Genomic DNA, 72,089 nt, shown 5'->3' with positions numbered 1-72,089 from the left:
AACTGTCTAGGCTTTGGCTCATTGTGACTTTGGCATAATCAGTTCCCTCTAAGACGATGCATCTCTCCTACCCCTACATTCCCTCTTCATCTTACAGACATCCTTCACATCCCATCAGTATTCATCTCAAATGCTAACTCCTCTGTGAAGATCCCTCTTATTCTTTAAAGCAGATGAGTGTTTGCATTTTACTCTTCTCCTAGAGAATTTTGTACAAACTTCTATTGCAGAAGTTTTCACGCAACATATTAATTCCTTTTTACCTCTATATATTCACCCAAGACTGTGTTACTTAATAACCCATGAGTGCATGAGTGCATGCTAAGTCACTTCAGTTATGTTCAACTCTTTGTGACCCTATGGACCGTGGCCTGTACAGGCTTCCCTGTACATATTCCAGGCAAGAACATTGGAGTGGGTTGCAAGCCCTCATCCCAGATATCTTCCCAAGCCAGGTATCAAATCTGTGTCTCCTGCATTGTTCTTTACCATGTAGCCACCAGGGAATTGACTCCAAAGTTTGTCTTCTTGGCAATTTCAGGCAAATTCTCCCTATTAACAGAAACACTGGTTGGCACCCAGTCCCAACACTTCATGGCAAATAGATGGGGAAACAGTGGAAACAGTGGCTGACTTTATTTTGGGGGGCTCCAAAATCACTGCAGATGGTGATTGCAGCCATGAAATTAAAAGACACTTGCTCCTTGGAAGAAAAGCTATGACCAACCTAGACAGCATATTCAAAAGCAGAGACATTACTTTGTCAACAAAGGTCTGTCTAGTCAAGGTTATGGTTTTTCCAGTAGTCATGTATAGATGTGAGAGTTGGACTATGAAGAAAGCTGAGTGCTGAAGAATTGATGCTTTTGAACTGTGGTGTTGGAGAAGACTTTTGAGAGTCCCTTGGACTGCAAGGAGATCCAGCCAGTCCATCCTAAAGGAGATCAGTCCTGGGTGTTCATTGGAAGGACTGATGCTGAAACTGAAACTCCAATATTTTGGCCACCTCATGCGAAGAGCTGAGTCATTTTAAAAGACCCTGACGCTGGGAGAGACTGAGGGCAGGAGGAGAAGGGGACGACAGAGGATGAGATGTTTGGATGGCATCACCGACTCAATGGACATGAGTTTGGTAAACTTTGGGAGTTGGTGACAGACAGGGAGGCCTGGCGTGCTGCGGCTCATGGGGTCACAAAGAGTCGGACACGACTGAGCGACTGAACTGAACTGAACTGAACAGAAACACCAGAACCTTCTCCACTGCTGAAAATGTCAGATACTGGCAATAACAACTTAAATTAGGGAATACTCCTGGGATCATTGAGTCTCTATTCATTTGTGTAACAGCTGTGATGTCTACACCAAGACAATCTAGGAATGCTGCTGCTGCTAAGTCGCTTCAGTTGTGTCTGACTCTGTGTGACCCCAGAGACAGCAGCCCACCAGGCTCCCCCCATCCCTGGGATTCTCCAGGCAAGAATACTGGAGTGGGTTGCCACTGCCTTCTCCAATGCATGAAAGTGAAAAGTGAAGTCGCTCAGTCGTGTCCGACTCCTAGCGACCCCATGGACTGCAGCTTACCAGGCTCCTCCGTCCGTGGGATTTGCCAGGCAAGAGTATGGAGTGGGTTGCCATTGCCTTCTCCGAATCTAGGAATAAAATCCTTATTAAGTAAGCTTCTATATCATAGGCTCTCAAATTTTAAAGCACATACAAGCCACTTTGAACACAAATCAAAAATATCATTATCTGGGTCCCCCTCTCTAGAAATACAAATTTAGTAAATACAAAGACCTGAGAATCAACATTTTAAGGACATTTTGAGACAAGTTTTCTATACACTCTTCACTTAATTTGCAGAGAATCAAACTTAACATCTCTGAATGGAAGTAAATATGTTTAATGGTAAAAACTTTCATAATATCTTGTAGCTATTCCCTGATATGATTAGTCCAAGATAAAGAGTTGATGATGTGACACTGACACAATTTCTGATAGGACTGGGCATTTCTCTTATTCTCACTTCACAATCAATAGCTCTGAATGGATGCAGATTTTCTTGGGTGTTCTCACTGACTCTTAAGTTCACAGTTCTGTGACTCATAATATACTAGTTTGACTGCTTGGATGTGCAGTTCCAGGGGTTAGTCATCAGCATTTCATATTAACTAGTTAATTATATCATGAAATTTTGATGAGGTCTGCAGCTGCTTGAGTTGAAAAATCCTCCCATGAACCAGAAGCATGTTTTAAAAACCTGTTCCCAAGTTTCTTGTTATGTTTGTCATAATTGCCAAAAAATATGCACTGCTCACTGACTGCAACAGCAATTCACTTTGGAAATCTCCCGTGGTATAAAAATTTTTAAAAAGAAATCACTGCTTGAGATCAAGTGATGAAAAAATGAATACAGAAGATACCAATTTCTTTTCAAGATGTGATGGAAGTAATTGTGGGATGAGTCTAGAAAAATGCTATAACAAGAGTGGCAGCATTTCTTTTTTTTTTTAATTAATTAATTTATTTGGCTGTGCCAAGTCTCGGTTTCAGCATGCACACGCAGACTCTTAGTTGCAGCATGTGGGATCTACTTCCCTGACCAGGGATTGAACCCAGGCCATCATTATTGGGAGCAAAGTCTTAGCCGCTGGACCACCAGGGAAGTCCCCAGAATTTCTTTAAAATAGGGCCTTTGAATTCAACTTAACTTAAACTGTTTATTGGGTATTTAGGGGGCCCCAGGAAACACTAGGGAAGCAGAAGTAAAAAGATAAACTCCCCAAATTTCAATTCAGTTCAGTTGCTTGGTTGTGTCCGACTCCTTCTGATCCCATGGACTGCAGCATGCCAGGCCTCCCTGTCCTTCACCAACACCCGGACTTTACTCAAACTCATGTCCACTGAGTTGGTGATGCCATCCAATCACCTCATCCTGCGTCATCCTCTTCTCCCACCTTTAATCTTTCCCAGCATCAGGGTCTCTTCCATTGAGTCAGTTCTTTGCATCAGATGGCCAAAGTATTGGAGTTTTAGCTTCAGCATCAGTTCTTCCAATGAATATTCAGGACTGATTTCCTTTAGGATGGACTGGCTGGATCTCCTTGCAGTCAAAGGGACTCTCAAGAGTCTTCTCCAACACCAAAGTTCAAAAGCATCAATTCTTCGGTGCTCAGCTTTCTTCACAGTCCAACTCTCACATCCATACATTACCACAGGAAAAACCATAGCTTTGACTAGATGGACCTTTGTTGACAAAGTAATGTCTCAGCTTTTTAATATGCTGTCTAGGTTGGTCATAAGTCTTCTTCCAAGGAGCAAGTGTCTTTTAATTCCATGGATGCAGTCACCATCTGCAGTGATTTTGGAGCCCAAAAAAATAAAGTCTGACACTGTTTCCCCATCTATTTCCCATGAAGTGATGGGACCAAATGCCATGATCTTAGTTTTCTGAATATTGAGTTTTAAGCCAACTTTCACTCTCCTCTCTCACTTTCATCAATAGGCTCTTTAGTTCTTCTTCACTTTCTGCCATAAGGGTGGTGTCATCTGCATATCCAAGGTTATTGATATTTCTTCCAGCAAACTTGACTCCAGCTTGTGCTTCATCCAGTCCAGCATTTTGCATGATGTACTCTGCATATAAGTTAAATAAGCAGGGTGACAATACACAGCCTTGATGTACTCCTTTTCCTATTTGGAACCAGTCTGTTATTCCATGTCCAGTTCTAACTGTTGCTTCCTGACCTGCATACAGATTTCTCAGGAGGCAGGTCAGGTGATCTGGTATTCCCTTCTCTTTCAGAATTTCCCACACTTTGTTGCAGTCCACACAGTCAAAGCCTTTGGCATAGTCAATAAAGCAAGCAGATGTTTTTCTGGAACTCTCTTGCTTTTTTTTATGATCTAATGGATGTTGGCAATTTGATCTCTGGTTCCTCTGCCTTTTCTAAATCCAGCTTGAACATCTGGAAGTTCACGATTCACATACTGTTGAAGCCTGGCTTGGAGAATTTTGCGCATTACTTTGCTAGTGTGTGAGATGAGTGCAATTGTGCAGTAGTTTGAGCATTCTTTGGCATTGCCTTTCTTTGGGATTGAAATGAAAATTTACCTTTTCCAGTCTTGTGGCCACTGCTGAGTTTTTAAAATTTGCTGACATATTGAGTGCAGCACTTTCACAGCATCATCTTTTAGGATTTGAAATTGCTCGACTGGAATTCTATCACCTCCACTATTTTGTTCCCCAACTTTAAGGAGATTTTAATTTCTCAGGAAGCATGTACATAATATCTTGAGTACAATTCATACCATTATAAACACCAGTTCCTGTGACCACCTCTAAGACTTGCAAAATTGTTCCACTTCTAACATTTAAATTCTAATGGGAAAGTTTTAGGACCACAACCTTCTATTCTTCCATAAATCTCATTCGTTTGCTCCTAATAGACATGTCTTTGATCTCATTGAGACCTCCAGATCCTTATACCCTGCATTTCTCCAAAATTAATCAGAATGGTCCCTATTCTCATGGATAGAACAATCTAGGGGTGAGGACTGAGAGTAAAATCAGACAAATACATGTAAACTTGCAATTGTGAGACCTGTAGGGGAGGAGGTGTATGAGGGCCCTTCAGACTCCTTACAAATAGCAGGTGGTACAAGGTGAGACTCAAGAGTGACCAAGTGCCAGACAATTCAGGACCTCTTAGCCTAAACTAAGAACTTATGTTCCCTTTTATGCTAAAAGCCATTGAACATATTTGTAGGCTTGGGTTTTGCTCTTGAAAATACTTTTCCTTGCACTCACATAGTAAACAGATTGGAAGCTGATCAGAATGGATGCAGATCTATTAGGAAGACACAATGATAATAATCCAGGTGAGGGAACATTATCACATACCTAAGATAGTGATGGTCAAGATGGAGAGAAGGGAATGAACTTGAAAGATATTTTGGTCATGAAATCAGAAGAATTTGGTGACAGATCAGAAGTGGAAGGTTACAGAAGAAAAAGGTGTCAGTAACATCTCTTGGGCTTCAGTCTTGAATAACTGAATAGAAATAGATGGTGGTCTTATTAAGCTTGGGAAATGGATGCTGGTCAAAGTGAGAAAAAGAGCGTGAATTTTCAACATACTGAAATTGAGCTATATTTGTAACTTCCAAGAGGAGATGTATTTGGTTACATAGGTCTGGAGTCCAGAGTAAAACAGGGCTGGAGATTTTTATTGCCTGAAATCACTCTAGAGATTATCAATATGGAAAATAGACATAGGACCAAGCTTAATGAAATACTGCAATGAGTGGGTTGAATTCAGAGAATAGAAATTGTTGCATCAAAGTGCAAGTATACTGAATGCTTTTGTTACCTTGTCAAATCACCTTCCCAAAACATTGTACCAACTGGAGCTTCCACTTTCACTCAAGGAGTTGATTTCCCATTTTTCTACTTCCTCTCCAACAATGGGTGTTATCTAATGATTTTGTTACCAAATGCTAATCTGACTGGTGACGTATTTTTACTTGTTTTTGTTGACATTATTATTTATATATCTAATTCTGACTAAGATTGAATAACTTTTACCTATGAATCATTTTATGTCCTTTTTAAGTGAAAGATCTATTTATGTAGTTTGCCTGTTTTAGGAGGGGTTGTCAACTTTTTCTTACAGATTTGCAAGAGTTTTGCATACTATGGGAACTGAACTTTGTTACACATACAACATATTTTTTTCTAGCTTATCTCTCATTTTTTCTTTGCAGATGCTTATTTGCTATGTTCATGTTTTAATTTTTATATTGCTAAAATTCATTAATCCTGTACTCTTAAAGTTTAGATCAACATCCCCCAATTTAAGGTATTAATTTTTACTCAGTTCTTTTCTTCTATGTCTGGCTTCTTTTACATTTAAACGCTTTCTCCATCTGGAATTTTTTCTGGTATAAGTGACAGGTTAATTCTGTTCTAAGTGGCTGGCCACTTGCCTCGACACCATCTTTTGAATTATGCACATATTTCTTAATGATCTGAGAAGCCATTTGTATTGTGCACCAGAGATCTTTAAGTATATGTTAAGTCTATTTTGAAATTCTTAATCTATTTCATTGATCTTTTTATTCATATTCAATCCCCAAAAGTGTTAACTACTGTAGTGTTATATTTAATACCTTGTAGGGCTTCCCTGATAGCTCAGTTGGTAAAGAATCCGCCTGCAATGCAGGAGACTTAGGTTGGATCCCTGGGGTTGGGAAGATCCCCTGGAGAAGGGAAATGCTATACCCACTCCAGTATTCTGGCCTGAAGAATTCCATGGACTGTATAGTCCATGGGGTCACAAAGAGTCAGACACAACTGAGCAACTTTCACCTTCACTTCACTTTCAAGGTTTGACTTCATTCATTACTATACTTTACATATACTAGAATTTGTCAAATTCCACAAAAAAAGAATTTTCAGAGTCTTTTTATCACATTGATTTTCTGCACAAAACCAAGGTGTATCTTTCAGTCACTTCATGTTGTCTTTATGTCCCTCAGGAAAGCATTAAAGTTTTCATCATGTAGATTTTACACATTCATTCTCTGCTTCATTATGAGGTAGTTTACATTTATAGTTGTTACTATAAACTAGTTTATTATATTCCTAACTGATAATTGTTTAGATTATTGAATTTTGTTATTAACTAGGTACTCAGCCACCTTAATAAATTCTCTTGCTGTTTGCATTAATTTTTAAATTGATTCTCTTGGAATTCCCATGTAGAAAAATGTATGCTTTATGAATAGTCATAATTTTAACTCCCTTCTAATACTTATATTTGGCTATTACTTCCAGAAAATATTATATAATAGTGGGATCATTTTCATGATTAAAAAAATGTATTTTGGGACTTCCCTGGTGTTCCAGTGGCTGGGATTCCATGCTTCCAATGCAGAGGACCTGGGTTCAGACCTGGTCAGGGAATTAGATCCCACATGCTGCAGCTAAAGATCCCACACACCCCAACAAAGATTGGAAATCCTGCAACTAAGATTCTGTGCACTCACAATAAATAAAAATATATTTTTTAAAATGTGTTTAGCATTTGACATCAAGCACAAATGGCAGACTTTTGTATGATACACCATTTTTATAAAGTTAATGATCATCCCATTTCTTTATTTTTCATTCTTTGACTTTAGAACAGGTGATAAATTACATCAAGCTTTTTAAAGCACTTGTGGAAGTTATTTTTTTGAGTTGTTACAATAGTTAAATATTGCAATACATTTTTCTAACTTTGTACCATCTTACATTCCTAAAGATATTTTCAACTGGTTATGACACTCTTTTAATGTGCTCCTCAAATTTGAATGTTAATATATTATTTCAAACTTCAGCAATTTTAGCAGTGAATAATATTTTTCCATTGGTTTTGTTGCTGTGTTACTTTTTGTTTTTGTTGTCTTTGTCTAACTTATTTTCAGAATCATATATTTATAATCTGTCAATGACTAAAGATATAAATTAAAATCTCTTAGTTTTATTGCTTTCCTATGCATTTTTTCCTTTGAGCATGCTATTTTACTTGATGGCATTGAATCCAATTAAGAATCAAATATTGTGTGGAGTTTTGATGTCCTTCAATATGCCAGCAAATCTGGAAAACTTAGCAGTGGCCACAGGACTGGAAAAGGTCCGTTTTAAAAGGTCAAGGCTGTATATTGTCACCCTGCTTATTTAACTTCTATGCAGAGTACATCATGAGAAATGCTGTTCTGGATGAAACACAACCTGGAATCAAGATTGCCAGGAGAAATATCAATAACCTCAGATATGCAGATGACACCACCCTTATGGCAGAAAGTGAAGAGGAAATAAAAAGCCTCTTAATGAAAGTGAAAGAGGAGAGTGAAAAAGTTGGCTTAAAACTCAACAATCAGAAAACTAAGATCACAGCATGTAGTGTCATCACTTCATGGCAAATAGATGGGGAAACAATGGAAACAATGACAAACTTTGTTTTCTTGGGCTCCAAAATCACTGTGGATGGTGACTGCAGCCATGAAATTAATAAACGCTTGATCCTTGGAAGAAAAGCAATGACAAATCTTGACAGCATATTAAAAAGCAGAGATATTATTTTATCTTCAAAGATCCATATGGTCAAAGCTATGGTTTTTCCAGTAGTCATGTACAGATGTGAGAGTTAGACAATAAAAAAGGCTAAGCACCAAAGAATTGATGCTTTTGAACTGTGGTGCTGGAGAAGACTCTCTAGAGACCTTGGGACAGCAAGGAGATCAAACTAGTCAATCCTAAAGGCAATTAGTCCCGAATATTCATTGGAAGGACTGATTGATGCTAAAGCTGAAACTCCAATACTTTGGTCACCTGATGTGAAGAGCCTACTTCACATTTTCCTATAATGGAAAAGACCCTCGTGCTGGGAAAGACTGAAGGCAGGAAAAGAAGGGGATGATAGAGGATGAGATGGTTGGATGGCATCACTGACTCAATGGACATGAGTTTGAGCAAACTCCAGGAGATGGTGAAGGACAGGGAAGCCTAGCATGCTGCAATTCACGGGGTCAAAAGAGTCAGACACGACTGAGTGACTGAACAACAAATCTAGCATAAGCCCCCACTATATTTTATGTATTATAACATTGACATTTTTTATTTATTTTTTTTAATAGCAAAGGTGATTTTTATTTTATTTTTTAATATAAATTTATTTATTTTAATTGGAGGTTAATTACTTTACAATATTGTATTGGTTCTGCCATACATCAACATGAATCCGCCACGGGTGTACACATGTTCCCCATCCTGAACCCCCCTCCCTCTTCCCTCCCTGTATCATCCCTCTGGGTCGTCTCAGTGCACTAGCCCCAAGCATCCAGTATCATGCATTGAACCTGGACTGGCGATTCATTTCACATATGATGTTATACATGTTTCAATGCCATTCTCCCAAATTATCCCACCCTCACCCTCTCCCACAGAGTCCAAAAGACTGTTCTATACATCTGTGTCTCTTTTGCTGTCTCGCATACAGGGTTGTCATTACCATCTTTCTAAATTCCATATATATGTGTTAGTATACTGTATTGGTGTTTTTCTTTCTGGCTTACTTCACTCTGTATAATAGGCTCCAGTTTCATCCACCTCATTAGAACTGATTCAAATGTATTCTTTTTAATGGCTGAGTAATACTCCATTATGTATATGTACCACAGCTTTCTTATCCATTCATCTGCTGATGGACATCTAGGTTGCTTCCATGTCCTGGCTATTATAAACAGTGCTGCAATGAACATTGGGGTACCCATGTCTCTTTCAATTCTGGTTTCCTCGGTGTGTATGCCCAGCAGTGGGATTGCTGGGTCATAAGGCAGTTCTATTTCCAGTTTTTTAAGGAATCTCCATGCTGTTCTCTATAGTGGCTGTACTAGTTTGCATTCCCACCAACAGTGTAAGAGGGTTCCCTTTTCTCCACACCCTCTCCAGCATTTATTGCTTGTGGACTTTTGGATCGCAGCCATTCTGACTGGTGTGAAATGGTACCTCATTGTGGTTTTGATTTGCATTTCTCTGATAATGAGTGATATTGAGCATCTTTTCATCTGTTTGTCTTCAAAGATGACATTTTTTTAAAATTCAGGGTTTTTTTTTACTATAGAATATTCCAAAACTGAGACTTTCCTGATTGTTTTCTCGTTTGGAGATTCAGGTTAAGCATTTTGGACAGGAATATTACATGGGTGACATTATAGAGTTTTGACTGCATCATGCAAGGAGCTGCCTATTTTCAGCTTCTGCCACTGTAAACAATGCTTAGTTTTATCGGTTGGTGAGATGATGTGATATATTGAGACCATGTAAATACCTGGTTTCCCAACACAGCTTCATTCAGTAATAGTAACATTCACTGATGATCTTTACCTGATCACTTAGTATCTCACTAAGTGCAACATTACAATTTTCTAATTCTACTTTTTTTCCTATATTTTAGCTGACAGTCTCCTTGAAAGATCTTACCATTAGCACCATTATCCCTTCTGAGCAACACTGTGGACTCGAGTATTCTTTTCTGTTCAGTGTGTCATTGTTCATTAACAGCATTTTTTTTGATGCTTTTTGGTTCAAGGACTGATTATATAGCAGAGTGTTTGCTATTAGGAGATATATACGATAGTATTTAGAAATGAAGTGTCATAATATATGCAACTTTCAAATTATTCAAAATATACAAATACACAAATTATAAAAAATATACCAAGAAGATATTTGCTCACAATGAGAGAGCTAATGTGCCAAAATATGGATAGATTTTAAGTCTGGATAAAGGTTTGCATTTTTTTAAGTAGAAGAGGGAAAAGAAACACAAAGAAAATGTTAAAAACTGATCAGTTGTTACACCAAACCTCAGATAGATTCCTTTTTCTCCCATTGCACCCAATTTCAAAAGGAGGGAGGTATTGCTCTCTAGTCCCCATCATCTATTCCTTCATCTTCATTAAATCTATCATTCAATACTGTCTATTTTACTCCATCATATACCCATTTCTTTTTTCCTTTCCCTGAAACCACACTATTTCAGATTCATTACCCAAACCACTATGATGGCCTCCAAATTTATCTTTCTCTCTCCAGTATCTCTTCTCTATCATTTACCATGAAGCTTCCAGGACAAATTCCTTAAGCATAGCTTTGACTAGGTAAATACTGGTTCTTGGTCTGCAGTATAATACCATGCAAATTCCTCAACAGGGCATTCAAAGTCCTCCATATTTCGCCAGTTCATCAACCCTGCTACCTTGAACAACCTAAATAATATACTTAGATCTAATCTGACTCTTGTTTGGCCTGAAAAATACATATCCCTTTTTACCTTCTTTGCCATCTACATCTCCATTTGTTGAGAAGGTAGTCATCCTAAAATCTACCACTTCCATGAAATATTCTCCAATTCCCTTAGTGTGGAAATTATTTCCCTTTTGCAGGACTTAGAATACTCACTATACACTTTCCCTACCACACATACCTTAGAGTGTCTTGAAATAGAGAGAAGCCTCATCACCCCCATGGGAGCCAGTCAAGATTTTAGCCTTCTTAAAGACAGAAACTTCTATTATCCATTTTTACCTCTCCTAAAAACTAGTACAGTCCCTAGTAGGGCTCAAGAATGTTGATGGATTGATTTTTTAAAACTGCAGGCAAATAATTGTTTCTGAAAACGGTGAATAAAACTTTCCACCATCTCATAGGCTATACACTTACCCTTAAATGGAAAATATTCTAGATAGATACCGATGAACATATGTTGCTGAAACATATCAGTATCACCATCATCAAAAGCAGAGTCTTCCAAAATGAAAGGCAATGTTGGAAAATATTAAAACCATTGAGGCTGACTGCATTTTGTTTGCACCAGATATAGTAAGTTGGAGACACAAATTTGTCTCCAAGAGGTTGCAATATTAAGACCTTTTGACCTGGGAGGAAATATGGTTACTGCAGTTTCCTGAGAAGAGACATGGCATAAGGAAAGCAATGCTGCAGAAAGAATATTGTGGAAAATGAATACAAAACTGACTAAAGAGAAGAAAGCAGAAGTGCAATTAGAGGTATGGCCTGGCAATGCCAGGTGAAGAGGGCCAGGAAGGGAGTTATGACAGCAATAATAAAGACAGAGAGGCACAGATACAAATTTAAAGTATTAATATAGCAAGAGTTGATTTAGGTAAGCTACAGAAAAAAGAAGAAATCAAGAATTTTGTATCATAAACATGTAGGTTCCCAAAGCACCTTGTGTGCATTTCTATTTAACATGTTGGTAGAAAAAAAAATCTGTTTTCTTTCTCATCCCAGCTCATTTGGAGCCACTTAAGGGCAGGAACCATGTTGCACCCATCTTTGTAACTCCAGTCCCTAATCCCTAGGGACATGCGTGTGTGTATGCATGTGTGCCAAGTTGCTTTAGCCATGTACGACTCCCTGAGATGACTCCCTGAGAGAAGCCAAAGAAAAAAAATTCATAGAACTAAACTGATGACAATTTATTACAGGTAAAAGGGAGGACTGAACTTGCATATGAAGTTCAAAGAGTACCCTGCAGTGGTACCTAATACACACATGTGTGAGTTGGACAGTCATCCAGAAGGGAGTAGTAATACTTCTGTTTCAGTAATATGAAATCTAGAGAGATAGTAGTGATGAACCTATGTGCAGGGCAGCAGGTGGAAAAGTAGACACTGGAGACACAGTGGGGGATGGAGAGAATGGGATGAACGGGGAGAGTAGCGTTGAAAGGTTTGTCTTTATTTTTAAAGATGCATGCTGAATTATGTCGGAACAAAATCTCATGATGACAGAAACTTTCTTCATGGTAATTTAGCAGTAAAATGAAGGAAGTAAATATGGCAAACTGTGAACTGTTAAATCTAAGTGATGGCTACATAACTACTCAGCTCTGCTGCTCTACAGGGAACATAGCCATAGACAGTACAAAAGCCAATGAGCATGGTTGTGTCCCAGCTATGGGTGACATCTTTAAAAACAGAGTTCAAACTTATTTTCAAAGTTCCACCTAGCACAATACTGAATATGCAGTCATGCGGTGGATGCTCAATGAGAATTTTTTTTTTTTTTTTTTAAGTTTTGGGACTTCCCTGGTGGTGCCGTGGATGAAGAATCTGCCTGCCAATGAAGGAGACATGGGTTCCATCCCTTGTCTGGGAAGATTCCACATGTTGCAGAGTGACTGAACCCATATGCCACAATTACCGAAGCCTGCACACTCTAGAGCCAGGAAGCCCACGTGCTGCAACTGCTGAAGTCCGCACCTAGAGCCTTTGCTCCACAACAAAAGAAACTAGAGAAAGCAGCAATAAAGACCCAGTAGAACCAAAAAAAATTTTTTTTTATTTTAATTAAAAAAAAAGAATTGACAATAGCTATCTCTTCACTACTCTTATGGTAAGATATTTCAGTAGGATCCAGTGTTTTCAGAGTCACATAGGATTCCCCTGCCAATTAATAATCTTTCCATTTAGAGAAAACCACATAAAGATGTGATGATGTTGGACTCTCATTCTAGAACTGATTAGAGAAAAATGAAAAGTCTCCTTGTATCTGACTTAAAGGAAAGGAAGAAGAGTTAGACTGAAGACTATTTTAGTGAATTTAAAAAGTCTTTCTGAAAATAAAAAGCTAAAAATACAATTTGATTATAAAGATGTATCTTTTCCTCAATGATTAATTGCTTTAATTTTGGTGGTTATTTTCAGTCTTCCTGATTTTTTTTCGTAATCTCCAATCTTCTGAATTCTCCTAAAATCAACTAATGTATTAATGAATCATATTTTGTATTACAAAAAAATCTATCCATCTGGTGCAGGAGTCAGCAAACTTTTTCTGTAAAGAGCCAGAAAAGTAATTATTTTAGGCTTTGCAGGCTACATGGTCTCTGTCATAACTACTCAGCTCTGCTGTTCTAGAGGGAACATAGCCAGACAATACATAAGCCAAAGAAAATGGTTGTGTCCCAATAAAATAACAAGGCAGTGAGCCAGATTTGGCCCATGGCTATAATTTGCCAACACCTAGCTATCATTATGTTTAATTTTATTACAAAAATTCTCAACTATACAGAAAACAAATAGAAAACCATAAGCCATCACTTAGATTTAACAGTTCACATTTTGCCATATTCACTTCATCCATTTTATTGCTGAATTACCATGAAGAGGACTTCTGTCATCAGGAGATTTTGTTCCTACATAATTCAGCATGCATCTTTAAAAAGACAGACATACTTTTCAGTGCTACTCTCCCAACTCATCCCATCCTCTCCTTCTCCAGCTGTGGCCACAATGTCTCCGTTTCCACTGCTGCCCTGCAAATAGGTTCATCAGTCCATCTTTCTAAATTCCATACATATGCATTAATATATGATATTTGTTTTCCTCTTTCTGACTTACTTCACTGTGTATAATAGGTTCTAGGTTCATCCACTTCATTATAACTGAATCTGATATGTTCTTTTTATGACCGAGTAATACTCCACTGTACATAGGTACCACAACTTCTTTACCCATTCATCTGTCGATGGGCATCTAGGCTGCTTCCATGACTGATTCATGTTGACGTATGGCAGAAACCAGCACAATATTGTAAAGCAATTATCCTCCAATTAAAACTAAATAAATTTAATAAAAAATAAAGATACATCAATAAATATATTCATACATAGAAATAAAATTATACTTAGCTAATTGGTATCAGTTATATAATCAATTGTATAATTTTATATAATTATAAAATATAATCCTAAATATAAATTAATCAATATAACAAATTATTCATATATACATTACCAATAAAATTTATAATTCCTTAACAGCCTATTTAAAAATTTTTCCAAGTATCCCCAAAGTTATTTCTAGAGTTGTTTTGTTCATATCAGGAATCCAATTAAGGATCAGGCATAGCATTTGACTGTTATACACAAAAAGAAAAGTCTCATTTAATCAAATGCTGCCTCCATCCCCCAGACTTTTTATTTGACTCATTGAAGAATAGTCTGATTTTAAACAACTTGAGCAAGATCTAGGCTCAGTACCTCTCATAGGAACGCTACTGCTACGGCTAAGTCACTTCAGTTGTGTCCGACTCTGTGTGACCCCAGAGACGGCAGCCCCCCAGGCTCCCCCGTCCCTGGGATTCTCCAGGCAAGAACACTGGAGTGGGTTGCCATTTCCTTCTCCAATGCATGAAAGTGAAAAGTGAAAGTGAAGTCGCTCAGTCGTGTCCGACTCTTCGCGACCCTGTGGACTGCAGCCAACCAGGCTCCTCCATCCATATAACATAGAGGCAAATACAAAAGGTTTTGGTTCTATTATCCTTAACATTTCTCTCAATTTCTTCTCCGTTTTTAAGATTTTTAAAAATATCTTTCATCTATTTTTTAAAACAATTTCTAGAGCTTATTAATATAATTTAGATATATATATATATATATATTGGAGAAGGAAATGGCAACCCACTCCAGTATTCTTGCCTGGAGAATCCCAGGGACAGAGGAGCCTGTTGGGCTGCCGTCTATGGGGTCGCACAGAGTTGGACATGACTGACGCGACTTAGCAGCAGCAGCAGCAGGTATATATATATGACATCAGAGGCTCACATATAACATACAAACATATTCCAAAGAGTTTTTCTGGAATGTATGTGTCCACCCAGTGGGTGCCATGTAAACGAACGGGGATAGAACAGTTGCTTAAACAAGGCTTAAGAAATTCTAGATCAGTAGAATCCATCAGCTTCCATGAAAGATGCTGATTACTTTGTCTTTCAAGAGGGTACTACGATATCCCAAGCTGTAAAAAAAAATATAAAAATGTAGACATGACATTCTAGGGTGTGCAATGCCTTAGAAAAGAGCAAAATCCCTTCCCCCAAGAATTTTGGTCCTTGTGAGAAAATCTGTCCATTTTACCCAGAAAACACCAGGAAAAGAACAAAACAGAAAAATCACCCCAGATTTCATCAAATTCCCATGAAGGAAGAACTGTTGGGGTGTAAGTAGAAGTGCACATCCTGAACATTGTTCACAGTAGAATCAGGATGTAATGAGACAGGAAGATTAAGCAACCTTGTACAGCACAGTTATGTTTTAGTGGGGTGAGAGTTACAGGTAAGGGGACTGGAAGAAATGTTTAAGGAAACATGACCACAGAAATGAGAGCTGTGTGCTGTTGCCTCTGTTTTAGTTTCTCAGCTCGTTGGCATTAGGAAATATGATCAGCAAGGAGTCAAATATAAAGGACTTGGCAACTGAGATAATAGGAAAAGAATCAAATGTGCTGAATGGAAAAGCAGAAAGCTAGAGTTCCCTCAACTGAGAAAAAGAATAGGGTAGATTTCATTAGAAAGAGCTGAATTGATAAAGAACAGGAATTAGGCTTAGGATAAGATAGAAGATAATAAAAACAATGATGCTCTAACCTCTTTGCACTGGGGCAGTATGGTAACCACTGGCCGTATGTGGTTGGGCTTCTCTGATGGCTCAGTTGTAAAAAATTCACCTTCCAGTATAGGAGACGTGGGTTCGACCCTTGGGTTGGGAAGATCCCTTGGAGAAGGAAATGGCAACCCAATCCAGTATTCTTGCCTGGGAAATCCCATGGACAGAGAAGCCTGGCAGGCTACAGGCCATGGGGTGGTAAAAGAGTCGGACATAACATAGCGACTAAACAAGAAAAATGGCCTCGTGCAGTTATTTAAATTTAAAGTTTTAGTTTCTGAGTTCTGTTTCAATTCCTCAATAGCCACATATGGTTAGTGGCTAGCATAATGGATCCACAGATCCACAATCGATTCAAGTGTTCTCCCAGATAGAGAACATTTCCACATTTCAGGAACTTGTCTACTGAACAACACTGCTTTAAGGACATTAAGATGAGTAGAGAAAAAAAGGTAGAGAAGGAGATGAAGGAGGAGGAATGGTGATTCATAACCTCCCTTCTCCATTTGTTACCTAATGTCACTCGTTCTCATGTGACAATTAAGACAGCCATTGCTTTGCAATATCCAGGTTCTCCCACACCTCCTCTCCAGAAGGCTCCTGGAGACACTGCTGCCTTACAGATGCTCCACTTGGTTCGGATTGTGGAGCAAGTCATTGAGTTAGGGGTGGAGCCAGGGTTGGGTGTGGGGAAGAGTCATTCCATGGATGAAGAGGACCAGTGTACATCTTAGCACCATGCCCAGAATTCAAGGTGGAAAGAACATTCGCTTGCCACTGGGAGGCTTGTAAATGTAGATCCTTCCATCTCCCATGCCCAGTGAGTCTTCAGCCATTTGTGGTCAGACTTTCCTACTACTAATACATTGCTCAGACTAAGTCATGGGTCGATACTTACATTCTATCCTACTTGACTAATGAGAAAGTTGATCCAATTATTCACATCAACCAATTCCTATCATAAGTATTCTTATTCACTTTTTTTAAACCATTTATGCAAGTAAATATAGGCAGCCCATCTCCTCCTTCTAAGCTCCATGAGGAAGAGCATGACATTTCCAAACCATTGAGGGAGTAACATTTTTAGCCACACACCTATAGTGAAATGACAGCATTCTGGAGAACCTCTGACCCTTAGAGATACCTTTCCTTTCTGGGACAATTTTTAACATCCTTTTGACCATAATCAACATCTTACCAGATAGATCTCTTGTTCCAGACTGCTATTTCTAGCTCCATAGACTTCCTGCCACTCACAATATTTATACTAGACATTGCCAGGTGAAGAGGAGATTACCCTTAGAACACTTCCAAAGGCTTTCCTGCAACAGTCACTATTTTCACAGACTTCAGGGCTACATTCAGTCTTCTATTTGCATGTGTGGGCAGCTTTTTCTCCAGTGTATTCCCTGTGCTCTAATTGGCTCACTATACAGATTCTTGGCTCTGTGCTTGGGAATCGTCACTGACTTTTAACCCACCTCACCTGAAGAACAGCTTTCTGTGTTTATATTAGTATTTCAGGCTCTGATCTTCACTTTTTAAATTATCACTGAGATTTTAATTGGTGGTTTTGATTGTTTACGTTTAATCTGCCCTAGTGATATTTTACATTTTATTTTACTCCATTTGAAAAGGACAGAACCTTAAAAAGAGAGAAATAATTGGGGAAAGAAGATATTCATTTAGAGAGACAATAGAGACATCCCTGGACTTTGGCTGGTCACTTAAAGGGAACTGTGATTTACCCAAGGGACCTTAAAATTGTAAGTAAAATCGTAAGTATGTACGTTTTGTTTGTTTGAACGAATGCTTAAATAAAAAAATCCTCACTCCTAACATTAGCAGAGTTTCTGTCTCTTAAAAATAGTTCAGAAAATGACTGTTTCCTAACATCCACTGAAATGGAAAGTTTATAATGTTCTACTGTGACCTGAAGGTCTGGCAATGAACGTGGGTCACAGAATCCTCTTTGAATAGTATAAACATTCAGACTCCACTTCCCTTTTCAATATGGGAAGAAGCTGAACAACCTGTAAATAGAGCCTAGGGTGAAAAACCCCTATCCGTTGTACAGCTCTTCACACTTCTGATCATTCTAAATGCCTGCCACTGGAAACCTTCAATAAAGGGGTGAATCTTCCATGCCCCACAGAGAGCTGCCTTTCAGCTGGAAGAGGGTGTGTCCCTAAGTTTTTACCTGCGAGCAATGATGATCCTGTTAAGCATTTCAGGGAGACCAGCCCAAGTTTTTAGGGTGGGGATCTAGACAGGTTATACGTACCTTCAGTCCTGCTCCCAGAGAAGGCAGAAACACCTCAAAGCCTGCATGTAAGAACATCTACTGAGAAATTATTTTTAAGCAGACATCAGCTGAGTGGGGGGAAGAGAAAGAACAGAGAAGAAAAAACAAAACTCCCTCGATCTTGGATGTAAGAGAACCCAGCAGCGATGAACTGGCCCTTCTTCAGAGCAGCTGTGGTGCTGTTCATTTTCCTGGTAAGTGAATCCTGTTAAAAAGTTTCCATCATCGTTCTCATGGTAAACAAGGGAGAACTTTTAGGAAAATGTTATTTTGTGTTATTTCTAACCTAAACCCATTAAAAGTTTATGCTAATGATAAGGTGATTTTTATGGACTAGATTTTTAAATAGTGTTTCTCTCCTTAATTGAAGACTGCAAGATCATATTAGTGCATCAGTGTCAGCTCACCGTATCACATCTCTGACATCGAAGTCATTGCCAAGTCATGCCGGGGAAATACTGAACTTGGGAAAGTCAGATCACTACTTAATAGCCTTCTGTTGTTCAAATTCTCTTTTGCAGGTGGGCTTTGAAAACTAATCTCACAGGTGTATCTTGGTTTTTAATCTAGACATTTTCCCATACTTTTGGTATCTTTGCTGGTAGATTCACTATAGTTTTTAAAATGTAAAAATAGGATCCATATAAATTAAAATCATAGCTGTTTGTAACTGGCTTCACCACCCAGTCTCATCAGTTCTGTATGTGGTTGGGGGTTCATATCACTAATATCAGACGTCCCACACTTCTAAACTGTAATTTTATTTAAAACATTTATTTAATTTCAAAAAGAATGCCAGTATGGGAGATTTATAAATGACATAGTAGGTGAAGGAATGGCTATAATTAAGGAATAAGTATAATTATTATGATAATGGTTCTTACTACTGGAAAGTCAGTAATGACCATGAGACAAAAGTTGTATGTTTGATGATCAGAGAAACTATAACAAAATACTTTATTATTGCAACCCTACACTTTTTTAGTCTTCTCTCTTTAGAGACGACTTCTAAGTGCAGCACTAGTGAGTTGTATCAACTTCTCTTGTGTTGAAAATTGAAAATTGTAGTCTCTCTCACAATAATGTTAATCTAATACAAAGAGGCAAATGCCAGGTAAATCGTGTCTTCCAATTTGGCAGGATGTAGTGCTGTGGTGAATATGTGTCTCTACTTGCTTCATTTTTGAACTGGATTTTTGGGTGTCTATAGTAACAAGTGAGATCTTTGATTCAACATATGCTGGTTAACTTGAATTCACTTTATTAATTGAGAGGCCATAACCAGTGGATTTATTAATAAATGAGCATCAGTAAGTGGTCGCTATATAGTTCCAAACTGCCCTTCAAACATTAGCCTTATTCCAGGGACTTGATACTGAGAATTTCATAATTTGCAATGTGGCAGGGATTAATGAGTACCACACAGTATGTCATTTGAACATAGGAGTATTTGTTAATTATGAAATAAGAAAATACTTTTGTTTTTAATTTCATATAAATTTGATCTAATTCAGGTCCATTATAGTGTCAGCTGATTAAAGTTTATTCAGATGCTTATGTATTTTCATTGAATCTATAAGATGCCTTTTTAAATTTTAATGATTATTTCTAATTAATTACATCCTATAAAGTTCCTTTAAGTAGCCATTTGTATCTCGTCATTCTTCAGTACAGCATATCATTTTATCAAAACCATATATTTTCATGTAACTTTCTCTCTTTGTAGAGAGATTTCTGGGCCTTTGTCCTTTATTTTCTGAGTCTGGATTGTTTTTGCCTGTTTGCATGTGAATCATTTGTTTGTTTTTTTGCCATATTTTACTTTGGAATCAATCATAAGTTTCTCATACACATTAGGAAATTATTTCTTAAAGAACTTATTTTATAAAGAATTGAAATCTTTCATTTAAAATATCATAACTTTTTTTAAAAATTTCACTTTCTAAGGTTTAGAAAAATCACGTTATTTCTACTACTGATTTTACCAGATGATCTGGATAAATATCCTTTGGAGTTATCCAATCTATTTTTGCTTTAAAATACTGTTTCTGAATGTGAACCATCACTATAGCAAACTTTTCTGCTACACTTATTCTGAATGTTTGATTTTGCCAATTAAAAAAAAAGAAAAAAATCTATATAAAGTCTTTATATTCTCTGCTAAAAATTGGTAAGTGAAAATCTACATTAAGGAGCATATTTGGGCAATTTTGAAAACTTTTAAGACATTTAAACTGATAACTATCTTTAATGCAAAGCCACTGAGAGCTGGGCAACCATGTATTACAAGTATGCTGTATAATCTGCTCAATGTTCCTTTAAGTTTCAAGACTTTGTTCAAATTAGAGGGTTAGATCAGGGAGAATAAAGCGGAAGAAACTTCTTATGGAGGCTAAGCTTGCCACAGGACTATTCCATTATTTAGGCAAGATGCCTGAACAGACACTAGCTTACAGCTGTTATAACATTGCAGGCCAAAGAAATGTTATTAATGCTACATTTATTTTTCTTTCTTTCTTTCTTTTTGTTTCCATGAGATTGGTGTGTATATGGGTGGTTAGCAGGGGCCTTGGGGTGGTTAGAATGAGTTCTACACCAGAAAACAAAGTTAACTTTGTATCAAATATAAGAAATCTTTGTGAGTGGCTGTAACTGTAGTATAAGGGATGGCATGGTGACTGTGAAAAAGCAAAGTAGAACCAGTAGAATTTTATAGTTCAATTGATTTCTAAAACTAACTTTGCAACTTCACCAGGTCCAATCAATCAACTCAAATCAATACAGATATCAAGGCATCTTTTTCTATAAAAGTCAACTTCTGCAGCATACACTCAAAGAACAAATAAACTCATCTTTACTACCAAGAATGATTGATTTCTTCAGTTGATCATACCAGCCTCGCTTCTCCTCTTTCCATGGTTAATACTTCCCTCAAAAAAAACTGCTTCTGACCACCAGATAAACTAATTCCACAGTTTGAACTTAGCTGAAATTATTAAGTATATAAGCAGGTTTTATCTGGAGTATTTCTCAAGCCCAGGGCTAAAATATACGGACTATAGTATATACTTTATTACATAGTTCATCAACTTATGTGAACCAGAATCTTAAATTTCCATAATTGTGTTTATTGATGCCTAAAGCAAGAGAAGAACTAACGAACTAGTACAGACACCACAGAAGAGAAGCAAAGGGAGGGTTCTGTGCTTTCTTGTGCTCATATTACAGTGATACATATTACAGATATCAGAATTTCAGTAAAATATTTTCTAGAAGATGGAAGCGGCATTTCTGTTCACCTGTTAATTCAAATGTATAAATTGTATTTAAGCAAAATCATAATGCTCTTAAAAGCTTTGGAATTTCACAGCAGGTTTAAGATCGGCCTGTTCTTTCACTCTTATGAAAATAAAGAGTACAAAGCTGTCATCATTTAATTGGTTTGAGTTGCTACAGAATAAAATCATTTACTGTGTCTGATTAAGGCTATAGAAAAACTTAAAGAACTAGGAAATGCTAACTGGATAAATCTGATGACTTGGCTGCTAAAGGACAAAATTCACCTACTTAACAAGGCTTATGAATCTAGAAAAATAACACTGTCTATATTCCCAGAGCACTTTATTTCTGATAACTTTTCAGCTACACATTCTTCAAGAACATTGTTGTTGGCTACCTCCATGTCCTAACAGGCGCTGGCCTGACACTTGAAGAAAGAAGCACACTCGGTAGACTTACTGTGCTCCCCACAGTGAGGGAGCACCCTTCCAGAGCACTGGGTCATGTCACTCTTGCTGGCTATGCCTGGCATGCAATGTCCTCTAATGGACTTAGGCAAGTCAAAGTGGTTTAAATGCCACTGGTTGCTGATCTCAGTTGGTCTACAAGCACAGAGCACAGCCTTGGCTAATACACAACCACAGCTTCACAAATCAAGGGCCTGCTGCTCATGAAACTACCTGGCTGTAAGTTATTCGAGGGCAGGTTCTGTGTCTAAGTCACTTCTGTATCCTTCATAGTGCCTTGCACCGGTGTGAGATTGCTCAGTAGACGTCTAATTCACAAAGAAGCGGTAAATAGGGAATACAAGAGGTAAATAGGGAGTTTGGGGGTGGTTTCTATTTTCTCCTCCCCCCACCCGCACACACACTCCAAATAATCATGAGGGTATTACACATGAAAACAGCCACGATGAATTTTCCTGTTACTTTCATGATGCAGTATACATGTACATTTTATCTAAGGCTTGTCATAATATTTTTAGGGCTTAAATCCTTCAAAAGACTTAATAATAAAGCCTTGGTTTCACACATCTGATATGTATTTGTCAAAGAAATAAATAAGCCAATCGAACAAATAAGAAGAATGACCTACCAACATGCTGTCAACTCCAGCTATGGTCCAAGTAATACAAAGGAAAGACAAAACAGAAGGTTTTTTTTTTAAAAGAATCAATCTATCATATTTTGGCTTTATCTCAGGTTCATTCTTATGATATACATAACAGTTAGACACAAAATGTAATGCTTTAAAAACTGTCATGTGACTGTTGAAGATTAACACAATTATTAAATACAAGAAGTTGTCCTTACTACTTATTACTTTCAAGACCATTTTTATTATATGTAAAGAAATGTAAACTTCAATATCAAAAGAAAAAAATGAGCTTAATTAGAATCATTGATACTAGCATGAAATTTTGTGTCTTGTGGCTTTAAAAAATATATATATATGGATTGGTTCCTAAAATAGAGATGCAGGGAGGGTTCACTGAGGATGTGCTTTAAGTGAATTATTCACTGCTTTCTTAGAATATTTTAATTGGAAAGGGCTTTAGTCTCATATACAGAGGAGGAAACTGAGGCGCTGAATGGCTAAGTGACTCACTCCAACACCCATATCCAGTGGACAAAAGAGCTGAGATGTACTCAGCCTGACCAGTCTTCATACCTAAGTGCATCTCCATCATGGTCTCCACAGAACACATCCCCAACACATCTCATAATCCAAACTAGTCCCCTGATTTCCCCCAAATAACCTTATCCTTGTTCTAGAGACAAAGTCTAAATTATTCAGGATAGTGCCCTTCAACTTCCCTCTCCAACCAAGTGACTTTCATCTCCAACACATGTCTCCCTCTCCAAAAATATTTCCTTGCACACTATTAGTAATCTAATTCTACTATCACATCTTTCTGATTTTTTTTTTATCACCAAATCCCTTGGGAAAGTGACTATTTTAATGTCCTTTTCCCCTCTATCTTATTCCCCAATTTCTTTCAGTCAAAAAGAACCTGTTCCGTACAACTGAAAGCATCCTATTCAAAGTCCTAGAAAACCTCAGATTTCTTCAGGAATCACTCTGCTCAGCTATTTCATATCATCTGATATGGTTCACACCCCATCTTTCAGTTTTCCCTTCCTTTGACATCCTTGATTTTGCATGACATTTTCTTCCTGTTTTTTCAGCCACTTCTTTTTCTCCTTTTCATTTATTTTTTGTCATTGTTCCCAGTTACATAAATGTAGGAATTCCCATGTTTCATTCTTATCCCCAGGCTGTTTCTTGGCTGTATTCCTGAGGGATTTCAAATTCTCCCATGATTTCAACTAAGCAAACTGAGCAGTTATTCCTCCACATATCAGGCCTGAAGCACCAATGTTCATGGCGCTGATGTGTTTTTCAAATAGCTAAGCCTCTTCACCCAGGCCCTTTTCTGGCATCTTAAACTTGCCGTGTTCTAACCTGCTAAATTCTGCTATGCCCTTGCTCCTGATCTGCCTGTTTAAAACTGCCATCGCTTGAAATTCTTCCCTCTCTTGACTCCCACGTCCCATTGGTTCTCAAGCCCTGTCAGTTCCACCCATGCAGTATCTCTCCTTTAATCTTTTCTGGTCTGTTTCCACTGCTGCCCTTCAACTCTGCATCTCCGGCCTAATTTGATGTAAAACATTCGCTGCTGGTGGCCTGTAATCACTGCCTCTTCCCTGCGGTTGGAGTAATCTTTTAAACCCACAATTTTATCACGCCTTTCCCATGATCAAAAAATTTCAATATTTTCCTACTGCACGCAGAGATTTATTGCTAGAATTGAAAAGGTAACTGTATATAACTTAGTCTACCCCTGTCATTTCACAAATGAGAAAACTAAGAGAATTCAGCAAGTACACTGAAAGCTCTCTGACCCTATGAAGTACTTGATTTCATTATTTTGCCTTTGAAAGTCCAAGAATGGCTATTTCAGAGTTTTTTGGGTTTTTTTCTGGACTCTGAGCAAGCAAATCACAGTAAGATTATGTTAACAAAACATAATTTTAAGCAGACTTGGCAGTTTTTTAATTACTAATCCAGTTGAGAGCCTGACTCTGTGGTGAAACTTGCTTGGTCTTCTGCCTGAGTTGCTATTCATGGGAAAAAGAATGACCCAGCTTCATAAAGTTGGAAGGTTTCTTAGTCATCTGGCATAGTTCTCCAAAGCAAACAGCAAGCACTGACACTTCGGTGTGGTAAGGGAAGCGCAAGACAAATAACAGATGCATACACAATTCTGTAACTACGAAGAAATGGCTCCCAGACAAATAAGATACCCCCACACCCCAGTTCCACACCTACAAATTAGAGGAAAAAGTGTTCATGCGTTCACAGGTAGCAAGAAATACATACCTGCATTAACATTATTTCAATTTGGTGCCCAAGAGGGACTCTACAATAACAATTCAGTTACTTGTCCAAAGTAACTTGGACCATTTGGGTCATTTATTTTTCTTTCTCTTCCCACCCCACGCATAGCATTACTGTTATTGCTGTTATTATTGTATATAAGTACTCCTATTAATAATTCACAAGGATATTATGAGATTAGATTAAAATCAGAATTATTTTGAATTCTCAAAGTTGTAATAATGTCAATTCTTCATAGTATATTTTACTTGGAAATTTACTTGGAATAAGCCATCTTATATTACACATACCACAAACACAAATTTAGGCTGAATTGTTTTGGATTGTGAGTGTGTGCTCGATCACTCAGTCATACCCAACTCTTTGTGACCCAGCCAGGCTCCTCTCTCCATGGGATTTTCCAGGCAAGAATATTGGACTGGGTTGCCATTTCCTCCTCCAGGGGATTTTCCCAACCCAGGGATCAAACCCCTGTCTCCTGACTCTCCTGCATTGGCAGGCAGATGCTTTTATATTTAGCCCTAAATTAATATCCAAACCTCAATTTCTTCATCTGTAAAATGGAAAGAATTATAGTATTGACCACATATACTACTGAAGATTGAGTGCATGGATTCCTCTAAACACATTTTCCAATACTTAGTTATCATCCAGTAAATTGTAATGGTGATTAATGATAATGAATAACATTTGATACCATGAGTATATAATTTCTATAATAAAAACATAATCTCTTTATACTACTGATATTAACCATTATGAATTATGGAAATTTTTTTAAAATATGCATTGGAGACTAAAATTTTAAGGGTAAAATTGAAAGTGACTATAAAAAGTAATTATTATATTTTGAAATTACTATTATTAGTATTTTTTAAAATACAAACTATAATTTTCTTTTATCAGTGGTCCAGATAAAGTCTAATTATGATAAAAGCTTTCATAATTAGCAACTCTGAAAAAAAAAAACAGAAGTTAAAATTTTCTTATTTGCTACTGCTGCTGCTAAGTCACTTCAGTCATGTCCGACTCTGTGCGACCCCATATACAGCAGCCCACCAGGCTCCCCCATCCCTGGGATTCTCCAGGCAAGAACACTGGAGTGGGTTGCCATTTCCTTCTCCAATGCATGAAAGTGAAAAGTGAAAGTGAAGTCGCTCAGTCATGTCTGACTCTTAGTGACCCCATGGACTGCAGCCTACCAGGCTCCTCCATCCATGGGATTTTCCTGGCAAGAGTACTAGAGTGGGGTGCCATTTTCTTATTTAGGGGTGAATAAAAACTAAGAATTTATACCATCTTTAACTAATTCTAAGTTAAATGTAAACAAATCCTTCAAATCCACACCTAATTTTTAGATATTTTACAATGTCTTAGTATATTGATATAGTAGACTTAATATATAAATGTATGTTTTTAGAAGTGCCTTTGTCTTTAGAAAAAAATAATTTAAATTGTATGTATAATTTTACACTATAAATCATATATAAAGATCAAGGCCAGAGCTAAAACTAGGGAGAGTTCTGTTTGACTAGTTCATTTGCTTGACAGGGAAATTGTTTAATGCAGGAGAAAAGATTAATGAAAGTTGCTTACACAGCATTTGTCCCTACAGTCTTGTAATTTATCTTCATTGCTGTGGAAGGATGCATTTATATCATCTGTTTTGTTTAGTGCCAGTAATAAAACATCAAATATGAACTCATTTTTACATAAAGAAAATTGTTTTGATTTCAGCACTTTTATTCTCATATTTCAAAGCAAATTAAAGATTTATCATCTTAAGATTTTTAAGAATACTCGAAAATCTTCCATCTAGAACTGGACTGAGAAAAAGCAAACATTCCAAAGTTTTCCAGATATTTTCTGCGCTATATACTTTCTTTACTTCAGATTTTCTTTTCTATTCCCATCTGTGGCTAGTCAGACCCCAAAACTATAGTCAAATATTTTAGTATCATTACATACTATTGAAATCACTAAATACCATCCAAGTGCTTTCAACTCTTCAGGCATAAGGTTTACTAAGAGATCTTGAGTTCCCAGCCCTCATTCTCCCTGGGTTCTAGTTTCAAATATCCTAGCTCATATGATTACAAGTATCTGTACAGGCTAAGGATGAAAAAGAAGTTAACAATAAAAAGTAATGAAAATAAGAGCAAAACTGAAAGGTAAAAACCAAACACAAAAGAATCCTTAGTATTGTCCTCAGATCTTGAGAAAGAAACCAAATCCACCTGCTAATGACCCACAAGACTGTTTAATTTTTTTTTTTTTAAAGCAGTAGGATAACATGCATTGTAGAGCATTCAATTAAAAATTAACTATTATGTTTATCTTATTTTTTATAGGTGGTGCTGGAAGTTAACAGTGACTTTAGAATCCAGGTAATATATAGCAAATTAATTTTTTTCAAATTAAAAGTAAAAAAATAGTTTGGGAAAAGTAATATATTTTCCAATGAAAATTTATAATGTATAAGTAAAGTTAATGTTATGCTAAAATTAATGGATTATCAAAATTACCAATTACTCCAACTAAACATCCTCTCTTTCTGACACTGCCCTGACCTCTAAAATCTCCAGTGGAACGTGAATTATGAATAAAAGTTAATAGATACTATTACTTTGTCCTGCCCACCCCAGGTCAGGGATTATAACACTAAAAATGGCACCATCAAGTGGCACTCCCTCAGGAGGCAAAAGCGTGAGTGGATCAAGTTTGCTGCAGCCTGCCGGGAAGGGGAGGACAACTCAAAGAGGAACCCGATCGCCAAAGTAAGTATCAAACCCAAAGCAAAAAACCAAAAATCAGAACGGACAGAGTTAAATTTTCAAAAGAACCTACCTTTGAAATAAACATTTTATGAGCATATCTCACTGAGAAGTTATGATACAGAACAGAATATAGCTGTTCAGATTAGAAAAATTGAAGCCATCAAAAGTGTAAATTAAGAAATTTATCCACTTGGGTAGACAGTTGAACACTGACTCATAACATTAGTGAAATTAATATACACAATCATGTGTCACCCTAAACTCTAGATGAAAAAATATAGTGATTTAAACAATGAATTTAATGCTCAGCACATTCACAGGAACCATTTAAGTGTGTGCTCTTTCTGTCTCATAATCTTAGAATTGACTTTCTACTTTTAGCTTTCTATGAACATTCACAATGTACCCTCTTTCACATTCTCTTTTCCCTTCATTTTCCCTTATTTTCCTTTAGTAAACACCCAGTCACATGCACATGTGCACATACACACACACACGGAAACATCTCCACACACAGATTCACACATACAAACATATATACATACATATACACAGATTTACACAGACATTCCCCCATGAGATTGCTTACAATCATATAATTTTTAATTTCAGAGAGACCCCTGGTTTCCATAAGAGTTACTTGGGGTGGTCTCTTTGATTTTTATGCTAATACAACTTCCTATTTTCAGAATTAAAAACTTCTACAATAGAGTTGGATAACTCTCTCTTGTCACCTACAAAAATCCTCTTAAAACTTTCTTCAAAAACTTTACATTTAAAAAAACATTTAATCAAAAGATCAAAGTTATGTAATAACATTGAGAAACTCCTTAAGAGGGTAAGGAGTTCCCTACTGGCTTCAATATTAGCACAGACATTAAAAATAATATGATCCATTTTAACTGTTGAATGAGTGAATGCATGAATGATAACTACACAGATTTAGATTTATGAGAGTGATAGTTTACTTTTTTCTTATTTGGTAGAAACTAAAACTGAATTTCTTCTATTACATTGTCATTTACTGCTGAAAATACTAGAGCTGTAATTATTCCACTTATCTAGGAAAATAATTCCTATTTCCAACATTTCTCAAAAGATAACAGGATAACTCACATTCAACAATTTTCAAGAAAGACAGTTATTAAATTGTACTTTTGATTTCCTCTCTGTAATATTTTCACCTGCGCTCTCTTTGCAGATTCACTCAGATTGCGCTGCAAACCAGCAAGTTACATACCGCATCTCTGGAGTAGGAATCGATCAGCCACCTTATGGAATCTTTGTTATTAATCAAAAAACTGGTGAAATTAATATAACATCCATAGTTGATCGAGAGGTCACCCCTTTTTTCATTGTAAGTGCATGAATATGTATGTTCAGGCCTATATTACTTTTGAAATATCTTAAGTTCAGATCATATTTATTTGATTTCAAGAGTCTCAATATTGGGCATTTTTGGTTGTCTCTTATTTCATGAGCATCCAATGCCCTGACAGAAACAGAAGATTGAGAGACAGAGGAGTGTTTGCTTAACAGCCTTAGCAAAAGCGCTAACCTCTCGTCAGCTCCCGTGTCAAGCTAGATGTTTGTCAAGAAGGGCAAGTGCCTAACTTACTTCTTTATCTTTAATTCAGTTGAGAATATCAGTTCCTCTTAACTCCAATGCCAAATGATGATTTCTGGAACTCCAGATGGAGCCTTTCCTGAGTGAACGTACTTGATGATAAATTCATATTGCTCGACTCCCCTGAGCTCAGAATGTGCCTTGGAGAAACTTTAACTCACTTTTAATGAATTTCACTCTATTCTTTACAGTCGCTGTGACAAAACTTCAAACTCTCAACCTCATTTCCACTTTATGCAGCTGACCTGATGACCCGCTTCATTAAAAAGTCCCATAATTAATTCTCTCTCCTCCAGTTCAGAAATGTTCTGAATTAAATCCAAAAAAAGGATCGATTTTCTGCTTTTTCCCAATGACTTATCACAAGAGCTAGCTATTTTCCCATAATTACCTGTCCAAGAACCTTAATCAATCTACTTTGTTTTTTCATCACTCTTCTGACTGCTCCATTGGCTGCTAATCAATTTCCATCTATCACTAGAGTCAACACTTGTTAATATTTGAAAAACAAAAATAGCGAAATTTTAATATCTTTCTTTGATCTTGTAACTTCTCCAATTCAAACCCTATAATTTCCCAAAATGTCTTCAAATAGTAATCTATGCTTGCAGGTTTTCACTCGTACTGCTTGTCTGTATGCCTCAAACTACTTTAATTCCTTAGTTTTCTATTCCATATCGGTATTCCTGCCTTGTTCCCACAATGTTTCCCTGAAAATTCTAAATCAACATGCCAGCCTATTAGCTTCTCTTGAAACACATGCATTTTTATATGAAATACAGTAAGTTCCCTGGGTTTCCCACATAGCGCTAGTGGTAAAGAACCACCTGCCACTGCAGGAGATGTGAGAGAGGCAGATTCGATCCCTGGGTCAGGAAGATCCCCTGGAGGAGGGCATGGCAACCCAACTTCAGTATTCTTGCCTGGATAATCCCATGGACAGAGGAGCCCAGTGGGCTATAGTCCATAGGGTCACAAAGAGTTGGACACAACTGAAGTGACTGAGCATGCACACATGCACAGTAAGTTCCCTACATACCAACGAGTTTCGTTCTGGGAGTGCATTAAGTCCTGCAAAGTTAGCCTAGGTACCCAACTAATACAATTGGCTATACAGTACTGTACTGGAATAGATTTATAATACATTTGCATCTTTGAAAGTTTGCAACTTGAAGGTTCATATGTAGGGGACTTACTGTATATCACATAGGCAAAATAGTACACATAACACTCATGTAACACCCAATAAGTGAAGCTGGTGTGCTGCAGTCCATGGGGTCGCAAAGAGTCGGACATGACTGAACGAATGAACAACAAAAACAAATAATAATATAAACACCCACATAGCTACCACTTAGCCCATGAATGCTATATTTCTTTGAAGCCCCTGTGTGACTCTCCTTTGTCATATTCTCAAACCCCATAACCCCTATTCCTAATTCCAAGCAATGAGTTTTTGCCACTTCACTTCCTTCCTCACATGAATCCTTTTTCTTGGAACACCCTGTCAATTGTCTGCTTCACCTGTTGAAATTTTCTTTGAAGATCTCTCAATCATTACATCCTCCCATGAAGTCATAGCTATTTTGTTCTTCCTTTATATAACTTATCATGTGACCTTTTCTCGAATGGGATTTTGACTTTGTGTTTGCCTCCCCTTGTAAGTACTGCTTATGCCTACCTTTGAGTTGGAAATCATATGTCTCACTGTTCTTTTAGTTTCCCACAATACCTAAGCATAATGCTCAGAGAAAGCGAGAACTCAATAATTATGGGTTGCATCATGTAATTATTCCTCTTTTCTCTCCTAGATCTATTGCCGGGCTCTGAATTCACTGGGCCAAGATTTAGAGAAACCTCTTGAGCTTAGAGTCAGGGTTTTGGATATAAATGACAACCCTCCAGTATTTTCTATGTCTACTTTTGTAGGAGAAATAGAAGAAAATTCTAATGCAAGTAAGTAGTCTACTTTATTAAGTAAACAAGACTATTGGGTTTCCAGATCATTCTTAACAGTCAGGCATCTAGAGGTTAAACTCTGTCAAGATACTACATCACAAATGTGAAAGATAAGTTTGGAGAAGCATGTAGAACAGGAAGGCATGAGGAAGGTTCCATAATGGCTTTCCCTTCAACCATGGAAGCAGCTCCAACTGTCATACACAAGAAGCAACGCTAAAGAAATGGGAGGAACTTGCTCACACACCACCTCTGTAGTAGATTCCTAAGGAAAAATCCCAAAAGTATTTTGCACAGTGATGACAGAGGCACTGGGAAGAGAATTTAGCCTCCCAGCCTGACTACTTTGAGGGCTTCTGTGGTGGCTCAAACGGAAAAGAATCTGCCTGCAATGCAGGAGACCTGGGTTCAACCCCAGGGTAGGGAAGATCCCCTGGAGAAGGGAATGGCTACCCATTCCAGTATTCTTGGCTGGAAAATTCCATAGACAGAGGAGCCTAGCAGGCTACAGTTCATGGGGTTGCAAAGAGTCAGATATGACTGAGTGACTAACACACACACACACACTGACTACTTAAAGGGGAATCTCATCCACTTCTATTCATGTTGGTTTTTAAAAAAATTTTAACTACTTTAACTCACAGAAATCACCTCTAGACAATCTATTTGGTGTTCATAATCTTCAAGAGCTTTTTTTGACAGCAAAGAAATACAAAACGCCTACAATGCGGGAGACCGGGGTTTGATCCCTGGGTTGGGAAGATCCCCTGGGGAAGGGAAGGGCTCCCCACTCCAGTATTCTTGCCTGGAGAATTTCATGGACAGAGGAGCCTATAGTCCATGGGGTCGCAAAGAGTCAGACATGACTAACTTTCACTAAATACAAAACAAGCATTTCCCCCTTCATATATATGATTTAATAAATATACGTTTCATTTGCTTTTTATTCAAATCACTGGTTTTATGTATTTGAAATGTATTTTAAATCTAATCCTGTTTGGTCCTCCATGTGGATTTAAAGGTGACCATCTCAAGGGATGCCAGTGGAAGGGCACCAGAAAATCTAGAAACTAGATCCAGTATTTACTCTCAAGAGCTTTCACAATCTAAACGTGGAATTACTTCCTTGTGGATTACTGTTAAAGCAATATTTTAACTGCCAAATATTCAATCACTTGTGCAGATAGTGTATTAACTGCTTAGCTTACCACTGAAGATTTCCTAAATATATCTAAAAACAGAAGAGATACTGTCTCATTTAAATTCAAAACTTAAACTTACCATAGTACTTTTAATTTTTAAGCAGTATGCTGCTGCTGCTGCTAAGTCGCTTTAGTTGTGTCCAACACTGTGCGACCCCAGACACGGCAGCCCACCAGGCTCCCCCGTCCCTGGGATTCTCCAGGCAAGAACACTGGAGTGGGTTGCCATTTCCTTCTCCAATGCATGAAAGCAAAAAGCGAAAGTGAAGTCATTCATTCGAGTCCGACCCTCAGCGACCCCATGGACTGCAGCCCACCAGGCTCCTCTGTCCATAGGATTTTCCAGGCAGGAGTACTGGAGAGGGGTGCCACTGCCTTCTCCTTTAAGCAGTATAATTTCTTGTAAACTCAAATAATTCTTACATTTTAATTTTTATTTGTTAAAATATTATACCTATATTTTAAACTTTTAAAAATACTACTATAAGAAGGTTTGCTATAAAAATTTCACGAAATGTGAGTAAAAATGAAATAAAATGCATTCTTTGCTCTCCTTTGTACTATTCTTCAGAGGCAAATAGAATCACTAGTTACTTAGGTACATACTTTCTATAATCATGTAAATATATATAAACATATTTCCAAAGAAGAAACAAATGTGACCATATTTTACATACTAATCTACAGTGTGAATTTTTAAATATATTTTGAACACATTTTCATATTAGGAAATACAAGTTTCATCATTTAAGAGTTTCATGAGATTTTATTGTATGAATGCACCATAATTAATGAAATAATTGCCTCTGAAAACACTTCAAAATGCTGAAATAAATACACACAGAGATTGAGAAAGAGAGAGAGACAGGCAGGAGCTGATAGTTTATGTCTAAAGACAAGGCCAATTGTGCTTGAAACAGAGTTGAGTATAGAAAAGTCTAGTTTATGAACGCTTGCAGCTTTTCACATTCTCCAGCATCCTTCATCAAAACTACCAATAAGATTACTGGACAAGGTGAAGAACAGGTGCAGAATGTAATTACATATGCATCTCTTTAAACCTGCTAGATACCTTGCACTTTCCTAGAGACCACGCAAAATAGAATAATAAAATATATTTATTGAATGTGTATTATTCAGTAGGAACTTCACATAATTTTATTTCATATAACTATTTCTTTCATGAACTCAGTGAGGACAATCCAATTGCATCCCCATTTATAGATGTGGAAACTGAGGCCAAGATCACATAGCTAGAAAGTGCTGTAGTTGGGAGAGTTGGTCTGTCCTTATATCACATTGTTTCACCATACAAGCCTTTAAAAAATAATTATACTAGAATAAGAAATGTAAAAGCAGAAGAAAATATTTCCTTGTTTTTTAAATACCAGTAATGTCTAAAGTTCCTGGCAAAATGTGATCTTTTCATCAAGACAAAGGTATAGAAAAGGAGCTAAGATATTGATATGTTGAAAAAATAGAAAGGGGAAATGGTGGAGTTCCCATTACATGGACTAACTAACCATAACACTTTTTCGGGAAAGCAGTATACTATATTACAACAAAAATGCAAATTGTCCATTTGCAATCAATTTTTCTTGATTTCTAGATACACTGGTGATGGTACTCAATGCTACTGATGCAGATGAACCAAATAATTTGAACTCAAAAATAGCCTTCAAGATCATAAGACAAGAACCTTCAGATTCACCGATGTTTATTATCAACAGATACACTGGAGAAATTCGAACAATGAATAATTTTCTAGACAGAGAGGTATTTTTTTTTTCTTTTCAGTGGGTTGTAGTCTCAATGGAACTGATTCTAAAAGCAAGAGTTCTAAGAAAAAGAAATGAAAAAGAAAACAATAGTTTAAAATTTTGATTATATAACCTTTTCACATAATGGGAACAACATAAGAAATATCTGTGAGATGAAGAAAATAATTCCTCAAATAGATTTTATACTTATTTCTCATTTAATTTACTGAATTCGTCTCAACTTGAAAACTACATTCTAAAAGTACACCTACACAAGGCAGATGTAAAAGCTCTATTTTTTCTAAGTATGTTCTACAGTGAAATAAATTTAAGAAACAATTGCTGTAATGTCCCCCATCTTGGTGAGTCACAATGCAGGTGAACACAATAGAAGCCCCAAGAATTTTTACAGATTAAGAAACTTGCTTATCTTTCTTTTTTGTTTTGTTTGCTTATCTTTCTTTAATCCAGCCTATCATAGGCTCATTTGACAAGAGAACTCTTTTTTCCCTTTTCTCTTCCTATATCTCACATACTGACAGCCCACTGATTACTTTGGGAAATGACTCATAGAATCAGAATAATGGAGAGGAATTTAGTAACATCCAGACCAGTCTATTCACTTACAAATTAAAAAATAATTACTGATTGTTACCAAATTAGAATCAGCATCACATGGTTTCTATAATACCATGTGGTCCCTTGATTTAATTTTAAAATAGCAACTTTTCATTATTTTTTTAATATTGATAGAATATAACTGATGTGCATAATTTCAGGGTTATAAATAAGGAAATTTTATTTTGTACTTGATATTTAATTAAATATTAAGTACTATAGCTATTTTAAAATGACCATCTCCCTGCTAATAATTCAGGATTTAGGATAAATCAGATTATTTTAGTGCTCTATAATAACCCAAATGCCATCAGTTTCCAGGTTATCACTGTGTCCTTTATTACTTGTTTGAAAATTACCATCAGAAGAAATTGACTATTTAGCTGTTTTTTCCCTCTCAAACTTTCTTAAGGAGCCCAGTGGGATACCTTTAACATGAAAAGAGTTGTAATGGTGAAGAACTCTAAACAATAAAGGAACTGTGCAGTCACTGGCAAGCCACTAGAGCACATATAATAAATTATTTTACTATAATTTTAGTCTATATTGGAGTATAGTTAATTAACAATGTTGCATTTGTTTTAGCAACATTTGTACAGCAAAGTGATTCAGCTATACACATACATGTATCTATTCTTTTTCAAATTCTTTCCCATTTAAATTGCTACATGATATTGAGCAGAGTTCCCTGTGCTACAAAATGGGTCCTTGTTGGTTATCTATTTTAAATATAGGAGTTTGTACAAGTCAATCCAAGACTCACAATCTATCCTTCCCCAACCTACCCTTCCTTCCTGGTAACCACAAGTTTGTTCTCTAAGTCTGTGAGCCTGTTTTGCCTTTGTAAATATGTTCATTTGCATCATTTTTTTTTTTTTTAGATTCCACATATAAGCAATATCATATGAATATCATATGATATTTGTCTTTCTCTGTCTGACTTACTTCACTTAGTATGATCATCTCCAATTTCATCCATGTTGCTGAAAAGGCATTATTTCTTTCTTTTTAATGGCTGAGTAATATTCCATTGTACGTATGTACCACATCTTTTTTACCCATTCATTTGTCAATGGACATTTAGGTTGCTTCCATGTCTTGGTCATTGTAAACAGCACTGCAATGAACACTGGGGTGCATGCATCCTTTCAAACCATGTTTTTCTCCAGATACATGCCCAGGAGTGGGAATGCTGATTATACAGCAGCTCTATTTTTAGTTCTTAAGGAACTTCCATATTTTTTTCATAGTGACTGCAGCAATTTACATTCCCAGCAACAATGTAGGAGGGTTCCCTTTTCTCTATACCCTCTCCAGCATTTACTGTGTGTAGATTTTTTGATGATAGCCATTCTGGCTGGTGTGAGGTAATATCTCAATGTAATTTTGATTTGCATCTTTCTAATTTTTAGTGATGCTAAGCATCTTTTCATGTACTTTTGGCCATCTGATGTCTTCCTTGAATATATGTCTACTTAGATCTTCTGCCCATTTTTTGATTGGGTTGTTTGTTTTTTCATATATAGAGCTACATGGGCTGTTTGTAAATTTTGGAAACTAATCCCTTGTTGATCAAATCATTTTCTCCCAGTCTCTGAGTTGTCTTTTCATTTTGTTTATGGTTTCCTTAGCTGTGCAAAAGCTTTTGAATTTATTTAGGTTTCACTTGTGTATTTTTTTTTTTTATGGAAGGATAATTGCTTTACAGAATTTTGTCGTTTTCTGTCAAACTTCAATATGAATCAGCCATAGGTATACATATATCCCCTCCCTTTTGAACCTCCCTCCCATCTCCTTCCCCATCCCACCCCTCTAGGTTGATGACAGAGCCTCTGTTTGAGTTTCCTGAGCCATACAGTAAATTCCTGTTGGCTATCTATTTTACATATGGTAATGTAAGTTTCCACATTACTCTTTTCATACATCTCACCTTCTCCTCCCCTCTCCCCGCGTCCGTAAGTCTGTTCTCTATGTCTGTTTCTCCATTGCTGTCCTGTTATTTTTGTTTTTATTTCCATTACTATATGAGATGGCTCAGAAAAAAATATTGCTGAAATTTATATGAAAGACTGTTCTGCCTATGTTTTCTTCTAAAAGTTTTATAATATCCAGTCTTACATTTAAATAATCTATTTTGTGTATGATGTTATTTTTGTGTATGATGTTAAAGAATGTTCTAGTTTCATTTTTTACATGTAGCTGTTCAGTTTTCTCAGCACTGAACACCTCTTAATATTGAAGAGACTGTCTTTCCTCCATTGTAAAGTCTTGCTTCTTTTGTTGTAGATTAACTGATCATAGGCACATGGATTTACTTCTGGGTTTCTATCTGGTTCCATTGATCTATGTTTCTATTTTTGTATCAGTTACATACTGTTTTGATGACTGTACCTTTGTAGTATGGTCTGAAGTCAGGGAGTCTAATTTTCCTAGCCCCAGTTTTGTCAAGAGAGCATTGGCTTTTCAGGATCTTTTGTGTCTCCATACAACTTTTAAGATTTTTTGTTCTTGTTTTGTGAAAAACACCATTGGTGATTTCGTAGGAATTGCATTGAATTTGTAGATTCCCTTGGGTAGTGCAGTCATTTTGACAATACTGATTCTTCCAATTCAGGAACATGGTATATTCTTCCATCTGTTTGTGTCATCTTTGATTTCTTTCATCAGCACCTTATAGTTTTCAGAGTACAGGTCTTTTGTCTCCTTAGGTAGGTTTATCCCCAGGTATTTTATTCTTTTTGATGTGATGAGAAATAAAATTATTTAATTTCTCTCTCTGAGCCTTCATTGTGAGAGTATAGATTTCATTGTGAGAGCAACAGATTTCTGTGTATTAATTTTGTATGCTGCAACTTTACCAAATACATTGATGAGCTCTAGCTTTCTGGTGGCATCTTTGGGATTTTCTATATATAGTATCATGTCATCTGCAAATAGTGACAGTTTTACTTTTTCTTCCCCAATTTGGATTCAGTTTATTTCATTTTCTCTGATTGTTGTGGCTAGGACTTCCAAAACTATGCTGAGTAAAGGTGGCAAGAGTAGATATCCTTGTCTTGTTCCTTTGTTCCTGATCTTAGAGGAAATATTTTCTAGCTTTTCACCACTGAGTAGGATTTTAGTTGTAGTTTTATCATATTTGGCCTTTATTATGTTGAGGTATGTTCCTTCTATGCTCACTTTATGAAGAGTTTTATCATAAATGGGTGTTGAATTTTGTCAAAAGCTTTTCTTTTGATGATGATGACAATGAAGATGATCATATGTTTTTATTCTTCAATTTGTTGATGTGAAGTATCACACTAATTGATTTGCAGGTACTGAAAAATCTTTGCATCCCTGGGATAAATCCCTCTTGATCATGGGGTATAATCCTCTTAATGTATTGTTGGATTTGGATTGCTAGTATTTTGTTGAGGATTTTCATGTCCATTTTCATCAGTGATATGGGCCTATAATTTTCTTTTTTGTGGTATCTTTGTCTGGTTTTTGTAAGAGGGTGATGGTGGCCTCATAGAATAAGTTTGGGAATATTCCTTCCCCTGCAATTTTTTGGAATAGTTTCAAAAGAATAGGTGTTAACTCTTCTCTAAATGTTTGATAGAATTCACTGGCAAAGCCATCTGATCCTAGACTTTTATTTGTTGGGAGTTTTAAAATCACAGTTTCAATTTTAGTACTTGTGACTAGTCTGTTTATATTTTCTGTTCCTTTCTGGTTCAGTCTTGGGAGATTGTACCTTTCTAAGAACTTGTCCATTTATTCCAGGTTGTCCATTTTTTGGTGTACAGTTGCTTGTAGTACTTTCTCATGATTTCTGTGGTATCCATTGTTACTTCACTTTTTTTCATATCTAATCTTATTAATTTGAGGCCTCTCCCTTTTTTTCAGAGCAGATATTCTTAACCTGGGATTTGTGGAGAGCCCTCAAGACATCTCTAACTATGAATCCTCTAAAAGTATATGAACTTTGAGTGAGGATGCACACATACATATATCTAGAAAAGGCTTCATGGCTTTTATCAGCTTCTAAAAATTTAAGCACCATCAAATAGAATCAAGAAAACAGATCATCAGTAACTGTACTGCCACATCCTGGCACTCCCCAGAAATGCAAACATTTGCTATCTCTTTATTCTACTTGCACATTCAGGGGCTAATAATTTAGGTACAGAATTTTCATTCTATAAATTCCTGGTAAACAATCTCTCCCCTCCTGACAATTTTGGTCCGCTTCGTCCTTTATATTATTTTTCAGCATATAATAAGGAATGAGGGCTTTTAAATATTTTATCTTCTTTTAAATAATGCTGTATAGACATTGTTGGGAATAGAAGTGGCAACTTCATATAAATTGATGTGAGATTTGTGAATTTTCAACATTCTGTGTTACCTCTATCTTCATCATAGATTTATGCAAATGTTGAGCCAACATTTTAAAAGATCTTTGTACAGGACAAAATAAGAACTGTCTACATCAACTGTGATATTGTTTGTTGTGTCTTTTTAGCAATATGGCCAGTACTCTCTAGCTGTAAGAGGCTCAGACCGAGATGGTGGGGCAGATGGTATGTCAGCAGAGTGTGAATGCAACATTAAAATCCTCGATGTCAATGATAACATTCCATACATGGAACTGCCAACAGTAAGTAATAGTCCTTGAATTTTTTTTAAGTATTTATTTATTTGGCTGCACCTGGTCTTAGTTGCAGCATGTGGGATCTAATTCCCTGACCATGGATTGAACCTGGGCCCCCTGCATTAGAAGCTTTCAGTCTTAGCCACTGGACCAACAGGGAAGTCCGAGAGTTTGGGGGGTGTGTGTGTGTGTGTGTGTGTGTGTGTGTGTGGCACCATACAGCATGTGGGATCTTAGCTCCCCAGCCAAGGATCAAACCCCTACCCTCTGCACTGGAAGACGGAGTCTCAGCCACTGGACCACCAGCAAAGTCCAGTCCTTGAATTTAATAACTTTAGTTTCCTTACCTTCTAAAATTTGTTCTAACAATTCTTTTTACAGATGTAGTTATTTTTAAGTCATAAGACAAAGGTACACACATATTTCATCTCGTGTTTGTTTATATAATACATATGAAAAAAACCCTTATTTGAACAATGAAAAGTCAGACCACAAACATGGATCCCCTTTCTATATCATGAATAACTATAAACATTCTATATAAAACTAGTATAATTCTCTTTCTCACATAGTTTGTGCTAAAATATTTTTACTTCTTGTTTCAGCAATCCATAAGCATTGAAGAAAATTCTCTGAATTCAAATTTGCTCCAGATTAGAGTAATAGATTTGGATGAGGAGTTCTCAGCTAACTGGATGGCAGTCATTTTCTTCATCTCCGGAAATGAGGGGAATTGGTTTGAAATAGAAATGAATGAAAGAACAAATGTGGGAACTTTAAAGGTGGTTAAGGTATGGTACCCTATTATATTATATCCTATCCAATAGTTTGTTTTCTTAGCTTTTTTTCAAAGTGGTAATCTTAAAATGATGTTGACACTTCACAAACTTGAATGGGTAAAATAAAAATTACTGTGTTTTAGGGTTATATATGATATAGAGCCTTTTATAGAGAGTTTTTCTGCTTATATCATTTCATAAAAATAGGCACTGAAGTTTTTACTTGGAACTCTTTCCTATCAATACAGTATTCCCTCATGGATCATATAAAGGGAAAGCATTTTTAAACATGAATCTTGTTTTATGCTTGCAACGATAATTGATTAATCCTTTCAGTTTGAAGAATTTTATTTTTAAGCAGATTCAACATTGCCTAAAAAAAGGTATCCCTGTCAATACTATACATCAATTATTATTCACTAACAATATTCATCAAATGAATTAAAAGTTGTTAGTTTATCAGAGTTTTTTTACAAAATTAAAATTAGACTACAGTCCATGGAATTCTCCGGGCCAGAATACTGGAGTGGGTAGCCATGCCCTCCTTCCTTCAGGGGATCTTCCCAACCCATGGATGGAACCCATATCTCCCACATTGTGGGTGGATTCTTTACCAGCCTAGACACCAGCGAAGCCCAAGATTACTGGAGTGGGTAGCCTATCCCTTCTCCAACAGATCTTTCCAACCCAGGAATCAAACCAGGGTCTCCTGCATTGCAGGCAGATTCTTTACCAGCTGAGCTACAAGGGAAGCCCACTGTAATTGTAGGATTATCAAATTCTCATCTCACATTGGCTGCTGACCCAGGCTTATTACAGACATACATACACTAAAGATTTGGTCCAGATCATCCCAGTCAACAGAGTTCTTCTGTGTCTCCACTACATTATTTATCCACCAATTTAACTGCAGTAGAATTTTCTCTGAGATTCAATGAGGAAAAATGTCTGACTCCTAGACAGTCGACAGTGAAAGTTTCACCCTCTGCTGTTAGACTTGTCAGTCAATTTTTTAAAATCTGCAATAGCTGTGCATGAATTGTATCTGATGAATGCAACACGTATTCCTCATGGTAAAATGCAATCCTCTTTCAACTATTTCCTTCCTTCAAAATTGCCCTGGGAAATGAACTCCTGAGGAATTGTGTCCCTATAGGAATGTGTGATCATTTGTCTCATGTCTTCATAAAGGTCACCATACCTAGAGCTTCCATTCACTTAGTCATTGCACACATGCCTTAGTTTATTCTCTATAGTATCCCTGCAAATTAGATTCTATGCCCACATTACAAATAAATATACTGAGGTTCAGAGAGAGTTTGTAACCTGCTCAGTTCTCATCTCTAGTAAGTGGGACAACTGATATTCAAACCTCGGCTTCTCTAGCTATTAAGTTTACATTCTTTTTTCCACTATCCTATCTAGAATTCCATGCTGGGAAAACTGAGTCCTAATCTATTACACCCCAAACTATGATGTTACTTTAGAAAATTGATTTATCTATCTGGCCTCAATATCTCTATCTGTAAAATGGGATTAATGTTGATTTTTCTCCCAGATGTGTGTGACATCATGTATCAATTTTTTGTTAGGATTATATGCATGTAATAAGTGCATAGAGCTTCCCTGGTAGCTCAGTCAGTAAAGAATTTGTCTGCAGTGCAGGAGACTCACGTTCGATCCCTAGGTCAGGTAGATCCCCCTGGAGAAGGAAATGGCAATCTACTCCAGTATTTTTGCCTGGAAAATCCTATGGACAGAGGAGCCTGGTGGGCTACCTTCCATGGGGTTGCAAGAGTTGAACATGACTTAGTGACTGCTGCTGCTGCTGCTACTGCTAAGTCGCTTCAGTTGTGTCCAACTCTGTGCGACCCCATAGACGGCAGCCTACCAAGCTCCCCCGTCCGCCACAATAAGTGCATATGATGTGTATATACACATAATTTTATAACCATTCTTGGAGTTGCAAATAGAGATAATATTAGAGCAAAGACTGAAAATTTTAGCTAACTGGAGCGCTCAATGTGTGAATTGATGGTCATCTAATCTACTCTTGTGAAAATTTAGAAAAATGTAGTTGGTATTTACGTGCATACTGCATAGTTGTGGATTATATGAGTAGTGGATTTTGACATCATCTTTCATAATGAAAATGACTATAATTTTATAATGTAAAATGAATTTTTTCCTGGATATATTGAATAAACTATGGATTTCATTATTTACATATTATATTCTATTATTTGATTTATTGAAAGAAATCACATATACAAAATAAAATTTCTTGTAAATAGTTCTTTATGGATAAAATCAAATGATTGAGACTAGATATATTTGGCCCATTCTTTGTAATAAATAGGGCTATTTTCTGAGAAACGTGAAATGATAGCAACTAACATAAGCTGTCTTTGCACTACAAAATCAATGGATTTGACCATCTGTATTATTTAAAATTTTTTAATTTGGTGGACAGTTAGAACTCACACATTTTTAACTTTTTCAACAAAGGATCTAAGACTACTGGATTTTTTTTCTTACTGTATTTTCATGTGTTTGTATTGAATTGAACATAAAGTAAAAATAGATTGTGTATTTATATGTATTTATATTTTATTAAAGAAAAAGATATAAGAATTTCTTTTGCCTCTAATCAAAGAATTTCTCTTTCCTCTAGAATGCTTTTTCTCCTTCTATTAAAACCATTTCACTCTGTATTTTCTAGCCCCTAGATTTTGAAGCTATGAATAATCTGCAACTTAGTCTTGGTGTTAGAAATAAAGCTGAATTTCATCAATCAATTATGTCTCAATATAAACTCACAGCAACTGCAATCTCTGTGACCGTGTTAAACGTAGTTGAAGGCTCAGTGTTCCGTCCAGGTTCAAAGACATTTGTAGTAAATAGTAATATGGGACAAAACTATAAAATAGGAGAGTATGTAGCTTGGGATCTCGACGCAAATCGGCCTTCAACAACTGTTAGGTAAGATTGATTTTTTCCACCTAATTTTCACCACATATTGAACTGTATCTGAATTAAAATAGTTTTCACTATTTCTGAAATTCAATCATATAACATACAAACTGGTGAACTGTTACTTAATTTAGAGTGTTTAAGAAAGTATAAAAATCTGTGAAAAATGTAAGATGGAAAGTGTGAAGGTTTAAAATGTGAAAATAATTGTATCTTGAAAGTTTGACACTCCTGTGTTTATATATTTTATTGATCAGTTAGCTGATTTCCACATATCATGGTATTCCCCTTGGAAGATTTGATGGATTGATTTTCCCATTGCAAATCCACCCATTGAAATCAATTAGATTTAGCTAACTCATATCAGTTACTTTCTTACTTTAATTAGCACTTAATATTGGTCAACAATAACCTTAATATGAATAGGTTGGTTACATTAAGGAAAAGGTCATGCTTTGTAGTTTTTTTTAAACTCTACATATCCAAATGTTTCTACTTGATCATGAAAAATCACTGTATTATATGTACACATGTATTTTGAAAAGTTCCTGTAGTCAAGAACAATGAGGGGGTGGAAAGACCTCACAAATGAGTTTTAAAAGTTTTTGCTCTGTAGTCAACTCACTCCATACGAGTATTATAGCTCTTAACACACTGTGCCATTACTTTTTTTTTTTTTTTAATGTTATTGGAATATAGTTGCTTAAGGCTTCCCAGGTGGCTCAGTGGTAAAGAATCCAGTTGCCAATGCAGGAGAAGCAAGAGATGTGGGTTCGATCCTTGGGTCGGGAAGATCCCCTGGAGGAGGGCATGGCAACCCATATTCTTGCCCCAGTGGAGAATTCCATGGACAGAGGAGCCTGGTAGGCTTCAGTCCATGGGGTCATAAAGAGCTGGACACGACTGAGCGATTGAGCAGGAGCTGGAGCATGTTGCTTTCATGTTAGCTTCTACTATACAGCAAAGTGATTCAGCTAAACATATACATATATCCCTTCATTTCTGGTTTCCTCCTCACAGGTCACCACAGACTACTGCCTAGAGTTCCCTGAGCTATACAGTAGCTTCTCATTAGTTACCTATTTTATACATGGTATCAATAGAGTATATATGCCAGTTCCAATCTCCTAATTCATCACACCCCTCCTTCCACCTTGGTATCCATACATCTGTTGTCTATATCTGTCTCTATTTCTGCTTTATAAATAAGGTCATCTACACGAATTGTCTTCAGATTCCACATACAGGCATTACTATCTACGGTCTTTGCACCACCATTGCTGATAAGCTCTCTTGTACTCCACAGATGTGAGTTCACTGAGGGAAGACCACACCCTTACCTCTGACTCCTTTCCAAGTTCTGTTCCCCACGATTAGCACAATGCCCGACACAGAGAGTTCTCTGACCAATGTATGTCTAACAAACATATAAATGGAAGGAAAACTTCAAAGTCAAGGATGAGGAGAGGAAGAGAATAGAGAATAGGATAGAGGTGCAAGACAAGGATGGAGTTTGGAATCCACAAGAAATCCTGTAAATGCACTGTGTATATGGGGAGGGGTTGGAAATAGGAAAGGGATGAAAGCCAAGGTCTGAAGAAATAACTTCTTTGGTAAGAGAAAAGTTTAGAGTTAGCAGCAGTCCAGGAAGTCCCAGTATCTGGGTTGTCCAGGACAGTTCTGATGCTACCAAAATCAAATGAAAATGAGGCTGCAAGTATCAAGGGATTATTCAGACATCCAAGTGGGTGTAATAGACATTCCATCACAAGTGGTTGCTTAATTCTTTTTCTTAAATTTAAATCTCCCTCCATTTCTGAATGTCCTCAGACAAAGTTTCTAATGATTGAAAATTATATCCAGGGGTTACATCTACTGGCAGGAAACATGTTTTAAAATCAAAACCATCACCTCACACCAGTTAGAATGGCCATCATCAAAAAATCTACAAACAATAAATGCTAGAGAGGGTATAGAGAGAAGGGAACCCTCCTACATTCCCTCCTGTTGGTGGGAATGTAAACTGATACAGCCATGATGGAGAACAGTATGGAGATTTCTTTTTTTAAAAATCTAGGAATAAAGCTACCATTTGACCCAGCAATCCCACTACTGGGCACATACCCTGAAAAAACCATAATTCAAAAAGACACATGTACCCTAACATTCACTGCAGCACCATTTACAATAACTAGGGCATAGAAGATGTCCACTGACAGACGAATGGATAAAATGTGATACACATATACAATGGAATATTACTCAGCTATAAAAAGGAATGACTGAGTCAGTTCTAGTGAGGTGGATGAACCTAGAGCTTATTATACAGAGTGAAGTCAGAAAGGGAAAAACAAATATTGTATAGTAATGCAAATCTATGGAATCTAGAAAAATGGTACTGATGAGCCTATCTGCAGGCAGGAGTAGAGATACAGACATAGAAAACAGACTTGTGGTCACAGCAGGGGAAGGAGAGGGTGGGACGAATTGAGAGAGAAGCATTGAAACATACGCATTACCATATGTAAAACAGATAGCTAGTGGGAGGTTGCTGTATAACACAGGGAGCTCTGGGAAAGCCTAGAGGGGTGGGATGGGATGTGGGGGGTGGAAGGGAAGTCTAAGAGGGAAGGAACACATGTATACTTAGGGCTGATTCACGTTGGATGGCAGCAGAAACCAACACAACATTGTAAAGCAATTATCCTTAAAAAAAAATCAAAATCAATCTCTCTCTCTCTACATAACTAACATTAATTTGTACCACTGTCTTTCAAAAACAGATACGTAATGGGAAGAAATCCAACTGACTTGCTCGCTATTGACTCAAAAACAGCCATAATTACTTTGAGAAATAAAGTTACTATGGAACAATACAAAATACTTGGGGGGAAATACCAAGGAACAATTCTATCTATAGATGGTAAGAAATCAACTTCTTTTTTTCCCTTCTCATGGAATTTATGTATACAGTTATATCATATATACATGGAATTTGTATATACATTCAGAAACTAAAATTTTAATTATTGTATTTTGAAGTACCCTTTTTCCAACAAAAATTATCATACTGGGCATTATAGAATCAAATCCTGAATGATACAAGATACATTATAATTTATGGTTAGGACCGTGAGCTTTGGAATGAAACTGGATTGGTATACTGTACTATCACTTACTAGCTACAGATTTTAGAGAAGTTATTTAACCCACTTATCCCTCAGATTTTTCTTCCATAAAGTGGGACAGTAACATTATGGATTTAGAAGTACTTACGGAGTTATTAAGTGCTTCCCTGGTGGCTCAGACAGTAAAGAATCTGCCTGCAATGTGGGAGACCTGGGTTCAATCCCAGGGTGGGGAAGATCCCCTGGAGAAGGGCATGGCAACCCACTCCAGTACTCTTGCCAGGAGAATTCCATGGACAGAGGAGCCCAGTGAGCTATACAGTCCATGGGGTTGCAAAGAGTCAGACATGACTGAGCAACTAACACTTTCACTTTCAAGGAGTTATTGCAGTAAAGCACTAGACAAGTGCTGACTTTCAGTAAATGTTAGTTCCTATTAATGTTGGTAATTGAAAATTTTTAATGATACTGTAAAATTATTTTCAAATAGACACAAAGCTAAGCTAGCTTAACTTTATATGATCCTTAGTTAATGTACAACTTCATGTAAACAATTTGGAATTAGCAAGTTTATTACTTTTCAAGACCAACAGCTTTAAAGTAGGTTAGATCACTAGGAGGAAAGTTCCTCAAAGCTAATTCTAAGCAATATTTGCTGCTTCAGCTTCTCTTTCTTCTTCTGTCTCTTTCTTCTCTTTTTCTTTCAATTGTCTTAAAATGGGATTGACAATTTCCACTTGCTTCACAGATTAAAAAGAAATAAAGGAGCATTTCTTTAAAAGCATTCATTAATTCAGAATTTTTACCAAATTATGCTGGTCTTTTCCACAATCAGTCAAAATAAATGTAGGTTTTATAACGTGTATTACAAATAGAAATGTTTATTCCATCCACAGATAAAGCTTATTTCAGCGCTGAAATTGTCTTAAGCAATTGCTAGTTTACTCCTTTTCTTACACCCAACATCAAGCTTAACTGGACACATGAAGGAGAAATTGAAACTTAAGCTTACTAAAACTGTAGGTTTATGGCAAGTAGGGAACATTACCTTTGTCATTAAAAAATACAGTTTTCTGGGATAAACATTGGATCTGATGATAATAATAAAAATAACAAAAACAGTAACAATAGAATTGTTGTACTCTGATACAACAATAACAATAGAATCAGCTTAGCTTGACTGAAATGACATGGACTTTGACTTCAGATAGATTAGGATGCGGGCTTCTCAGGCGGTGCAGTGGTCAAGAATCTGCTTGCCAACGCAGGAGACTCAAGAGATGTGGGTTCAATCGCTGGGTCAGGAAGACCCCCTGGAGTAGACAGTGGCAACCTGCTCCAGAATTCTTGCCTAGAAAATTCCATGGACAGAGCCTGGTGGGCTACAGTCCATGGGGTTGCGAAGAATCAGACACAACTAGGCATAACACATGCACACATACACACAGACTAGGGTGTAAGCCTATCTCTAGTACCGGCTTTCAGGAATACCTTTATTCATTTACTCAGAAACTATGTATTGAATTCTAACCAAACGTTAGCCATTGTGCCAGATTCTAGAATGACAATGATGAACAAAGTCTGACAACAAAACTTACACCTATAAAATAGAGATAATACAGCTCATGGGGTTGCAAGAGTCTGACACAACTTAGCAACTGAACAACAATAATAGTAACTTGCTGAAACCAACAGCAAGTGTGGAGCCATTAAGCTGAAACAAATCACAAATATCTCTCCTCTCATGTTTAGCCAACAAAGACAATAATTTACCGAAACTTCGAAGGACAAGAAGAAAGCAAATTTGGAATATCTGATAGTGAAACAAAAGTTCTTCACTTATTTAATAATGAAAATCCGCCCCCCACCTCCAATGGTGCCAAATTCTCCCTCCTATGAGTTGTTTGAACTGACAGTTGTGAGTTTGAGGATATGAAGTTTTATCAGTAGGTGATGTCTATACAAATGACAGACCAACCTGCTCAAAGTCTGTTGGTTTTGTCAGCCTATAAAAGGAAAAAAAACAAGAACTGAAGATGAAAGACAGTAAAACAGCAAACAAAATATGGAGAAGTGTGCAACACACAGTCTAGAAATGTCTCCACACTGGCTTATAACACACTGCTGACCAACACATAACGTGACGTGTTCTGTGTATGTTTCTCAACACATGTTTCTTAACACATGTTTCTTTATTGTGTATGTTTTTTCTCAAGCACTAATATTTACTCGTAATGCTTTGATTTAAAATCTGAGTCGCAGACAAAAGACAATATGGGGGGTTATTGAACTGGTAGGAATTAAGGCACTGAAATAAGTATTTATGCAAAGAGAAAATAGGTTCATATCATCCAACAATTATTAAACCAAATGCATAAAATATTTCTTTCATTCTAAACTTTGTTACAGATGCTCTTCAAAGAACTTGTACTGGTACAATTGTTATTAACCTTGAAAATGGTGGCTGGAAAACCGAACGTCCAAATGTAAATGGAAGTACTACCTCTGCATATAGCCTTACTTCCGGAGGTGTTACCACTAATGGCTACATAACTGGTGTTGGTGGTGGTGCAAATACTCTTGCTGTTGGCACAAGTGTTTATGTACGTGAACCTGATACTTATCAGACAATAGGAGATAATGTACATTTTGGTCCTGCTGGCATTGGACTACTCATCATGGGATTCTTGGTCCTAGGATGTAAGTATTTGAACAGTTCTGTTTTTATGTGTCCCTCCAAAAAAACTAGGGAGGAAATTAGTTTTCTGTCCCTTTGATGAAATATATTCTATACATTCTTATTTTGTGCAATTATCAAGAAATTTCTATGTTTGGTGTTGGGTTTATGACATGAAAAAAAAATCAGTTTGATTTCTTAGAGTTCAGTGAGGATAAAAACTATTTTGCATCAAGTCTCAATGTAATAGGGAAGTACCGTAACAGGCTTCCCTGGTGGCTCAGTTGGTTAAGAATTCACCTGCAATGCAGGAGACTGCCTGAAATGCAAGAGACTTGAGTTTGATCCCTGTGGGGGGAAGATTCTCTGGGGAAGGAAACGGCAACCCACTCCAGTATTCTGGCCTGGGAAATTCCATGGACAGAGGAGCATGGTGGGCTATAGTCTATGGGGTTACAACAGTTGAACACAGCAACTAAACCACCACCAACCACCACCATAACAGACAGATTCAAATTGCTGTTTGAGTGAAGAAGACAGTAAGAAACAATTGATTGAAACAATCAGAAAAGGCTACATAGAACAAGTAAACTCTGAGTTGGGTTTTAACAGATGAATAGGAACTATCCTACTGGACAAGAAAAGGAGAACACAATACAAGAAGAAGAAAAAAAAATCCATGTGCACAGTCCCAAAAGAATGAGAGTGCAAGTAACTGCAATAAAGGACTCCATCAGAGAAGAAATAAAGGATGTGTCTGACAGTGTGATGAGAGTTGAGACTACAAACACAGGCAGGGGTTGACCTTGAGGGCACTTTATCTCACTTCAGTTCAGTTGCTCAGTTGTGTCAGACTCTTTGCAGCCCCATGAAGTTCAGCATGCCACGCTTCCCTGTCCATCACCAACTCCCGCAGCTTGCTCTAAACTCATGTCCATCGAGTTGGTGATGCCATTCCGCCATCTCATCCTCTATTGTCCCCATTTCCTCCTGCCTTCAATCCTTCCCAGCATCAGGGTCTTTTCCAGTGAGTCAGTTCTTCGCATCAGGTGGCCAGAGTATTGGAGCTTCAGCTTCAGCATCAGTCCTTCAAATGAATATTTAGGACTGAGTTCCTTTAGGATTGACTGGTTGGATCTCCTTGCAGTCCACGGGACTCTCAAGAGTCTTCTCCAACACCACAGTTCAAAAGCTATGCTAAAGCTGCACAGTCTAAGAAAAGAAGAACCAAAGAAAAGAAGGGGTAAACTCCAGCTTCTAAATTCAATTGTCTGAGTCTTTCCAAGGTTACCCAACTTTTCTGAGCCTTGCTTTTTTTTTTAGTATATATTTTTTAATTTTTATTTTTTAAATTATGAAGGTATGATAACACATTTATAGGAGACTTGGAAAACACAGAACAGAGTTACACATAGTTCCACTATATATTACAATATTTTTAAGTAGATAAGTTAAGATTTTTATTTGGAGTTTCAATATCAAACTCCCTGGGCCTTGCTTTTGCCTTCTATGAAATCATAAGACTTACTTCACAACACACTTTGATAATGAAAAAGAAGTATCACACATGGGAGCTTTTAGAAGTAGACCACAGGCTTCTCTGGTGGCTTAGTGGTAAAGAATCTGCCTGCCAATGCAGGAGACATGGGTTCAAGCCCTGATCCGGGAAGATCTCACATGCTCCCGAGACACTAAGCCTACGCACCACAGCTATTGATTCTGTTCTCCAGTGCCTAGGAGCTTCAGCTACTGAGTCCACAAGCCACAACTACTGCAGCCTGTGGGCCTAGGCGTGTGTTCAGCCACAAGAGAAGCCACAGCAGTGAAAAGCCCACATGCCACAACTAAAGAGTAGCCCCCAACTGTCACAACCGGAGAAAAGCCCACATGTGCAGCAACAAAAAACCCAGCACAGCCAAAAATAATAAAATAATTAAGCAAATAAATTTAAAAAAATTTTTAAAGAGAGAAACAGACTACATCCTGCGGTCACTAGAGAGGACCTGGAGAAGGCAATGGCACCCCACTCCAGTACTCTTGCCTGGAAAATTCCATGGACGGAGGAGCCTGGTAGGCTGCAGTCCATGGGGTCGCTAAGAGTCGGACATGACTGAGCAACTTCCCTTTCACTTTCCACTTTCACGCATTGGAGAAGGAAATGGCAACCCACTCCAGTGTTCTTGCCTGGAGAATCCCAGGGACGGGGGGGCCTGGTGGGCTTCTGTCTATGGGGTTGCACAGAGTCAGACACAACTGAAGTGACTTAACAGCAGCAGCAGAGAGGACCTAGTCAAGGATCTAGATATGAGGGTATAATGTTCAATGGATTCTCCAAGAGGTCTTTTAACATTGCTTTAGATGATCACAGAGTGGAGATGAGCCAAATGTTACAACCTCTGAGAAATATTTCTCCTTTAATACTTCCCTAAGTAATGACAGGGGGAAAAAAAACTCATCTGTTTTAATAGTATAATAGCATCTGTAATCAGAATATTCTGTAACAAGTAAAAATTGACTGCAGTCTGAAGCTGACACTGATTTTGGTATCTCACCAATATTCAGCTTGTTTTCTGAAACTTTCATAATTATGTTAGAATCAAGTGGAGTTAAATTAGGGATTCAAATTTAATCATAAGGGTAGGTCGTTTTGTTTTAGTGTGGTCCGACTGTTAATTCCAATATTCCTGTCTTTTCCCCACCAGTGGTCCCCTTCTTGCTGATGTGCTGTGACTGTGGAGGCGCCCCTGGCGGCGGGGCTGCCTTTGAGCCTGTTCCTGAATGTTCCGACGGAGCAATTCACTCGTGGGCAGTGGAAGGTGCACAGGCCGATCCTGGGGTAAGTGCTCATCAATAACAGGTGGCCCCTTCACAGGCTTCAAAACTCTTGAACCAAGACACAGGGAATCACTCACAGTCTAGACTATTCTTTGTTCTGAGAGAGCCAAAAGGGAGAACCAAGAGAAATCCAAGGTGCATCAAAATTGGATGACAGTAACCAAGAAAGCCTTTCTCAATAAGGTTCACATTGCTTTTAGTTTTGTTTTTTTTTTAATGTCTCAGATAATTTGAGAACAAGCCCACTGTATAATCACTGAAAGAAAAGAATCATTACAAATGGGAAAATGTTTCCTGTCCTTTAGGTTCTGGCCAGTAGTGCTGTACCATGCATACCAGCCACTAATGCAAATGTAATTGAGTATGTTGACAACTCAGGTAAGAAAAATTTTTTTTAAGTTTTAACAATTCAATTACTAAGAAGGAACTCTGTTCTCTGTCTTTGTATACCTTACTATTTCCCAACCGTCTTATCTTTACAATTGTTCCTATCATTCTTTTTTAGATGACTAATTTGCAAATTAAATGATAAAGAAAAACCTACAGTAATTACTATTCCTTTAAGCTGGTATTTTTTTAAATCTTCCATAATCATCAGAAAGTACACAGGTGATGATTGGGATTTCTGTTAAATAGAGAAGTACAAAAGTCAATTTCGGTTGAGATTTTTTTGTTTAATAGAGCAATTGTTATTCATTAAAAACTACTCATTTGAACTTAAAAATAACCCTATTAAATAGATGTATGCTCATTTATTGAGGCTAGCCTCTGCCTCTACAATTCACAAAATCAGTCTAATGAAAAGAGCAATTAATTTTAAAAACTCATATTTTGAAAATAATTGTACCATCTTGCTTCTTTTCAAGGTAAATAAATATTACCGATTCTATTTTTTTCAGTCTTTTTCAAACTTGTGATCATGACCTTTCCACTTTGAACTCTTCAAAATGGAAAAGACATAGAATGTTTATAACTTACAGAACTGGACCACATTCAAAAGGCGGGAGATGCTAGTCTAAACTTCTTTCTCCCCCTGAGGCATCTATTTTTGTTAATGACACCAACACCTTCCACCTCAAAAGCAGAAATTCATTGTTGACTCTCATAGCTTCCTATTCATTGACACCCAATCAGTTCTCAAGACTTAACAAATCTTCAAATCCACAAGGATTTATTTATGCATGTATTCCCTTATTAAGTCTACAAACCTTGAACAAAGCACAGTGAACAGCAGCAGAATAAGAAGTATGAAATGCTGTACCTAAACTGAAGAGCTTTAAAATATGAAAGCCATAGGACTGTTCCATTGTCAACATTCTCTGTCCATGGCACTTGCATAGTCTGGCCACCCTTTTATCTCATCTATATGGAATACTATAACAGACTTCTACTCACCCCTCACATTCAAATCCCAGAGTCTCCATGTAAACCTGTTCCCTCGCCATAGCCATGTTTTCTTCTCTGAAAGCTTTGGAGTGCCTGTGCTAGAGTCTAATATATATATACACCGAGTATTCTCATACTTTTTCTTTAACTTTTAGAATTTGGGTATTTTCCTCCAATTTGAAATCAAACTCTCTAAGGTATAGATAGGGTTTTGTAACCTCTAGGGAGCCCCCTTATCCCAGCACAACATATAGTAACTTCTCAACAAATGATGGGCTTCCCTGGTAGCTCAGACAGTAAAAAATTCCGCCTGCAGTGCAGGAAACCCGGGTTCGTTCCCTAAGTTGGGAAAATCCACTGGAGAAGGTATAGCTTACCCACTCCAGTAGTCTTGCCTGGAGAATTCCATGGACAGAGGAGACTGGTGGGCTACAGTTCATGGGGTCGCAAAGAGTCAGACATGACTGACTAACTAACACACATAGACAACAAATAATTAGTGAATTAACAAATTGGTTAATAATATTATTTTGAACTCAATATCATATTTATAATCTCCGTTCTTTATGTGTTACCTTCATTTTATTTCTTTGCTCGCTCACCACTGCATACCTGAATGAAGAAATTATACATTAGAGTAAGTTGTTAATTTTTAGTTTACAATACGCTAGAGAAAATATAGTTTACTGGATTTAAAATATAGTTTACTGGAAAGTAAAATTTAATTTGATTAACACTTTTAGGAGTTTACACAAATGAGTATGGTGCCAGAGAAATGCAAGATCTGGGAGGAGGAGAAAGAACGACAGGATTTGAACTAACAGATGGAGTTAAAATGTCAGGAGGACCTGAGATATGTCAAGAATATCCTGGAACACTAAGAAGAAATTCTATGAGGGAATGTAGAGAAGGAGGGCTGAATATGAACTTCATGGAAAGTTACTTCTGCCAGGTAAGCTCTCTGTCCCCATGCCTTCTCTCCATCCTGCACCCATATCTTTACCCCACGCTCAGCAACTCAGTCATGCCCAACTCTACGACCCTTTGGACTATAACCCACCAGGTCCCTCTGTCCAAGGGATTTTTCAGGCAAGAATACTGGAGTGGGTTGCTATTTCCTCCTACAGGGATTTCCAACCCATCTCCTGTGTCTCCTGCATTGCAGGTGGATGCTCCATCGCTGAGCCATCAAGGAAGCCCCATCTCTACCCTAGACCCACACTGTTTTCAACAAGGTTATGGTGGGCATCTCCTAACAAGGTTTCCAGCCTCTGGTCTTTAGATACAGATGCTGGCAATCTATATTCCAATTGAATAACATTTCTAAAACTCTGACTTGAGCACTTTGAAAGTGAAGGTGAAAGTGAAGTCGCTCAGCCATGTCCGACTCTTTGCGACCCCATGGACTGTAGCCTACCAGGCTCCTCTCTCCATGGGATTCTCCAGGCAAGAATACTGGAGTGGGTTGCCATTTCCTTCTCCAGGGGATCTTCCCAACCCAGGGATCAAACCCCGGCTTCCCACATTCCAGGCAGACGCTTTAACCTCTGAGCCACCAGGGAGCACTTTTCTCCCCTGCTTTCAAACAGCCAGTGGCTCCCAGCTCTGTTTTGTTTGTGGAATAAAATCCAAAATTCCTTCACATAGCCATTAACCAACTGACCTCTTTCCTCACACCCCCAGTTACTCCTTACCAACAACCCCACTTGCCAAGCACCTCTGCCTTATTCACACTGATCCACTCCCCTTCATGTCTTTTTTCATGCTGTGCTCGTCCTGGAATGCTTCTGTCTGATCATCTCTCTTACCAACCCCCACTCATCTTTCAATCCACTTTAAACATTTCCACCTTTCTGAAATTGTTAACTGTTTATCCTCTCATCCAAAATAGGATTGATGTTTCTGTATGTGTATTTCTGTAGCACTTTGTACATTTTATGTAACATTCCATTGCTAGAATCTGTTAGTCACATGCCCATGTCCATACATGCTCTACATTATGTTGCTGGTACCTGGCTCAGTTTCAAGCACAGAATAAAGGAGTAAAGGAAAGAGTAAAGGAAATTTTAAAAAGGGGATATATATATATATATATAAACACATATAACTGATTCCCTTTGCTATACAGCTGAAACTAACAAAGCACTGTAAAGCAACAATACTCCAATAAAATATTTTTTAAGAAAGCGTAGGCCCAAGAGCCATAGTACACTTCTAGGACATTCTAAGAACCAGAAAGAATTAATTTTGCTATCTCCAGGTAGAGACAGAATTTCCCTTAGTTATACTTCATAGGACACTTAAACCTTCAAAAATTTCTTACCTCTGAGATTGTCTCTCATACATTTATGTCCTTATACATCCTGCCCTAAAACACCTTCATTAACTCTCCTAATCAGAAAAACAGTGAAAAAGTCACTCAGTCGTGTCTGACTCTATGCGACCCCATGGGTTGTAGTCTGCCAGGCTCCTTCTCCAGGGAATCTTCCCGACCCAGGGATCAAACCCAGTGGCTGATATTTTGAACTGAAATACCAGTAAACTCTTTCAAATAGTAGCAAATAATAAGAGGACTGTTGCTGAAATCCATAGGCAGACTTCTTATCCATGTCCCTACACATGAATATTATTTTCATGAAAAGTACAATTTCTGCCTCAAAACTTTTGCACTTGTAGCTCCTTCTGTCCAGAACCCTCTCTCTCTGCTTTACTCTCCCAGTGACTTTACTCCAGTTTCTGAACAAACATCACTTTATGAGATGCTTTCCCTGACACTCTGTCTGAAAGAGAAACCCTATCTCTCTCTATTCCTTTACTCTGCACCTTCTGACAGATACTTTTATGTGTTATTTTCTGGTTCATCCTACTGAAATGTAAGCCCTATGAGAAAGGGACTTTACCTGGTTTTGCTCATTACTTTATTGCCAACTTCCTAATTGAGTGTCTGGCAAACAGTAAGGACTCAAAGCATAATTTTGAATTGACATGGCACAATGAGTTGGTTTGCTAGGTGTTTCTGATTAACCTGAAAGTTTGCAATCCAATATTGCAGACAAGAGAGATGAGATAAAAGCACACACATCTGTGGGCTTTCACTTTGACTTGACAGAGGTTTCATTTTTAAGAATTGTCTTTGGTCACCTTCAATTTTGAACCTCAAAGTAGCATAGACCCAGTGTCAAATTCTCCTCTTATCTTGCTTTAAAAACCACATTGAAATAAATCACCATATTCACTTCATCTGAAGGAAGACAAGTACAATCCCGAATGAACCCAAATCAACTCTAAACTGTGTCTTTTAAACAAATCAAAAAAACACACAATTCTGGCATACTTTAGGTTCTGTGTTTGTAAGTATGTCCTTCTAACTTGGTTGCAAAACAATTTATGTGATTCTTTTCATGATTTTGTGTCCAAAGTGCACCAACATGAAAAAGTCCATCTAAATAAATATCAAAATATATTATCAAAATTACAGTTAATTTCTAACCAAACTCTTTCAAGTAATTACATAATAACTTCTAAAGAGTCTGTGGAGAAGGAAATGGCAGCCCACTCCAGTATCCTTGCCTGGAAAATCCCATGGAGAGAGGAACCTGGTGGGCTACAGTCCATGGGGTTGCAAAGAGTCAGAAACGACTCAGCAACTAAACAACAAGAGTGTCTGGAAGACGTTAGAATTTTGCTTTATGTGTAGTTTTCTGGTAAAGCCCTGGAAGAAGAAATAATGATAAAGACCTCTATTACTGTTAAAAAATGTATTCATCATTCCATTTTCTCTTTCGCCTACAAATTCAGAAAGCATATGCTTATGCGGATGAAGACGAAGGACGCCCATCCAATGACTGTCTGCTCATCTACGATATTGAGGGTGCAGGCTCCCCTGCGGGCTCTGTGGGCTGTTGTAGCTTCATTGGAGAAGACTTGGATGACACCTTCTTGGATACACTGGGGCCGAAGTTTAAGAAGTTGGCAGACATCAGCCTGGGAAAAGACGTTGAACCATTTCCAGACTCTGATCCCTCTTGGCCACCTGAGAGCACTGAGCCGGTCTGCCCTCCGCAGGGAACAGAGCCCACTGGTGGTGGACACCCACCCATCTCCCCACGTTTCGGCACCACCACCGTCATCTCTGAGAACACCTACCCCTCGGGACCTGGGGTACAGCACCCTACGCCGATTCCTGATCCTCTGGGCTATGGTAATGTCACCGTGACCGAGTCTTACACCTCCTCGGGCACTCTGAAGCCCTCTGTCCACATTCACGATAACCGACACGCATCAAACGTGGTGGTGACAGAGCGGGTAGTCGGTCCAATCTCCGGTGCCGACTTGCAGGGGATGCTAGAGATGCCTGACTTGAGAGACGGGTCAAACGTGATAGTGACAGAAAGGGTAATAGCACCAAGTTCAAGTCTGCCCACCACTCTGACCATCCCTGATCCTAGGCAGTCTTCCAATGTAGTAGTGACGGAAAGAGTGATCCAGCCAACTTCCGGCATAGTGGGCAATCTGAGCATGCACCCTGAGTTATCAAACACCCACAACGTGATTGTGACGGAGAGGGTAGTTTCCGGCTCCGGCATCACGGGCAGCAGCAGCCTGCTGGGCAGTGCAGGTGGAGGAAGTGGTGGTGGCATCGGGCTGGGCAGCCTAGGAGGTGGCGGGGGCCTGAGTAGCAGCCTAGGGGGCGCAGCCACCATCGGCCACTTGAGGGGTTCCGCTGAGCATCACTTTAGCAACACCCTCGGTTCCGCCTCCCCTACCACAACCCGGAGTCGAATCACAAAGTACAGTACAGTTCAATATACCAAGTAGCCAGGGACCCCAGCATGCTTTTTTCACCGTCATTGTGATTTAGGTTTAATTCCCATCACCACAAAACTAACAATGTGATTTAGGATGCACAGCCACGTGCTAAGAAAATTGTGGCACAAAGTGAGACACCACAGTGAGAAAAATCGATGGAAACAGTGCCGTTGGGCAAGAGCTCTCCTGAGCCTTTATAACTTTTTTTTGTATATTAATACTAAGGCAATCATGACCATGAACTAAAACTGGAGACAGGGGCTTCTTTGTGCCTGTAGGGTCTTCTGTGCTTTTGTGTGGCCTCTAGTGTTTCTCCAGCACGTGGAACAAAACACTGATCTTAAGATGGCAATGGTCATCATTCTTCTTGCTTGGTTTTGAAATTTCATATAGCTCAGGCAATATTTTTAAAAAACTAAACATGCAATATACACTCAAGTATGTGGGAAGAATTTGAAATGTGCCCCCAAATGCCTGGTCTGGTCAGTGTCACAGATGATATAAATAAAAACTCAACCACATATTTAGACCAGGGTTAACCATTAAAGAGGGCTTCCCTCATAGCTCAGTGGGTGAAGCATCTGCCTACAATGCAGGAGGCCCAGGTTCGATCCTGGGTCAGGAAGAGCCCCAGAGAAGGGAATGGCAACCCACTCCAGTATTCTTGCCTGGAAAAATCCCATGGACAGAGGAGACTGGTGAGCTATAGCCCATGGGGTCGCAAAGAGTCTGACACAACTGAGCTACTAACACTTTCACTTTAACCATTAAAGAGTAAAAACCTGGCTACACATCCAAGTCCACAAGCGACCAACCACTCCCACCTTAAAAACGGCGCTAGATGAAACAAACCTCAAATTAGGAAATGTTTCCTGGGAGGGAAATTCCCTAAGAGAGTGGCAACAGAGTGAGACCTACTAGGGGTGAGCTGGCGCTGTGTGAGCCTCGATCCTGCGCTGGAGCTTCAGCTACAGTTCCTATGGAGTCAAGGACTTCTCTGATTCTAGTTTGTGTTTAGTGGTAGATGCAATAGTGATGAATATTGTATACTGGTGAGGTTGCAGGGTATCACACTTGTTTCTCCCTTTACCACTGTGGCTCTGACCTAATAAAGGAGAACCTACCAGGTGTACTTCTCTGACTGAAGCAAGTAACACCTGACACGGTTGTCATCACTAGTGGTAAATTATCTTCCAAAGAAGCAGATGGGAACCGCATTGCATTTTCAGATTGTGTTTTTAGTGTTATTCCTTTATATTTGCAGCTCTTTATTACACATTTTCTAAGTTAAAAAAAAGGATTTGGGATGAGCTGTGAGAAAAAGCCTGCAGTATAGTTATGCTTTGGGGAGATTATTTGAAAGGGATCTAAAAAAATTGTTTTTAGAAAATGTAAAATGTTTAATGGGGGGAGCTAGAATGTTTCAGTAAATTAATACCATACTGTTGTTTTTAACTGAGTTTCGTACTTTTTAAAACAACCCTCTGCTGCTATTTTGAAGAGGTCAACTAGGAACTTTTAACAGAGTTGATGATATTGTGTTAACATGAGTGAAGTTGTACTAGACAAACCATTTTCTTATTCTATTCCACCCTCAAACTGAATTTTCTCGCTAGCCTAAATTTTCCATTCCTGATTTGTCATAAGCTCTTGGATTATCTATGCTCCAATTTATAGTTTCCAAATTATATATTATATTTTTATAACTTCAAAATTTTAGTAATGTGCTATTTATGGTAAGTCATTTCTGTGAATTTGCTATATAGTGTTACCTGGTTAAAAAAAATCTCTGAATAGAATCAAAGCATTCTTAGAGGTAAATTTACTATTGTATAGTAGAGGCATTTTTTTTCTTTTTTCTAAATTCAATGTTAATATGTGCTCACTAATGTGAAACTAGATATGACAAAAATCTTTTAAGGATTAGCCTGCCCCAATTACTCAATTTTCTAGAGTGTCATAAGATCAAAGAATAGTTATTGGACTTTCAACACTTGTCAAAGGGGGATTGTGAGTGAATTATTTTACCCAGAGCTATTTTGCTCTATGTTACAGCAAATGATATCAATATTTTCAAATCTACAATATACATCTTATATTGACTCTGTAGACTATGTAAAATTTTGATAGTCTTAGGCTGCAGTCCATGGGGTCGCTAAGAGTCGGACACGACTGAGTGACTTCACTTTCACTTTTCACTTCCATGCATTGGAGAAGGAAATGGCAACCCACTCCAGTGTTCTTGCCTGGAGAATCCCAGGGACAGGGAAGCCTAGTGGGCTTCCGTCTATGGGGTCACACAGAGTCGGACACGACTGAAGCGACTTAGCACCAGCAGCAGCCGCAGCAGCATGCCAAAATGCAGAGATGTAAATAAAATCATTCACAGAGAGTCTTTCTTTTATTTCTCTCATTTAGAGGTTCCATTAATAATGGGTAATCTTTCCAGAAATAAAGCATACTTGAGTATGTCTATATCCAGGAGTTTGAAGAAATAAAAATAATTATTAATTAATTGCTAGTATTTGTCACTTTGATATGACATATCATACAGAAGTATTTTCTTAAGACTTCTGATATCTTCCAGAGGCATTTTTTAGATAGTCTAACAAATGCCAGAGTGACTATCTTTAATAACTATTGTTATTAAGATCCATTAGTTACATAAAATCATGGGAGATACAAGAGAAAAATGGCAGTATTAGTCATCAATCTTCCTAGGAAGATAATTTCAAAATAAAAATTTTTTTTCAGGATTACACATTGATGTTCTAATTCTTTATCCCTAAATTTTAAAATTATCTTTTTAAGACAGCAACCATTCTAAGTCATTTAAAGTCATGTAATTTTTTTAAAATGATCAGTCTTTAGGAAGAATTTAATCCTTCTCTTTAAATGCTTTACTCTAATCCATATACCTTATATCATTCCATAGATGTAAAGATATGAAAATATCTTTATAAATGAATAGTTATATTTCAAATCCATATTGCAAGCTGAGTCTCAGATCAGCTTGCTCCTAACAAAAGAGAAGGAAGAAAGAGTTATTTATATGTTATGTATATATAGTTTGAAAATAAAGTGTTTAATATTTACAAAACATCCTACTCTCCAAAGATGTAGTCCTCAGGGACAAAAATTAGTGTACTACAAATACTTTATTATTTAATATCAATCAAAATACCATTTTGAGCTAATTTTGACACTGAATTTCAAATATATCTGCTAGGTAGTATTAGCTTGCCTGATATAATGATACTTGCACTAAAAAATTTACAGAAAAAGTATCTATTTGGGGTCATTTATAGGCCTTCATCTGCACATCTGCTCTACATTTTTGTATAAAGTTTTTAGCCTCATAATCTTTATTCAATGTACTATTCTGACACAATTTTAATTATATAGCTTCAAAAATTACATATTCACTCTGTATGTTTCCAGTTACTACATACACAATTCATTTCGAAGTTTATACCAATATTTGAATGTTAGTCAGAGTATAACATATATGACAGCCTTTGACTTTAGCAGGAGTTTAAAGGTGTCGTAATCTTGGCTAAAACGGCCCTCACTTTTTCAGAAAAACATATGAAACCCAGAACAAACTTCTGAAGGTATTGCCACATTTCCTCATGCCTATTTAATCAATTCTAACTTTTGAGGGACTCCTGGTGTTTGTAAGACTTACTTCACATTGTATTAGAATACACGGGTCCATGAAAGAGAATCTGTCTTCCAGTTCTAAGTTATTCAAATCCTGTTAGGATGAAAGCATAAGTGGATCAATCTACTCTCCATCAAATAATTTTAAAACAATGAATAAGCTATTGTTTAGTTGTCTACATTCCTCCATTTTGTTATATTTGAATTACTAAACACTTTATCATCAAACTGTACGTAGTCTAACTTATTTTTCTTTTGCTATTTTACAACTAGTTTTAAACTCTAATATTCATCTTGGGTGATGTTTACAACAAGGTGCTTTTCTTCCATTTTCAGTATAAATGTTTTGGGATTATTTGGGTCCTAATTCCTTGCATGGTCATCTGTTGGCTATTTTAAGTTGGTTTGTAATTTCTAAAGAGTTATGTTTACAGCAATAAAATGATTCATATGCCTTCATTATCTTTTCTGAATTGCAAGGTGGGGATGGGTTTCAACATATAAAGAATAATTAGGAGTTATCAAATCTAGTTATAATTTTCAGTCCATATAAGGGAAGAAATCATTTTATTTTCACACTGTTAAAATTTTTTATTTTTGATTTCCTAATTCATTTCATCTCATGTTTACTGAGGAACCCTCTCTCTAGAATGCTACTCAGTTATGTCAGAACACAGCCTTAAGCAGCCTCATGTAAATAAGTCAATGATCAATAATGCATTTTAAGCTTTTATTTGATACTTTTAGCATCTTTATGTTTTCACCTTTTTCTCTTTCATACTCTGATTTTTTTTGTTACACCAGCATTTTATATCTTTTAAGTGGATTTTCTTATTTACCTTTAAAATCATGCCTTTATTATCATATCATCATCTTTTTGCTCTCCAATGCCACTTTCAGAACATTATCATCTTCATCATTATCATATTCCCCTTTTCAGACATATGGGATCTGCTTATCTCCCCCTCCCTCTCTTCTTCTTGTGCTATTTTACCAACCTCTTTATAACATTCCCACTTTTACTACAGACTCTTGTACTCTGGCCCACTGTCTTCTGTGGCTTCTCCAACTCCATGGATGAGGCACTCGGTACCCCACATTCTCAGCTCCTACACCTCCATTCCCCCAGTTTCCTCAACCACTTGCTTCCTCATCATAACCCAGCATGGCAGGACCTCAAATGCGTCTCTTTCAATTTCTCCTTATCCTTCCAGCTCACTTGCTGACAAATTCCAATTGTTGCACTTCCTCTACTTCATTACTCTTTGGACTCCCACCACTTTCTCAGCATCTGTCAGCTTCACTTCCCTCCTTGTCTATCTAGGCACAGGGCATTTCAGGCCCAGGGGACAACAAAATTGCAAGCATTCTGAGGTAGGCATGTGGCTTGGGGGATTCAAGAAAGAAGAAGAGACCTACATGTGGAGTGAAAGAAGGAAATGAGAAATGAAGTCTGAGAGGTACCAGGGGTGGGATGGAGTTTGACCTCTCAGGTCATTGTAAGAATTCTCACTTACTCAGTGACATGGAGAGCCACTGGAAAGCCTGGACAGAGGAATACTCTGATCAGGCTTGTATTTTCAAAAGATCACCTGTTGCTACCTCTTCCGTGCGCACACGTGTGCTAAGTTGCTTCAGTTTTGCCCACTCTTTGTGACCCCATGGAGTCCTATTACCTGGTTTGACCATACAATTTGGTAGCAAAACAAGTGACAAAAATAAACCAAAAGCCCAAAACAGTTTAACAGCAACATGCAAAAAGAAACTGGAAAAGGGGCACTGAGCAATAAATTAAAATCCCACTATAAAGTATCTTGAAAGAACTCAAGCATAATAAATATAAATGGAGAATATTGGCCAAAAATTTCGAACAGATGCCAGTTTCTCAGCATGGACTTGGTGACTGAGCTCAAATAATTCAAACTCCAGCTGACTCTGCGAGGCTTACTTTTTCTAGTTTTACAAACAAAGCTCAATTATGCCAGACTTGGGATATTCCGGTCTGCTCTGTGCCTATGTCCTAGCCATCCTCATGTAAAGCCTAGGGACGAAATCCCCGGCCTCTAGAGCTTTCCTGCAACTGCTCAAAATCTCAGGCTATAATTTTTATCAAAGTTCTTATCTGGGACTTTCCTGTGGCCCAGTGGTTAAGAATCTGCCTACTAATGCAGGGGACATGGGTTCAATCCCTGGTCCAAGAAGATCCCACATGCCATGGTGCAACTAAGCCAGAGAGCCACAACTACTAAAGCCCATGCACCTGGAGCCCACACTCCACAGCAAGAGAAGCCACTGCCATGAGAAGCCGAGCACTGCAACTAAAGAAAGCCCAAACTAGAGAAAGCCCGTAGCAACGAAGCCATAAATATATAAATAAATAGAAGTTTCTATCCAGTTGGACCCAGAATGTAATTGGTCACATTTTTCAAAGGAAAATACTTTGCTGCATTCAAATTAATAGATATCTCTTTCCAAATGTATGCCTGTTTTCTGCTTGATAAATGACTCCCCCAGGCTTCTTGTTTATTTTAATCACATTTTCAATTGGTTTCACCCAGAAGTAGACCCTAAGATAGGATGTGAGGGTAATGTGGAGGGAAAGGATGGAGAGGAAGGAACCACAGGTAGTAAATGGTGAGATGAAAGAGGGGAGGGAAAGCAGGCAATAAAAGCCAGGGATCATCATGGACAACTGAAGCCCAGCACTTCTGGGAGGGAAAATCCCTCCTGGGGAAAACTCTGGGAGCTGGCGTGGTACGTGCACCATAAAGATAAACTATCCTGGGAATGAGGGCAATATATGCAGAGGGTACTGAAAGGATCTGTCACAAACACTGGTACCCTCTATAGAGCACTCTCTGATCAAATATGTGACACAAAACCTCAGAATTTTCTGATTTGACAGGCCTTCTTGAACATTCCACTGTAAATAAGAATGATCATGAGTTAATATAGCAACAGAGTGGATCATAAAATCCAGTGGAGTAAAATAGGAAAGTCTTCAGGTCCCCCTTGTCATTAACTTGTACCTTTATGATATTATATCGTGTATATTAATTAGATGCTTGTCCCTGTAAAGTGTATAGACATATAATCATTCTCTTATAATACATGACTTAGCTTTACTGTTACCCATTTAGGAGTGACCTTGATAGATAATCGGTTTTGATGTCTACTCACTGCCAAAAACAAGGGCTATGAGTCATTTAAATTCATCATTTTCTGTGTATGTAGTCCCAACACTCTAACAACTTATTTCTAATGACAACATGACCATTTACTCTGTTTTGAAGATATATTCTTGCACTTAGCTTATTGAAAAACATACATTGAAATTTCTATCGTCATTATTTGAATATGGAAGCAATTAAATAATAAGCCTTGAATTAATGTGTGATGCAGAGAGGTCAGCATAGTGACAAGCAGAAACTCAATAATTATTTTCTGGATACACGAACAAATGCAATTCATTCACACTTCAGTTTTTCTAAAATCCATTCTCGCCTTGGCAGTCTGTATGAGAACTGAGCCCCTAGATTACATTACAGAGCATATCAAATTCCACTGTTCTCAACAGAAATTCTCTTTTGAAATTATTCTTTGGCATGATGATGTCTCATAAGGAACAATATAATTCAATTTGTTAGACTGTAAAATGTACCCTTCCTTAAAATGTCTTAAATACGTTTGGGGAAAGACTAGATATATAAAAATTTAGACCTTACTAGCAGGTGGTTAAAATTAAGTGGTTAATGAAAGAAAAATAGTTTATTTCCAAATATAACTATTTTTCAAATATCTGAAAAATGAGTCCAAAAAACTGCAATGAGAATGTTGCTTTCTTCATATGACAAAGATCATGATAGTAATAGAGAAGTGCTCTGAGAATACTATGAGATTAACAAATCATATCAATGATCATCTGACAGGTGAAATCAAATATAGGTAGACGTTCATACCTTTTCATATGCTGTTCTCTGGGACAAAAAATAAAGGTATTTCTTTCACATGGGAAGAATATTTTACCAGATACCCCTGCTGCTTAGGTGAAGAGCATGTCAAAATATCTATCCATCTTTGCTCTCTATTAGTGATCAATAAACAATTTTGTAGTTGGTACCTTAAATGCTAGGACAAGTTGAGGGCACCTGGATAGAGAATATTAACTTTACAGTTTTCCTACCAAGGCAAAAATCCCCCCACTACAAACTCATAAGTTAGTATTCTACTTTATAGATTGTCTTCCATAAACATGATTATTGAACATCTATCACCAGGAAAACTGATCTGTTTTCAATATAAAGACAGAAATAAATGTGACCCTAGAAAACACAGATGTAAACTGCAATAGAGAACTCAGGCCAAGTTAGGTAATTTATAGGTCCTATTTGGGTAACTATCTGGCTGGACTTCTCTTTGCAATGCTCATTATTAACAACCTAAAAGCTCTCCGTCTAAAACATTATTATTCGCAAAGTAAGAATAATAAGCCATATTTTTAAGACATATTAAAAACTAATTATATAGAACAAAATTTTAAACACATACAAAATCGTTAGAAATTAATGTGTTATAATCTAGAGTAGCAAACAATAAGAAAATCATATTTAATATGTAACAGTAAAAACTGAATACTAGTTTATATTAAAAACAGTGTATATCTACACCTAATGCCAAAAGTGTTAATAAATGTCAAATCTATTAAAGATATACACTCTATAAATTATGAAAGAAAGAATACCACTCAAAGAGAATGCACTGACTGCTAGTTTTTCTATAAAAATATATCTAATTTAATGTCCTAAAATCTACAAGGGAAAGAAATAGGTAAGAAATCTGCTATTCACAGAGATAAATTAACTCACTCATGGTAACAAACCCAGTTTATAAAATTTCTGGAATTTGAACCATATGTAAATTTTTACCCATTTCAATATGCCACACTGGCATAGTTCATTGACCTTAACTGTAAATAGGTAATTCTATGAGCATGACAAATAAGATGTTATAATTAAAGTACGTGAAATAAATAAAAGTATGTTTTAACTTCTATGCAGTAAAAACTAACAAATGTGATAAAAGTGAAGATCATGAAGATTTCCAATTAATGATAGTTGAGTCGAGATATTTTTATGCTACTCAACTCTATGAAATAAAGTAATAGTTGAAAATAACAATCTACCTTCAAAAGCCTACATACACACATGCAACGTCCACTAAGTACATGAAACGTGCACCAAAACTAGCAAGTTCTAGTTTTGAGGCAGTAGATATTCCTCTAGATCTCTTGTGAAGATTTCTCTAAAAATAAATGACACAGCCTTTCAAGACTTAGTGATGTAGGCAGGCTGAAGAATCATCAGAGAACATTTTTACAGGAAACCCATTCCATATCACTGGTCAGTAGGTGAGTCAAAGCTGAAAGGCAGACTCCTTAAAGATGTCATTGTTACTTTCTGACTCCATAGAAATGAGGAAGGCAGCAAGAGAACACTATAGCACATTCAAAGTAACCCAGAGACTTATCCAGCTAAACTTCATGAGAAAAGTTCTTACAGCAGCAATAGGGAACTAAGAGATATCAGGATTCTTTATAACTGCCTATTCAGTGTAAAAATATAATCATTTTCAATTTCAAAATTAAAACATACCCAAGAGAAACTCAAAAGAGAAAAAAAAAAGCTGAAAATAATTGCAACATATAAGAGGTTAATTTCCCTTACATGTGAAGAGTGTTTATAAATCCATAATTAAGACCTCAGTGACACAATAGGAAAAAGGAAGCAAACTTTTCACAGAAAAAGAAACACTAAAAGCCAATAGCACTTCCCTCCCATGAAGAGGTGCTCATCTTACCATATTAGAAAAATGTCCATGTTTTTCTGCTGCCATTTTGGGTTATCCATAGGTCCTGGTTAATTACCCTGGTTCAGTGACTTAAATTTCAGCCTGCAACTCCAGAATTACCTAGAAAGTTTGTTAAGAATAAATGATTCTAGGTTCCACCTCCAGAGATTCTGATTCAGTATATATGGGGTCCAGAAACCTGAATTTGTTTTGTGCTAGACCAAACGATTTTGGTGCAAGTAGTCCAGGAAATATATTTATAAAAGCACTGCCTAGCTTTTGACTTTCCTGTATCTGGATTTCTTCCAAAACAACCTGAGCCCAGATCGCATTCAGAGTCTGCTTGGTGCTTAACTAAGCATCAGAGGTAAACTACATACACATTACAACTTTGCCAAAGAGGGGCACTGCCAGTGCCATCGAAGTAGCCAGAGTGACATAAAAGTAACGACCACATGGTGGAACAGCTGCCACTGCTCTAATGACCAGGAGTCAGGGGTGAACGACAAAGACATCTGTGGGGAGAAGCAGGCAGTAAGTATACGTCTCCTGCATTGGCAGGTGGGTTCTTTACCACCAGCGCCACCTGGGAAGCCCATGCAATAAGCACGTAAGTAATAATTAACACAGAGCTAGAAGCCACGCTATTCTTTCTGCCCTTGTTTGGAATACATCCCACACCAAGGACATGAAGTCACAGAGAACCAACAAGGCACTTCTGTCTGTGGGTAAGTATGATTTTAGGGTGTAAACTAACATCATCCTTATGGTACTAACGTAACTCTTTAGGAAACTGATGTTTAACTCTGTGATTCCAAACACCCACTAAATAACCTGGTTTGCAGCACCCTGGTTGTCATACATAAACTGGTTTTAATGAGGAGACAGGTTGTTTGTCTTCAATGCCATTATCTCTAACTGAACAGACATGTACTCATAGTAACTGCTCTAGGTCAAAACCAAAACAGCTTTGTTTACCTTTTGCCCATCCCCCCAGGCCCATGCTAATGAAAACCCTTTTGCTTAATTAAGTCAACTCTAGAACCTACTTGCCTCCAGCATTTGACATAGTTTGGGACCATAAATACTTTTAAATTTTCCTTTCCTTTAAAACCGGTTTTCAAAAAATTAAGCTGCACTTAGACACGTAAATCATATCCACCAGTAATCCTAAAATATAATTTTATGTAAAACTTTGCCCTAACATCATTTTCATAGTATCTTTGCCAGTAGAGATGTCTTTTTTTCCCCAAAAAGAATTTGTACTGGAATGTACTGAATTAGCTGTCCTCTGTAGCATTCTTTTTAAAAATCATATTAAAGTGCTCTCTATGTGTTAGGAGGGTATGACGTTTGGATTGAAAATATACTATGACTTTGGAAGCAGGAAGAGACAATATTATAGAAGCACAAGAACAGTAATTAAATATCAAAAGCACCCCTGAAATTCAATGTACACTTTCATGTGAGGAAATGAAATACTACTGGTTTGATTTCAAACATAAATAATAGGGCACGCTTAACTTGAAAATTTCCATTTACAGAGTTAGGTGGTAAACTTAATAGTTTGGTCAACTCTACAACATAGAAAGGCTGATTCATGTTGATATATGGCAGAAACCAACACAATATTTTAAGAAATTAACCTCCAATTAAAAGTAAATTTACATTAAAAAAAAAACTGACTATGGTCAAAGTTGCACACATTGGTAAATATACCAAAAAATGTATTCACTTATACACATTAAATGACTAAATTTTTCAGTATGTGAATTATACCTCAATAAACCTCTCATTTAAAAAGAAAGGTAACATTCAGCCATCAACTCTTTTCTATTTTGCCTTCACGGATCTACCATAACTGAAAAGTGGCTTGAAAGTGTTAGTCACTCAGTCGTCCAGCTCTTTGCAATCCCATGGACTGTAGCCCACCAGATCCTCTGTCCATGGGGTTTCCCAGGAAAAGCACTGGAGCGTGTAGCTTTCTCTTCTCCAGGGATCTTCCCAACCCAGGGATCGCACCCATGTCTCCTGCATTGCAGGCAGATTGGTTACTGTCTGAGCCACAATGCAGTCCTTATTTCTATTGCTTATTGTTTCTTTTCTTTGAAATTCACCCTGTGAATAGCAATTCAGATAGAAATTCTGTATTTCAGAAGGAATCAATCAACAGTGGTATAAACAAAAGAAGGAAATCCTTGTAAAATATCTCCATACCTTTCTCCAAGGGAAAAGTATAATTTTCTCCTTGTGAAAAACAACAACTCATAGGGATCTAAACTTGTTTCATTACTTTGCTTAGGCAAATTAAATTATTATGATTCAATTAACTAAAATAAAACAAAATAAATTCCTTTAACTGGCTAAACAATGGTCAGTTTTCGTATGATGATCTTAGTATAATACACCATTAGACCTTACCTCAGAGCCTGCTTGGAAGTTGTTATAGAAATAGAACCATCATGATAGCCACTGACTTCTCCCTGATCCTTTAGTTCCTTCTTAAACTCAGACTGACCCAACATTCAGAACCATAAATCCCTGCTGGCTTCTCCCATTCGCTACTGTTCTGTAGTGACTCCCACTACAATCCAAGATCTCCCACGTTTATTCCTGCCTCTTGGTCCAGAGCACGGTACTGAAGCAGTGAAGCTCCCATAACTCTCTACCATCCTCTCATATTCTCCTTTTGATGCGGACACCAAAAAAGAATTAGTATATGGGCCATGATAAACTGGTGGCACACAGAAAGAAGGTGTCAGTCATATATTTTTTAAGCCTGGAATTCCATTTATTTGAGACTCTTTTCTTCTCCTGTGTTTTTACAATTCAAATTCAAGCAATATTGCACATTACATTTCCACAAGACACAAACCAGACCTGTTGGTGCTATGTTTCTAGGGATGGAAATAATGCCACAGTTAGCTGAGGAATAACCCCACTCACTGATACAGTGCAAATTCTCATTGTCCTTCTTTATTCCAAGCTAAGTCAAATCCTTCGTACAAAAATAAAAACAAGGTCATAGTGTAATTATAGCCAATGAAAAGGTCTCTGGGAAGCTGGATTGGAGAGAATCATCTCTCACCACCCTTTCTCTTAGAAATAATCTCAAGCAGCAGCACCGTCTGTACCTTTGATATTCAAAAAAACAAAGGGGAAAATGCTGTGCATTCCAAAAGCCCCAAGCTCACTGGCACCATTGAGAGAGGATATATCTCAAAGAGTAAAAAGTAATTTAATACTGTTCTGACGTAGCTATAAAAGAAAATTTTTCTATGGTAGGTACAATTGTCACATTTCAAACCTCTGGACAAAAATTTATGCAAATGAAGAAGGATGAAAGCTCAGTTGGATATAAAAACGTTACAAGAGAATGCTTTGAATGCTTATTTACTCAAGCATCAGTTCAGTCACTCAGTCGTGTCCGACTCTTTGCGACCCCATGAATCGCAGCACGCCAGGCCTCCCTGTCCATCACCAACTCTCGGAGTTCACTCAAACTCATGTCCATTGAGTTGGTGATGCCATCCAGCCATCTCATCCTCTGTCATCCCCTTCTCCTCCTGCCCCCAGGTTTCCATAATTCTTGGTTTAAAGACTAATCTAGCATACAATTAAATAGTTGGTTAATATCCACCCCATGAAGGTATGTGCATTAGTCTTATACATTCTGAAGAGCCACTCAAAGATGTATTTTAAAACACAATCCACACGCCTGCTTTATCAGGTCATCTTATATATTCTTGAATTAGGCAGATATAGGTTGTTCAGTGGTAGAATTCTCACCTGTCACACAGGAGATCTGGGTTCATTTTCCAGCCTATGCAGCCACAATGTCCCCTGTTTAGGGGCTTCCCTGGTGGCTCAGATAGTAAAGAATCTGCCGCAGTGCAGCAGACCTGAGTTTGATCCCTGGGTCAGGAAGATCCCCTGGATAAGGGCATGGCAGCCCACTCCAGTATTCTTGCCTGGAGAATCCCATGGACAGAGGAGCCTGGAGGGCTGCAGTTCATGGGGTCGCAAAGAGTCAGGTATGACCAAGCGACTAACACACACCCAGATACATAGGTTAGCTTAGGCAGATACATCCAAATACTGTCTCTTTGTAACAATTCATTTTTTAACGTTGCTTAAGTATAATTTCCTGCTCTCTGTCCCACAAATACCTTTAACATATCACTCATTTCTCTTCACTTTAGAATACTATGCCAGCCCTCCAACTGCCTAGATTCTATCCTGTGCTTCCAAAAATGCTAAACTAAGTTTTTCAATGGACTAAGTGTTATTTGGAATACATTCCATGAGTGGGGATTGTTTCTGCATTGTTTCTGAAGACAAGACACAGTCTGCCTTTAAAATTCTCCAACAACACCTACTAGCAATTAGAGAACATTTAACATTTTCTTTT

General features: G+C 37.4%; 1 protein-coding gene across 1 annotated transcript; it reads left to right on the top strand.

The window, feature by feature from the left end:
* Positions 1-17,905: 17,905 nt before the first annotated feature.
* On the top strand, positions 17,906-62,281 carry DSG1 (desmoglein 1). Its single transcript, XM_027525623.1, has 15 exons — positions 17,906-18,512; positions 27,351-27,386; positions 27,645-27,776; positions 28,978-29,133; positions 31,215-31,359; positions 34,174-34,340; positions 39,453-39,587; positions 40,187-40,372; positions 43,083-43,342; positions 46,117-46,256; positions 48,871-49,161; positions 51,841-51,974; positions 52,279-52,351; positions 54,103-54,311; positions 57,158-62,281. Exons 1-15 carry the CDS (start codon positions 18,465-18,467, stop codon positions 58,175-58,177), a joined length of 3,132 nt encoding a protein of 1,043 aa, XP_027381424.1. The 5' UTR covers positions 17,906-18,464; the 3' UTR covers positions 58,178-62,281.
* The last annotated feature ends 9,808 nt before the right edge of the window (positions 62,282-72,089 follow it).

Source organism: Bos indicus x Bos taurus, chromosome 24 (assembly GCF_003369695.1).
Source record: "Bos indicus x Bos taurus breed Angus x Brahman F1 hybrid chromosome 24, Bos_hybrid_MaternalHap_v2.0, whole genome shotgun sequence".
NCBI lineage: Eukaryota > Metazoa > Chordata > Mammalia > Artiodactyla > Bovidae > Bos > Bos indicus x Bos taurus.
This window is presented reverse-complemented; position numbering and strand designations above follow the sequence as displayed.

Coding starts and splice junctions, on each gene's coding strand:
- DSG1 (XM_027525623.1), top strand. CDS start 18,465: ATGAACTGGCCCTTCTTCAGAGCAGCTGTGGTGCTGTTCATTTTCCTG. Junction 31,360..34,173: donor AGAAGAAAATTCTAATGCAA/GTAAGTAGTCTA, acceptor CTTGATTTCTAG/ATACACTGGTGATGGTACTC. Junction 52,352..54,102: donor TGAGTATGTTGACAACTCAG/GTAAGAAAAATT, acceptor TAACACTTTTAG/GAGTTTACACAAATGAGTAT.